Below are 72,089 nucleotides of genomic sequence, written 5' to 3'. Positions count from 1 at the left end.
ATCTCCATAGGTTCTCCGCTTGCTTTGAATCCACCGGTGAACACACATCCGATGGAAACTCGGCGTAAGAACAACATCACTAAACCAAAGACAAAGTTTAGTCTTTCCGCCATCACCATCAAAATAACCATTCCAAAAACAATGACTCAAGCAATGCATGATACGAAATGGTGGAATGTAATGGGTGATGAAATGGATGCTCAGACACTGATGCATATATTCGATTTGGTTCCATTTCCTCCCAGTCATATAGTTATTCCTACTAAATGGATTTATACACTAATGTATTTGCCAAATGGTTCTCTTGATAGGTATAAAGCTTGTTTGGTCGCACACGGGTTTAATCAGGAGTATGGTCTGGACTATGATGAAACCTATAGCCATGTGGTCAAGTCCAACACTATCTGCTTGGTGCTCCAACTTGGCGTCAATCATGCATGGCCGATACGGCAACTCGATGTGAATAATGCTTTCTTACATGGGACTCTAATAATGTCTCTCAACCTCTGGGTTTTTCAATAAAGATCGTCCTAATCATGTTTGCCGGTTAAACAAGGTCATGTATTACCTCAAGCAAGCTCCTTGTGCTTGGTATCACGAATTGAAGACTTACTTACTTCGGATGGGCTTCCGGAACTCTCTCGCTGATACTTTGGTCTTTGCCTATCTTCATGGTAACGACATTGTTTATACTCTTGTTTATGTCAATGACATCATCATGACAGGAAGCTCCAACACTCTTATCACCGGCTTCATTGATGAACTCTCCTCTTGGTTCTCGCTCAAGGAACCAACTGAACTTTGCTACTTCTTTGGTGTTGAGGCTACTAGAACGCCACAAGGGTTACATCTAATGCAAGAACAGTATATTCTAGATCTTCTCATGAAGACTAACATGCTCGACTCAAAACCAGTCTCCACACCAATGGCACTCAAACCAAAGTTATCTCTCTGTTCCGCTACTCTTTTTGTTGATCCCAGCAAGGGTGTTAGGCAGTCTTCAATATATGTCTTTTATTCGCCCTGATATTGCGTATCTTGTTAACAAATTGTCTCAATTCATGCATCATCCCTACTAATATGCATTGGCAGGCTGCAAAGCGGATTCTCCGTTACCTTGCTGGAACTGTCTTTCATGGCACTTACCTTCGACCTAATGCTCCTCTCGCTCTTCATGCCTACTCCGATGCGGACTGGACTGGTGACACTAACGATATGGTGTCCACTAACGCCTATCTTATTTAATTATCTTGGTTTTGCTCCTGTTGCTTGGTCTTCTAAGGCCTTCTCCCTCACTCCTCCACCAAAGCTGAATATAGAGCGGTGGCAAATATGACAGCTGAACTTCGTTGGCTCACATCTTTGCTGACTGAACTTAGCGTCCAACTTCCCGCTTCTCCGGTCGTCTATTGTGACAATGTGGGCACTACTTACCTATGTGCTAACCCCGTATTCCATTTCCGAATGAAACACATCGCCTTGGACTACCATTTCATTCATAAGCAGGTTTAGTCGGGTGCATTACGTTATCTCCACCAAAGATCAGCTAGCAGATGCGCTCACTAAACCTTCACTGAGCTATTTGACAAGATGTAATCTCTCTATCTAATAATACTCATTCAGCCTCCTATCTTATAGTTGCAACTTCAAAATAAGGTATGTATGTGGTCTCTAATAGTTCTAACGATTCTGAAATCCTATTTTTTAAATCGCGCGCGACAGAAAAACATAAGAGATAAAGAAGAGTAGAAAAGAAATCAAGGCTTTTTTTTTTGTTTCATTCGCAATCTCTGCGACTAATTGCCAAATGCCAAACATGGCCATGTCGATCGGGGGCATTAAGATTTATGTGCCGCCAAGAAGATACTAATTAGTATGAAACATTATCAGAGACAGAACAAAAGCACTTCGAAGATTTTTCATGATTACTTTAAACACGTCGAACTCTATATAATTTAATGAAAAATGTTTTTTATAGTCTAGTAACAATTTATATTTTAAGCTTTTTACTTATTTCATTGGACATCTATTTTACATTTATTTATTTAAATAGGTTTGGTGTCTTGGTTTCTGATAAGTTGGGTTTGAAGCTCGTTTGTGAACCTCATACATACATGAGTTTGGGAGGGACTTACCAGTTGCACCCTAGTTGTACCAGTTGTACCGCGCATAGTGGAATTCGAACCCTGAGACAGAACAAAAGCACTTCGAAGATTTTTCATGATTACTTTAAACACGTCGAACTCTATATAATTTAATGAAAAATGTTTTTTATAGTCTAGTAACAATTAATATTTTAAGCTTTTTACTTATTTCATTGGACATCTATTTTACATTTATTTATTTAAATAGGTTTGGTGTCTTGGTTTCTGATAAGTTGGGTTTGAAGCTCGTTTGTGAACCTCATACATGAGTTTGGGAGGGACTTACCAGTTGCACCCTAGTTGTACCAGTTGTACCGCGCATAGTGGGATTCGAACCCTGGACGCGCGTGCGTGCGCATGGAGCTCACAACCACTAAACTACTGTGTTTTTCGTTGAACAATTACTTATTTAATTATATTTAACCTAAAACAATCTTCATTAAGGGTAATATTATCCTTTTACCATTGAGGGAGTTTTGAGAATTTGTTTTGATAGAAAGGGTGTTATGAGATTTTAGCTCGTAAAAAAACGCCTACTCTTTTAAAGAGATAAAAAAGTTGACATGAAGCCTGGGCCACGCTCAGGCCCACTAGAACTCTCATGGTGTTTAATTTTCTAGGGTTTTTGTCCATTCCAATCTGCTGTGTTCTGTGTTTTCTCTTGTCAGTTCGTTTGCTAGGGCTTAAAAGGAACCTTATTGAATTTGTGGTGTTGTTCTCTTTTTCAGTACCAGTATCTTGATATGGACGTAATCAGTGCATTGCATGATGACTTGCTGGTTAAGATATTATTGTTTCTTCCGACTAAAAAAGCTGTGTCCACTAGCATTTTATCTAAGCGTTGGGAGTTTCTTTGGATGTGGTTGCCTAAACTCCACTACAAAACTAAGAGGGGGTTAAATAATTACAGTAACCGAGGCCTTCCTAGTTTTATTGACAAGAAGCTGCCATTACATAGAGCTCCGGTCATAGAGAGCTTGTGTCTCAACTTATTTGGTAAGGATATTAAACCTAAATATATCAGAAAGTGGGTTGAGATTGTAGTTTCTCGCCATGTACGTGAGCTGGAAATTTCTTATAACTTGGCGAATGGAAACATTTTCCCGAGTAGCTTGTTTAGCTGCAAATCACTTGTGATCTTGAAACTCAAAGAGATGGTTCTCATGGATGTTCCCTCTACGGTTTGTCTCCCCTCTCTCAGAACTTTGCAACTTGAAGATGTGAAACTTGCAGATGAAAAATCTCTTCAAGAGCTTCTATCTATGTGTCATGTTCTCGAAGACCTGTCAGTGTTATTATATGAGGGTAACGATATCAAAGAGTTCACTATTATCGTCCCGTCTTTACAAAGTTTATGGATCTTTATAGCTAAGAATTTGCATGTAGATGGGTATGTGGTAGATACTCCTTCTTTGAACTATCTGAAACTTGAGGATTGGAATTATTTTCAACACCACTGTTTGATTAAGAATATGCCTAAGCTGAGGGAAGCATTTGTCAGTGTTTTTGAATTCCCTGATCTAAAGTGTCTTATTAGATCAATCAGATTTGTCAAGCGTCTTAGAATATGTTCACAGGTAATTAGTTCCGATTTATCAACTACAAGTTGTTAATCTCATTAATTTATAGAATACTCTGTTAATAATTTTGATTATGTGGGCAGGATGTGTATGGTGATGGTTTTGTTTTCAACCAGCTCGAGCATCTGAACTTATGTGTGTGCAAAGAGGATTCGTTGAATCTCCTTGGCCAGTTGCTTAAGGATTCTCCTAACTTACGAGTATTAAACATGTTTCTTGATGAAGTAAGCTTCTTCAATAAACTACTACTCTTTTGGTTGTCTGATACGGTTTTAATCCAATTCTTCTGCTTGTTGTTAGGAACATGAGGATGATCAGGAGCATGATTGTATGGTTTGCTGGAATCAACCGAGTCCTGTTCCTAAATGCTTGTTGTCCAGTCTACAAATTTTCAACTGGTCGGGATACTTAGGAACACCACAAGAGAGAGACATTGTGGTTTATATCTTAAAAAACGCTTGTCACTTAAAGGTGGTAACAATCTCGTCTCCACCAAGTTTGTTTCTAACACTTGACATGTTAAAGGAGTTGGCATTTTCTCCCCGAGCTTCAACCACATGTCAACTTGTTTTGAACTGAGGGTTTGAATCAATAGACTATTAAATTTATGTGTATGTATATATTTTTAAAGATACATTAAATCATGCAAAAGAATATACAAGGGACATGTTTTAAGGGGAAAGAAAAAGTGGCATAAAACCATTAAAACTACTAAGGTACAAATCTGGACTGGTCACGACTTCCCCAGCTACTATGTGACTGTGACCGATCAAAGAAGTCAGAACTATAATCTTGACTACCAAAAGCCATTCTCTGAAACATCCTTATCTGAGCAGATTGTTGTCTCGAGTCAAACACTTGGCTTTGTCCTGGTCTCATTCCGTTCGTTATGTCCGTTGCTTCTTCAAGTGTATCCAAAGCTCTTACCACTTGGCTCATCTTTGGTCTTTTTGCAGCTGAGTGGCGGACACATGCAGCCGCAGCTTCTACCATTCTGAACATCTCTCCTGGGATGAAGTTGTTCCCCAGCCTCGGATCGACTAGTTCGTCAAATTCTTCCTTTTCGATTGCTTGACTAAGCAAGGGCCTTGCCTGGAAAGAGTTTTTCAACCAGAGGGGGTTAAAGGACACTTATCAAATCATGGAAATTCAAGAAATATCAGGTCACCACTCTGCAATTTATATTCTACTTAGAGCTTACCCATTCAACAAGGCTCTCGTCACCAAGTGGCTGAGACGTATCTACAGGTTTGCGGCCAGTTATAAGCTCCAACAGTATTACCCCATACGAGTACACATCCGCTTTTTCAGACAGCTTTCCACTTGTTGCATATTCAGGAGCCATGTACCTAAGAAAATTTGACAGTAAATATCGGTTAGTTCTTCTGTGAGTAGTTGATTTCCACACAAAGAACATTCTAATAAACAGTGCATAAACACACACCCAAAGGTTCCCATTACACGTGTTGAGACGTGTGTGTTTATATCCAGTTCTTGTGCTATTTTAGCAAGACCAAAATCCGCAACCTGTGAAAAAACTTTCTTAAGAGTTGAGCGAGGTGAAACAAAGACTGTTTAATGACTAGAATAAAGCTAATATGATGTTACCAAGGCTTCAAAGCTGTTATCTAAAAGTATGTTGGATGATTTAATGTCACGGTGAATAATACGGGGATGACCTGCCAAAGAGAGAAACAGAACATAAGAACTAATCAAAATTAAGATCATTACCAAAATAAAAAAACAGCAGTAAAACTTACAGTCTTCATGTAAGTATGCGATTCCACGAGCTGCACCAGCAGCGACCCTTACCCTAGTTTCCCAAGTCATAACTGGTCTTCCTGGAGCTGTGAAGCCACAAGCATTGAAGTTTATGTAGTTATAAAAAGATAAGTTTATGGTTTAAGAAGATGAGGCATGTACCATGGAGATGATAATGGAGAGTGTTGTTAGGTACATAATCATATACAAGCAACCTATGTTGCTCCGAGATGCAATAACCAACTAGTGTAACCAAATGGCGGTGATGAACCCGAGATATGATTTCAACTTCTGCTTTGAACTCTCTCTCTCCTTGACTTCCACCAATCTTCAACTGTTTAACCGCCACCTCCCTACCATCTGCAAGAACGCCTTTGTATACACAGCCAAAGCCTCCTTCACCGAGAAGATTCTTCTCCGAGAACCCACTTGTGACTTGAGATAATTCATCATATGAAAACCATGATCTTTGGTTGCTAACCATCCCTGAATCAGACGATGCATACATGTAATCGTTACCAGAATGGCTTCTCATCTTGGGAGGAGCTGAAGAATGCGAGTTGAATAGCACTACATCTGTCAACACGAGTTTTCCAGTTATTAAACAACTCGATAATGGGTTAATCAAATAAGAAAGAGAAATCATGGATGTCTTGATTAATGCATTTGATGATTAGCACAGAGACAATTTGATCAGGGTCATTCTCTTCCTTATGTACTTACATACATATATGGCTTTCTATCCTAGAGTGAATATTTAAACCACAACACTGTACCAGCAAGACACAGAGACACACATCAGAAGCTAACTACAATAGAAACGTGTGATCAAATGCAGATCGATCAAGACATTAATCAAAGTCAGCCACCAATCCTCAGCGAAACACTCAGTACACATTGTGCAGAAAAGACACAGAAACACAGTGTCAGAACTTCTAAATAAGTGTACAATCAAATCCAAATTAATCAAGACTATAAGGAAAAATAGCATTCCAAGACTCAGTGAGTGTCCCATGCTCATTAAGCTTCGGAAACCGTACTACTCACAACACTCAATACACACTTCTCTCAACACTTTTCAAGCTGTGAAGGAACGAATGAACTAAAGTTTCTAACCGTATTCTAAATGCAAAAAGATCTTAGATACACAATGCCGTTACAGAACCTGAGGTGTGTACTTTATGTGTTATATTTACCTGAGCCTTGAGGAGATGAATAAGCGGAAGGAGGCATAGTATATCCAACAAAGGTGCCAGGGTCCTTTCGCTTTCGTTTACGAGTGAACCACACACCCAACACAAAAAGACTAAGGAAAACCAATCCCACAATCACTCCAATAGCTGCAATACCCCCAGTACCAACTCCACCCCTAGGCGAAGAATCAGACTGCACAGTGTTGTTTCCATTGTTTGATGCTGGTCCAGTTGGTTTAGCAATTGGTTTCTCTCTGGGAACAACAGGTAATGGAGTTGGAGGAGGAGCTAAAGTAGAAGGATCAGTCGGATTTGAAGTGGGAGGTGAAGTAGAGGTAGTTGGAGGAGGAGGAGGAGATGTGGTTGTAGATGGAGTTGACGGAGAAGGTTTAGGCGGTGAAGGTGTTTCTCCCGGTGGTGAAGGAGAAGGTTTAGGTGGAGGAGTTGTTGTTGTTGTTGGTGCTGGAGGTGTGGGAGAATCATCAGGAGGTGGAGGAGGTGAGACAGTTTGCGGAGGAGCTGGTGGTGTTGTCGTTGGAGTTGATGGAGGAGGTGAAGCAACAACCACAGGAGGTGGAGGGGAAGAAGCAACGGTTGGAGGAGGCGAAGTGACGATAGGAGGTGACGGTGGTGGAGAAGAAGACGGCGGAGGTGATGAAACAACCGGTGGTGGTGGCGATGATGATACTACCGGTGGAGGTGATTGCGGCGGAGAAGGAGGTGGTGTAACTGTAACTGGAGGTGGAGCAGATGGAGTGGTGGGTTGAGACGGTAACGGAGGAGGTGCGGTGGTTGAAGAATTAGACGGCGGTGGCGATAAAATCGGTAAAGGAGGAATCAAACTCATTTCGAATAACGAATCTAAATCAGTAAACTTTTCTTACCTTTCTCGTTAACGATCCATTTCAGAGAAAACTCCAAAAAAAATTGAAGCTTTATGAACAAACAAACCAACCCTAATTCCACAAATCAGATTCAATTCCCTAATTCTGCAACCTCAAGTCAAACCTACTTAAAGAAAACCAAACCTAATTTCTCAATTCCAAAACCCAGAAGTAAAAACTCGAACTTTAAGCCAAGATGAAGCTACACGCGCAATTCAGAGCAGAACAAAGTGTAGAAAGTTCCAAACTTTACAACTTTTTTTTTCACGCGGAAGATTCGAAATTGGGAAGCAGGTTAAGCAAAAGCAGGTTAAAGTGGGAAAAGAGAGAAAGAGAAGAGAAGGGAATGTGGTGAAAGGGAAGAGAGAGAGAGAGTGAGTCTTGTCTGGACAAACGTGGAGGCAACTCTGTCTCTTTTGGTCAGGGAGATATTTGACAGAGCGATTTACGCCTATGAGAGAGTCAGACATGTGCGGAAGAAAGAGATTTTTGAGTGTTCCTTTGATCTCATGATAGCATTTTTTCGTCTTTTTCTACATTGACTTGAAGCTCTTTTTTTTTTTTTTTGGCAAATTTCAAATTAAATCAAATTATTCACAGATAACCACACAAAAATGCCACGTGCTTTATTATGTGTGTACGTTTTAGAATTTTGTGTCTTTTAAAGAAAACTTTATTTAAAAAATAAAAACAAAAGGAATTTACTATTTTCAAGAGGAATAAATTTAAAATTAGAAAGAAGAAAAAAAGAAGGTATGGGTAGAAAAGGGATAATGAAAAGTGTTTATGGTAAATTAGTAAAGTAATAAAAAGAGTGTTTTATGGTGTACATGTGCATTGTAATCATCATGGTGATGTTTGAAAACTTTGTGCGCATGTTTGTTCCCTAAATTTGCTCTTTTAATTATTGGCTATTAATATTTTACTTTGCCATTTTTGGATTAATTAACCGAAGTAGTGAGAGAATACAACTCTGATTTTTAAAGAATATTCAAATGTTTTTAAGCATATATATATACTAGGTAGTAACCCGTGCTACAGCACGGGACAAATATTTCAAATAAATTTTAAATTCGTAAAATGACTAATAATTATATTTACTTTAGAATGGGAATGCACGTCCCGTCCCGTCCCATCTCCACATGTAACCCATCTTCTCTCGTCTCGTCTCATCCCATCTCGTCTCGTCTCATCTCATATCGTCTCGTCTCGTCCCATATCCATCCAATTTTTACGTTCGTTCTCTTTTAAATAATTATCCATTAGACAATGTTTATTAAAAGAGATTGAGTAAAAATTAGATGGGATACCAAATTTCTCGTTGAATATTTTTTTTGTTAGTTAGTTGAAACTATCCAAATAATTATAGTTTTAAAAAAGTATATAATTGTTTTCAAAAATACCAAATTTTCAAAGTGCTCGTTCCAAAGTGGTTAATTAACTGTCGCATAATAAATTCTTATTCAAATTAGTGAAAGCTTGACACTTGAATTTTTCTACCAGTATTTTTTTGATTTTGTACTTTTATCTAAAATTTCTTTCCCTTTTTTTAAAAAAATTGTTCAATATATTGATTTTCACTATTTGAATTACCTGTTTCAGTTTACATATACTATTTCTTGTCTTAATACCATAAATATACAGAAAATTTTCTCCAAATTTAATTATTATTTCTTTAAGTATATGTAGTAAATTAAATTAAATTAATTTAATTATTGGTTTTTGGCTAGGTAGTAACCCGTGCTACAGCACGGGACATAATATTCAAGTGTTGACTAAGAATTATATTAATCCAGGTTTTGTAGCAAAGTTGTGTTGTTTTCATGTGATTATTTTTAAAATAAACCTAAACGTATTTACTTTGGAATAGGAAATACGTCCTTTCATGTCCCATCTCCTCACATCCCAACCCATCCCCTCTCGTCTCATCTGATCCCGTCTCGTCTAGTCCCGTCTCGTCCCGTATCAATCATAATTTTTCGTCTTATGTTCGTTCTTTTTTAAATTATTACTCGCTACACAATGTTTACTAAAAGAGATTGGGTCAAAAATAAAAATGGGATACCAGAGTTTTTCTTTGAATATTTTTTTATTTAGTTAGTTGAAATTATCAAAAAAATTATAATTTTCAAAAACTATATATCTGTTTTCAAAAATACCAAAATTTTAAAATTGCCTGTTCCAAAATAATTAGTTACATGTCGCATCCATATCAAAATTAGTGAAAACTTAACATTTGAATTTATATACTTATATTTTTTAATTTCCTATTTTTATCTAAAATTTATGACACTTTTTTAAAAAAAATTGTTCAATATATTGGTTCTCATTATGTGAATTACCCGTTTCAGTTTACATATTATTTCTCGTCTTAATACCATAAATAGAATGGACCTTTTCTCAAAATTTAGTTATTATTTTTTAAAGTATATGCACTTAATTAGTAAATTAAATTACTTAAAAACACACTGGTAAAACATATATTCAGACAAATAATAAACCCTTTTAGGTTGTAAAATTTTAATTGTATAATATTAGAATTTTCCAAAAAAAATACTTGGCCACTCTTTTACGGTGTTTTGTCAATATTTTAGTGTATACGTAGAATATCGCTACTCATACCAAAAATAAACATGATCATCATCTTCATCACGTGGAAAATATTAATTTTTTACAATCCATCCATAATAATCAAGCAAAGCCCGCTTTTGTTGAAAATGTTAAAGTAATTTTTTAATGGGGTGTTAAATCTCGTCCATTCCAGTCTCATCTCATCCCGTCTCGATCCATCCCGTTAGAAATTTTATGTCCAATAAATTTTTTCTTTTAAATAATTACATAGTAGGTAACATAAATTATAAAGTTTGATGTTTGTTTTTAAATGGTTGAACAGTATAATTTTAATCTTAATAAAAATTCTTTAATAAATTTGGTTTTATACTTTAATTGACATATCTTATTATCATTTTAACATTGATATATTAAAATAAAAGATTTATATAGTTATTTGTTTAAATAATTGTAAGTTCAGTTTTAACGTATAAAAGTGATAAAATAATTAACCCGTTCTACAACAGTTTTCTATTAATGTTTTTAAAAATAATAATATCATAGAGATAAAACTTATTGTTGTCATATCTACAACTGAATTTTTCTTATTTTTTATTTCATATAATTACGTGATATTTAATGATATACATGTATAATTTTTAAACTAATCAAAATATTTCTCATAGTTTACTTAGGAGTGTTAAATCCAAATATCATATTTCAATTTAATTTTAGTTGGATTATTGCATGTATATAACCTAGACGTATCTATTTTAAAATTGGAAACATGTCTTGTCTTGTCCAGTATCTTCTCGTCTTGTCCCATCCCGTCCCATCCCTTGTTATCTTAATTTTTTGTATCCGGTAATATAATATGGTAATATACGGGTAAGAATTTTTGGTTGTAAATATATTTTAGAAAAATTTTGTTTTAATAAATTTATTAATTTTAAGTTGTAAACTTATTGATCATGGATTTGCTGGATTATATTTATAGATATATTTATTTGGTATAATATTTATAATACAAAATTTTTGGTGTCACTCTTTTTGACATCTGAAAAATTGATGATCTGAAAATGAATTGTTAGAGAATCATACTTTTGTTTATTGACTCACTTGGTTGTTAATTTGTTATGCGAATATATATATTTATTTGCTTACGATAGATACATGAACTAAAATTTAATAAGTTAATTTGTTACTACAGAAAAATATTATTAATACCCAAGAGATAATAGGGGACAAATATTATTAGTGTTTATAGAAGAAGATAAATTTATTGATAAATTTGCTTAATACATAGTTGACTAAATTTGATATATGATTGGAATGACCAAATTTTTGGCAGAAGTAACATCAAAGGCATCCGTCGCAATTACTATCGGGTGAACATTTGGTGTGACAAAGGTTGAAATAGTTATTTTCGCTCACGACTCACCTTAAATTTTTGGCTCCTCGACTCACAGATCCCTGCTTCCACAGTGACAGCATACCTTAAAAATCATATAAACCATAATAATTTAATTTTTTTATATATTATTATAATTAGCAAAAACTTTGTCGACGTTGTTGACGTTTTTTGTTGTTGTGGTCTTCATCTTTATCACCTCTCGGTATATTAGGCTTTTTCATGAATTTTGTCTGCTTATGTTCAAGAGAAATACAAAGAAAAAATAAGAAAGATATAACCTAAACAAAAAAAACTACCAACATAGTTTTAAATAGGAAATGAAACTTAACTACGTTTATGCTTTTTGTTGTCACCTCGTTTGCAATATTTGTTAAAATGTTGGGTTGCTTAGTTAGTTTGTACTTGCCAAATAAAATACTAAAACCACATGCATTCATATAAGATCATTAGAGTTATGTTTCTGTCTAACTATGAAAACATTTGTATATATGTTTCGATAATTGAAACCGAACCTTTCTAACTCATGGTGTTGGATATTATAATATGGTTGGACCTCGACAGCAACCATTTACCATTTACCAAGTTACCTGCAGATACACAATAACATATTATTAAAGATAATCCGGACAAGGTAAAATCATGATTATGTGCTAATGGTTGAATGTCATAACATACAATAAAAAAAAAACTGATCTTACTCACCATTTTTTCACATTCGCATATAAGATCAACATCTGTAAATTGCTAATATGATATACGTGGAGTAGGAAGTAAATTGCGAATGTGAGCCGGTGATGGAAGAGTCAGGAATAGGAGAGTATATATAAATTTTTAAATAAAGAGTAGGTTTTCTAATTTTTTTCAATAATTTGCACACGCATTTAATCCAGTTTATCAAATTTGGAACTACTACCAAGTTAAGCGGGATTATGAAAATATATTTTGATAGGTAATTAATGAATTGATTGGATGCAAAGCTATACTACAACAGATTTCCCGAAATTTTAGAGGCATATGGAATCGAATATATATACCATTATAATTTGAGTAAATAGTCAACGTATATATATTGTTAGTTAAAGAATATCTTACGTATATGGAATGAAATCACTCATACGAATCAATCATGAAAATACGATACGAATTTAATTTGAATAACAAATAAAAGAAAAATGTTATTTACTTTAAAACGTTAAAATATAGAAATTAAAAATGGGAAAGTAGGGAAATATTAGTAACAGCTTACTCAAAAATGCTTGAATCTGTTATGCCTGAAATTTCAGGAAGATAGCTAAATATGAATGATAAAACAACTAATCACAGAATCAGTTATATTCGGAATTTTGAAATTATATACATTCCTATATTTTTGTAAGAAACTCAGATATCAAGATCAAATTTAAAGGTAATATTATGGGAATATGGTAATTTAAATTATATTTGGAAGCATACATGGAAACTATAATATTCATGTTTTGTAAGCATATATGGTAAGTGCTATATTTGATCTGTGTAATCCGCTTATTTGTGGAAATAAGATTTTCTCACTAATTCTTAAAAAAATCGTAGTAGGATTACTATTGGAAACAGCAAAAATTGCAGCTAAGGTGCATCGAACTTGGCACCTTCCGAAATATTAGAGCTTCATTGGACCAATATGCTATTAGAATTTTCTTAGCAAAATACACAATGTATTGCTTTTATTTATTATTTAGACGTAAAAAAACCATTTTAAAAGATCCGATCCGGGATCCGCGTGTTTATCCGTTTAGGATATGAACAAAATTTCGTTTTTACCCTTAATGAAGATATATTATTTGGTTATAACTCCAATGACATACTCTTGTAATTTTTTACAAAACAAAGGTTTAGTCCATAAACTGTGTTTCAAAATAATAGTAGGGATATGAACACGCTTAGTTAGTGGAGTTTTGTTATCAGTGATAGAGTTTCTGTGCCATCGAAACTCGGTTTAGCTTCGTTTTAGGTATTTGATCAGACATATTTTCTGATTGGTTCTTTTTTTTTGTTCCTTTTCTTTGGTATTTATTCTAGTTGGTATTTGGTAATATGAAAGCTCGACTTTGTATCTATAAATTCATGATAAATTCTAAATAAACGGTTATTGAAATTAGGCTCTTGGATTAAATTAAACTAGTTTTGTGCATGTTTAATGACGCAAAAGATGTTTTTATGCTTATGGGAGACGACGCTTTTACCTCAATGCAAGATTTTTATGTGTTTTTTTTTTTTTTTTTTTGTTAAAAAGATTTTTTATGTGTTCTATATAAATATTTTCCAAATTCATAACAAAGTCTCCACTTAAAGAGAATCAAAGGCTAACGAATCAACTTGGATAATGCATATATACTACGATGTTATCTCAAAGCATATATTCTTTATTTTTGTGGATGATTGAAAAAAAAAAAAAAAGTTCATGCGATGTAGAATAAATATACATAATACATTGGTTCGAAACCACTTTGAGAAAAAAAAAAAAAAACATTGGTTCGAAACCCTTTAACAAAAAATAAAATAATACATTGGTTCGTATAATTAAACTCGTGCATCCGTTATTTATTTTAACACAAGTTAGACCCTTTAAACTGATACATTGGTTCGTATAAGTTTTCAAATAAAGAATTGACTGTTAGACGTTTTCTGGAAATATGGATTTAGCTAGTGAAATTAAAACTAGGTCAATTCTTCTTATTGTAAGCATATTAAGGGGGGTGTATTGAATTTGATATTTTAGGAGATTTGCTGGGATTTTAATATTTTAGAATTTTGGGAGATTTGAGTGTAATTTTAGGAGATTTTGATATTTTGGCAGATTTTTTGAGATTTGGGTTTTGAGATTTGGTGAGACTTGATTATAAATTTTAGGTGATTTTAGAATTAAAAAAGGAAAGAAAAAAAAACAGCTTGATTCAACGTCATGTCATGTGAAGAATCACATTTCATTCGATCACACTTTGGTTAATTTAAGGAGCCAAAGCATTTCTCAATAAAAAGTATTGGATAAAAAATAATAAACCAATAGAAAGTATGAAAACAATATAATATAAAGCACAATAGTATTGTATCATGATCCCATATTCATAGCATCTGTCCACATGTTTTCCGCTATAGTTGCTCTCCAGTTATTAGCAAACACTCTTTGTTGGTCTTGAGTACCATGAAGCTGTTCTTCTTCATTATTCCCATCATCAACTCTTTCATCAGCGTCAGTTCCTTCTGCATGTCTAACATCTTCAAACAAGTCTGAACGACATTCTTGACGAAGATAATTATGTAAAACAACACAAGCAAGTACTAACTCTACTTGCGTCTTATATGGAAAGGGTGGTGCATATTTGAAAATGAGAAATCTTGACTTGAAGATGCTGAAAATCCTCTCTACTACGTCAATCTTGCGTAAGCTAGAGTGACGATGGTTAAACAACTCATTTGCAGTTACAAGATCTTTTCCTTGTCCCCTAAAGTCTTGGAGATGATAGCGAGTACTTCGGAATGGAACTAAAAATTGATGACGATTGGCGAATCCACAATCAACTAAATAATATTTTTCTACAATTTAAAAATTATACAAATATAAGTGAGATAACATAAAAATTAATAACAAAGAATATAAGTGAGATAACATAAAAAATAATAGAAAATACTCACTTTGACAGAGAAGAAAATAAACCTCAAGTATGATAGTAGGAGAGAAGAAAGCTGCCGATCTTGAATATATATATACACCAATAAACTAACCCTAGCTAACAAGAAAGGAAGGGGAAAAGCCCATATATTAGAATTCTTTGATCCAAAAAGACCAGCCCACTAATGCTAAAAAATTGCCAGAAAGAAAGAATGTCAACTTACATTAGTCACTGCATTCAGCGTGTTATCTCTGTATCGCAGCAGCTACATAATATACCACTTCCTTGCTTGTAACCCTGCAGAAGTTTCTGCGAGAAAAACAAGTGTCAGCAAAACCATTCAGACTTAAATTTGTAAAAAGAATAAACAGAGTTATGGCAGCCAATATCAAACAAATGAGAGGTATGCCTACAGTATTAACAACCAATCAGAAGCAGGATAACTGCAAGTTTCATAATGGTAACTTAAGTCATGTTAGCCTTCTTATAAAAATAAACACCTAGATAACAAAGGATCCAAGTGTCGGTGAATGTCATCTTCAAATACAAATCTTTGGAAATTCAGATCAAATAATAACACAAGTAGGGGGTCAAAGTACCTGACAAGGAATTGAAACGAATGAACCACGTTATGGTAGCTAACATCTTCAGCCATGTTATTATCCTGCTGGATCATAAAGCTCATAAAAAACTTTCCTCTACTCATTCCCCCTTTATTTTTAATTCCTGGATTAGTTTACTATGAAGCATTTGCTATCATGGGTTCGTACAAATCTGATCAGAGAGAGGCCTAAACATTTGCTATCATGGGTTCGTATAAAGACATGTTGTTTTTTTTAACACCAATTTGATTTGATTCACGTTTGATGAATTTGATATCATACCATCAAATTAACACCAATTTCATCAAAAAGTGAATCAAATCTGCAGTTTTTTTTTGGGTTTTTTGCAAATTCAAAAGTAGCTAAGAAATTTTAAAGGATTAGGGAAAATAAGCTGTAAGGATTCTCAAGAGGTTAATTACAAAACGATTTGAAGCTTTACTCAAGAATCAAGATACAAGACAGTTTACCTTATCTATTATGAAGTTCCAGATACCATCCATTGATTCCTGCAGAAGATGAACTCGATTACACATCAACAAATTATAGGATTTTTCCAGAGAGAAAGAGAGAAAGAGAGAAAGAGAGAGAGTGAGAGTTCGACAAAAAAAAATTGCTAGTGTGGATGAAAAGTCGCTAGTGTGAAAAAAATTTGCTAGTGTTAGAAGTCGTTTTTTTTGGTAGATCGAAGAAAAGTCTTTTTAAAACAAATATTTTAAAATATCACCTTTAGAGGTGAGATTTTGTAAGCTATAATTTTGAACTAAAAATGTTAGAAAAGTCTCCTAAAATTCCATTCAATAGATTTTTTAAAAGAATTTGTGATTTTTTGAATAACAGTAGATTTGAGGTGAGATTTATAAATTATTGATTGAATAACAAGAGATTGTAAATGATTTTTATAAATTTCACATTCAATAACATAGGATTTCAGATGATTTTAAAAAATCATCAATTAAATAATAGGAGATTTAAGAATATCCCAAAATCTTTTAAAATCCTTAATTTAATACACCCCCCTAAGTATCATGTAAGACATCTTTTGGTAAGAGTCAGTAACATTCCAACGCTCAAATTACTTTTACTTTTACTTTTCACTCTAACAATATTTTGGCTGGTTTGGAAGAATTGAGGGCTCATCATCGTCGAGCTTCATATATTAGTTTGCAAAGCTTTGTCTAATATCTCCATTCCCAATTTAACACAGTCTCTTGTCAACTTAAATGAGTTCACGTCAAGGAAAAATTGAATTCAAACAGAGAAAATTTATGTATTATCTTATACAAACTTCTGGTGGTGAGCCTTAAAAGACCTTCACAATTTAGATACAACTAGTAATAACTATCAGAATATTCAAATATTCACAAATTTTGAGAAAACTTGTATAACCTCCGGACAAAAGCCCCACACAAACCCTATAACAAAAACCAAAAAAAAAAAGCCCCACACAAATACTAAGTATTGTAGAGTTAAAGAGAGACCTAAGCCCAAAATGTGATGTGTAAATATCTTTTAGTTTTTATTTCTAGTTCTAGATATACTGCGCATCATTGAAGTTGTATTCTCTCTCTCAGACTCTTCATTTCAAAGCCAAGGATAACCCTAACTTCTGCCACACGTCTGGTTTGGATTATTGGACTTTACAATATATGCAGAAAAGTTACATTTTTATTAACTTTATTTATTATATGATGATGATTCAATACTTTTAAAATTTAAAATCAAAAGGAGATGGAATAAATTTTTTTAATCTAAAAAGAATTTTCTAAATATCTATATTAATTGTAGAACATTTTTTTTCTCTATCATTGGGCCACAATAGGCCGACCCATTAGCCAAATCCCTATATTCATAGGGAATATGACTCGAACTCTGGTGTGATGGTGTCTTATGCATTAAAGACTTATCATTGACCACTGCACTAAGGTCACTTCACTAATTGTAGAACATTATATATATGGATATTTAAAATATTTTAATTGTGCTTGGTTATAAAGATAATAGAAAAAGTTAACTAAACTTGTTTGGATATGAATATAAGCATCTAATGGTATTCAATGGTAAATGTTAACAAAAACATATTTTTGAGCAAAAATACAAGTATAGATGATTTTCTAGAAATTCACCTAAACTAAGAAAACATTCAATGTTTAACTACAAATGCATTATTTATCTATAATAACATATTTCTCATAACTATTAAACAATAGTAATTCATCAAAATTTTAAATTCTCAATTAATGAATCTTGAAATTTACAATTTTGTAACATTAAATGATACTAAAAGTTTACCGAAAATCAATTTTTGTGATATAAAAAAGAATCCTAGAAAATCATCATTTATGATACAAAGGGAATATTATTTTTATTTTCAGTGAATTTTTCAAATATCTAATTACATAGACATAAATTTGTAAGTTTTAACTTCGTATACATGTATGTATGGCTATAAATTTTAACATGTTGTTTGATATGAACTAAACAATTTTCTTTTGTCTAACTCTTGTTTACAATATAACACATTTACTTTTCTAATTGATTTTTTGTATAACTTTTATAAATAATATCATATTGACAATTTATATTGTGAATGCTTAATTCTTTTTAATCCATCTAAACTTTGATTAGATATTTTAGGTGTTAGGCGTTCAGTCACCACTTAGCGTTTTTTAACAATAATGATTAGTTGCTCCATTTTTGTGTATATGTCTATATATATTCTTCTACTAAGCCTCCAAATAAATTGTAACCGCATAAATTCGTTTAATAAAAAAACTGCATAATTCCAATATGTAGAAGATTTTACAATCTCGATGGCCAGTTAGACATCAACTGAACGCAGTGTTCTAAACTATGGTATATACGTATATATTGTATGGTGAAACAGAGTTGTTTGTCGGTCCTTCGCAACGAGTCGTGCAGAGTTAGTAGCGATGATTCAAGCTCCTGAAGATTGACCTGCCTTCTCTAATCTCCTAGACGATTTCCACATGCTAAGGACGACTTTTCTACTTTTTTCTTTGTCGAAGATTCCTACTTCCTCGAATCTTGAAGCGGATTGCCTTGCTCGCTTGTCTAAATCTTTAATTTCTGCTATTTCTTTTGTAAACAATTTCTTTCTAGTTTACCAACCGTGGAGTTATTTTTTAAATATTGTTTAGTTGACAAAAAAAAAATTGTATGGTGAAAAATCACACTTTAATACAATGGTTTAATATGGTTAAAAGCTATAGAGTACCGATATATACATACATACAGTATTGTTCAAAGGTTCAAAACAAAAAAAAAATTATGTCATTTTGCAATTTATTTTCGTCTTCATGTATAGTATTCATCATGATTTTTTATACTTATCCTATTTTAGCTCTATTCTCTCGATGACAAGCTCATCTTTAAACTTATTAGTAGTGCGACACCCTTTATGGTGAATTCCAATTTCCACCTACAAGTTTTACCAGTTGGTTCGCCATCATAAAAAAAAATACAAAGTCTACGCAGTCCAAGAGATAATCGTTTGTTTAAGGAAGACTTCACGTTGTCATTGAACAATTATTGCTATTAATTTACAATTAGATTCTCTTAAATTTAATATTTAATCTTGCAACCAGCAGCCTCATATATCATAATATTAATATACATTGTGGAAAAATGGCCAAACATTGTGTATAAAAAAAAAGACAAGTCCATCGCCAGACTTGCGCGGATCAACACAGCAGTCTCGATCTTCATCTTCTGAGGTCAGCTCTTTTCTTTTCTCCCCAATTAGCAGGATTGCCTTTTTATTCGCACCAATGTTTTAATTAACCTTAAGTAAGATCTTATTAAAATCTATTGTTGTAAACGTAAACTAGATTAGGACCCGTGGTACACTGCAGGGTAAAATTTATAACTAAAATATTTAAATTATAAGTTATATTTATTAGTTAAATATGTTATAATTATATAATAATTGTTAAATAAACTATATAATACCGCAATATATTTTTTTTATATATAATATTTCTTTAATCAATTTAATTAGATATGTCTATTTTCTGATACTGACAGTGTTAACTAAATAATGAAATGATGTTTTACCCGTATAACACCGAATTAATGATATTTTTTTAATTTATATAAATATCGATAAAACTTCTCCCGCTATAGAACCCCGTCCCGAGATATTTTAACTCACACTATATCATTTTAATTTTTAATATTTATTGTGTATCTACGATATAATATTATCATATTTAACTTTTTAAAAGTTTTAAATATTTTTTATATTTAACCTTTTAAAATTCTTTAAAATAAAGAACCGGAATAAACCAAATAAATGTTTTTAAAGTTTGTGCTTGATAAATCAAGGTTTCTACTCATTTGTATTCTGAATCATTTTGGTTTCTTTTATATTATGACTCTAAACTATTTCCTAATTTTTTTAGACGATGTGATATATTGTACCCGTATTTTTTATTCATCTATTGAATAATATATGTCCGTTTTTCAAATTTTGTATTACATCTTATGCAGGAAAAAATCACAATTTTTATTAACTAAATGTATTATAGAATAATTCAAGATAATTAAAATATAAATTCAAATAAAAATGAAAGGAATCATATATTTATGTTTGAATTATTTAAAAAGATTTCCTTATTTTTTAAAATCTTACCTATAATTAATTTTGAAGTTTTGGTAACTAATATTAAAGTCAATGCATTAAATGTAAAAACTTTCCAAAAAGTATTTTTGAGCAAAAACTGCTGCAAAAATACTAGTATAGATAAGCATCAATACAATAAAAACTGAATGTGTTTCTATCCAGTGTTGACACCTTACCTTTTTAGTTGAAGGAGGAGTTGACACATCAGTTAAAACAGTTAGCCAATCAAATTATAAGGATTAATACAGTTCAATATTTTTGTCCAATAATAATCTTTCTCCATTCCACATCATTTTTTTCTGATTTCTGTTATAGGCTCAGTCCAATTACAATAGAGTCCAAGAAAAACAGTAAGAGAACCCAAATTAACCTGTGTATGGCAACTGAGGAAGGTGACGATTAAGGGACACAAGGTTCTTTAAACATCTTGGTTACGTATTATTTGTAATCTAGCATTATTTTGGCAGTTTATTTTATTCTAAATAACAATCCGCACTATGTGCAGAATAAAATAGTTAATAAATAATTTTACTGTAATTTATATATAAAAAATCTATAATATTTATCGGTAAAATTATTATTTGGAATCTAAAATTTATTTGTGTAGTATATATTTTTTAGTTTTGTTTGAATATATAAAATTCTTGTATAATAATTAAGATTTAACTTATGGAAATTATTATAATATAAATTTTATATTATCTCACCATATGAATCAAAAGTTCTTAACATTTTATGGAAATGTAAGTGATACAATTAAGTTATAAAAAATAAAAGAATTAAATTTTGGGTGTCATTTATAAAAAAATATATACAGTGGTATGTAAATAGAAATACTATTAAAAACTGAAGACAAATAAAGAAATTATTTCTCGAGCTTTGTGAGCGCAACATGTTAGTATTTTTTGTTTTTGTGAGAAAACTTATACATATAAAGGATATGTACCAAACTAGAGTAATCTCTCAAGCGTGATTGGAGGATAAACTCTCTTTCTGAAGTATACATAAACTAGAGTAAATTATTTACGTATTATCAAACAAAAATTCTCATATGTCTATCTTATTGATTATGCATTTACTATGTGATTCTTTTTCACAGTGATGATTGCAGTGTTTGAATTTTGATGTGTGATAACAAAGGTTCCTTGCCTCTTGAAACGACCGACCTTTTTTTTTAATAATAATATAATATAATAACTAAACTACAACTAGTGGTCCCATATCCACTAGCCACCTAACCACAATCACAACCAACAGCGGAATAACCAATACCAAACAATATCCAAATAATAATCCAATAATAACCAATAATTATAACATCAACAATATCCAATAATCAAATAGCAGAAATCATAGAACCAACAACCTAGCAATGTTCTAATGACTCAACTCTAGCAACCTAGCAAGCCAGACAACATCAAATCGAGTCCCTAGAACATCCTCCTCTTCATTGCCTTGATTCCATGATCACACTTTGCCTTTACCTGCACCACAAACACATATTGTAATGCATGAGTATTTTATAAACACTCAGTAAGGCAATCCTCCCATATACTGGGCTATACACACAAGCAATAGAGACATCTCTAACAATCAAACAACATTCAACAATCAACAATAACAAACCAGGGCTCTGCATCGACCGATACCAACATTCATCGACCGACACCAGATGGAGGTTGCGTCGACCGACGCAAGATCTGCGTCGACCGATGCAAGATATGCATCGACCGACGCATGCTCGACATAACACGAAAACCCTAGAGTATACGCGCCGTCCTCGCATCTGCATCGACCGACGCACAAAGTGCATCGACCGATGCAATGCCGAGCATCGTTTTCCTCCTAAGCTTCTCGCCGGATCTTCGTTCCTACAACCATGAAACTCGATCCCAAGCCACAAGAAAGCTTCCAAACGTCCCAAATAACAATCTAACCAGCCTAACAACACATAACAAGCAAATCAGAGAGATCTCTAGCTTAGATAAGCCATGGTCATGCACTTACCTTTGCCACATAAGAATCTGTACCTCAAACAACCAAGAACACGCTCCTAGGAAGCTCCTACAACGTCCAAAACCTCAGATCTCTACAGAAACGCCTCCCAAACTCCAAGAAATCACCAAGAACTCTCAATAACTTTTTCTCTCCTTTCGTTTCTCTCAAAAATGGCTTCCCACGACTAATGAGACAAAAACAACTTAAGGGTTTCCTTTACCCAAAACGCAGCGTTTAACTTAAGTCAAAACGCAGAGACTCAACCTTGCATTGACCGATGCAACATTTGCATCGACCAATGCAACTCCCAAACCGGGATTTCGGTTCACGGATGTTACACCTCTCAAGATTTACATATAATAACACTAGTGATAAATTAAACAATGTTTAAAATCGAAACCCAAATGTTTTAATTTAAGAAAACTAAATCATCTATAACTTTTAAAATAACTTTGATAATTAACATAATTCTTATAAATGTTGTATACAGTTTAGCATAAGTATAATATTTAAATAATAACACAAAACTAAACTAAAGTAAAAATATGTCTATTTACTTTGACATACGTGAACTTGTTATAAAAAGAATAGATAATTTACAAAAGGAAACAAACAAATAATAACGTAACAACAACACAAACTATATAAACTTAGATGATTAAATTTGTAAACTACAAAAAATGCACCACAAAATAACACTACACTAATATATCTCCAATAATGATAGGAGAAAAAACATAGCATATAGTAGAGTTAAGCTAATTATACGAGTAAATGATTGTAATAACGAAGACTATGGAGTTACAAACCATTGTAGGTTTTTTCGGTTCATTTCTATATCTTAGCATTGTGTAAACCATAATTTTTATGATTAATATAATTTCAAAAAATTAAAAATCATACTTTGAATATCAAATGTATTTCGAAATTTATAGAATAACATCCCGCAGCATCGCGCAGGTCTAACCTAGTATTTTTAAAACTTGTACGTAGAAATATATATAGTGAAAATATACCAGTTTGACACAAATTTGGCAATTAATTGCAAGATTAACACTCCGACCTATTCAATAACTAGAATGACACAATTTTGAGGTAAAAAGACTAAAAACCCAGATTTTTTTTAATAAAACAAAAATACAATATAGCATTTAATATTTGGATTTAAAAATATGATTAATGAAAAATATAAAATGATTAAAAATAGACTAAAAACCCAGAAATTTTGTTTTGTTTTTTTTTAAAACGCAAATACAATATATCATTTAATATTTTGATTTAAAAATATGATTAATGAAAAATATAAAATGATTAAAAAATAGAATGTTTATTTTTAATATAATTTTAAAAATAAAGTATGATTTAAAATATAATGTATAAAAATAATATTCAAAAATTGTTTATAAAAATATTTTGTATAAAGATATGATTTAAAGATATGAAGTTTAACATATATAGTTTAAATAATTTTTATTTAAAATATAATGTTTGAAAGTATAACTAAAAAATAATGTATATAAAAAGTATTAAAATTAGATTTATGAAAATATAATATAATATATAAAAATATGATGTTAATTTTTTAAATATGATTTAGGAAAATTAAAATGTATAAAATATGCTTTAAATATAAGAGTTTAAAAATATGATTTATAATATGATTTATATTAAATATAGATTAATAAAAATATGACTTTAAAATATAACTTAAAACAAATCTGTTATCACTATATTTACATTTTACATCTAATAAATCTGTTATCAAACACAAGATTTTTGGAAGCAAATAAAAAACTGTCATAGCGTAAAAAAATCTGCCATAACATTTTAGCAATATTTTAAAAATGTTATAAATCTGTTATCAAACGACAGATTTTTAATTAAATTAAAAAATCTGTCGTAACTTAAAACAAATCTGTTATCACTAAAGGTTAACCTAGTAATTATTTTTCTGTCGAAAAATCTGTCATGTTACGACATACTTTTAATCAAGAAAATAAATCTAAAATAACTGTGGAAAATAAATCTGCCAGACATTTTACAAATCTGTCATATATTGTGAAAATCTATAATGTCTTTATAAATAAGTCTGTCGTGTAAAATAAATCTGTCATCAATTATAAATCTATCATAACTGTGTTAAAAAAATTTGTCATCCAAAATAAGTCTGTCATAAAAAATCTGTCATACAAAAATAAATCGGCTGTGCAAAAACAAATCTGTCATATACAAATAAATCTGTCACAACTAGTCTAGTAGACTTTTGAAAATATTAAGATTTTCTTAAAAAAAATTCTGGGAGGGCAAATTTGACTTTATTTTTTTCCTAATAAAGCAAAAAGGGTATTTTAGGCAAAAAAATAATTCGTCTAACCCTCACATTTTATGAGTTAGTTTAGTAATTAACCTCTTAATTTGGGTCAATCTAGTTTTTTTCCCAATAGTTAATTAATCCATGGTAGCTAAGGTTATACATACAACCACACTTCAATTTGTTTTTCCCGCAGCTCCTTTTATAAAAGCATTTGGTTGTGTTGGTTCTTCGCTTGACATTATATATGTTTTTTATTTTATTTTTTAATTTTAAAGATTGCATATCGTCAGTTCAAGATGATCCAAAAGTTGGGAGCAAAAGGAATCAAGTTAGATGAACGTAATATGTGGGATGATGGATCGGACCATGATGATGTAACAAAAATATACGTACAAGGGGGTCGTCAAGGCATAGGATCCTTGTATTTCAACTATGTGAAGAGTGGAAAACCGAAAGATGGATCAATCCATGGTTTCTTTGACTATGGTTTCACACAAACGGTATGTCGACATATCAATATCCTAAAAATCGGATATCTGGGCTAGGTGTCTACGCGGTCAAAATCACAGACTTTTTGATATCGACAAAATATGTCAATATAAAAGTCAATGTTATTTTGGTCTAGTAAATATGACGAGGCAGCCGAATAATTTAGTTTTTGTCATTTTTTATTTGCTTCTAATTCAGTTTATGAAGGGAAAATTATCCTCATAGGTAAAAATGTATGTTTAACATACATACTAATTATAAAATATATAATTAAAATACAAAGATAAGTTTTTGGTGAATTGGACAGGCGCTAGTCCCTTTCGAGCTTCGGATTTAACAATATTAATTCAAACTCTTTTTAAGTCCATATATAATTAGGAATTCACTTTCATCGCCTAATGCTGACTTTGTGGCATTTTAATTTTCACTAATTTTGCAGTTTGAGATAAACAATCTACGAAATGAACACCTTGAATCTGTTGACGCTTACTACAACACAAAGTCCTATGCGTTGCAAGCTATTCAATTCAAAACCAATTTCAGGACCTCTGAACTGATGGGGTACAATTATGAGTGTACTATGTTTACGCTAGCAGTCAAAGGAAAGAAGATCATTGGGTTTCATGGATCTGATAGGGTACAGATATACACTCTTGGAGCTTAGTTCACTTCGATTACTCCTACGAGATTGGAAGCAAGAGGTGGTATTGGAGGGAAGAAGTGGGACGATGGATTCGACCAAGAAAATATATCAAAGATCGAGGTACTAGGTGGTGTTGAAGGCATATTGTACATCAAATCTGACTATGTCAAAAACGGAAAACTGGAAAGTGGATTAATCCGTGGTGACTCTGGCGATGGTTTCACACAAACGGTATGTAGCTATATATGTTTGAGAAATTATATTACTATATGTCCATTTATTTGAGTATATTAACTGTTGTAGTAACATTTTTTCAAATTTTGCAGTTTGAGATTAACCAGTCAAAAAAGGAATATCTACTATATGTTGAATGTTACTACAATGATGCGTCTCAAGTCATTCAAGGGCTTCAACTCAAAACTAACCTCAATAGATCTGTTATGATGGGGTATAAAAAGGGCAGGAAGTTTTCACTTGCATCCAATGGAAATAGGATCGTTGGGTTTCATGGATATGCCGACAAAACCCTAAAGTCTCTTGGAGCATATTTCAGTACGGCCACACCTAATAAATTGGAATACCAAGGCGATCCTAGAGGACTGCATTGGGATGATGGTTGTAATTATGATGGCGTAAGAAAGGTGTATGTTGATAGTATACTTGATACTGTATATACTGTCAGATTTGAGTACGATAATGGCGGAAAAGTGGAAAAGACTCCCTACCGACGTGACGTTAAAAATGAGTTGGAGATCATGATTCTTTGAAACTAATTAAGAATAGTCATCGACCTTTCATATTTATATATGGGTACTTTGAGGCGCTTATACATAGTTTTTTGTGATTGCAGTTTGTGCTTGACTATCCAAACGAATTTATCACGTCTGTGGAGGGGACCTTAGCAGCTCCGAAAGTGTCAACATTACGTGGACCACGTCATTGACATTCAAAACATCAAAAAGGAGAACCTCTCCAACATATGGAAGTGTGTCTAGTGGTAGAAAATTTGTGGTGGAGAAGAATGGTAGCGCTCTTGTTGGGTTCTATGGATATAATGGTGTTGGTAATACTCTTAATGCTCTAGGAGCATATTATCGCCCGTTTCCTCCTACTCCTGATGCGACGAAACTAGAAGCACAAGGTGGTGACAGAGGAGCTTCTTGGGACGACGGTGGTACTTTCAACAGTGTTAATAAGATTTACATTGGACTAAGCGAAAACGTTATTGGCTTTGTCAAGTTTATGTACTTCAAAAGCGCTAGTGTGGTCATCGGAGATGATCATGGCAACAAGACCATGCTATCTGATGTTCAAGAGGTCACTCATTCAATTTCCCTATTTTAAAGTTCTAGATATATATAGTTTAACTTTATTATCATTCTTCATATGTATTATGTTTTTCTTTTTTGCAGTTCAAGCTGGATCCGTTTGAAAAAATTACATCACTGGAGGGTACTTTTGATGATAAATTAGGAGGTATAACCATGCTTAGGTTCAAGACCGACAAAAGAGACTCTCCATACTTTGGATTCGGTACAACACCAACCTTCGTGCTTCACAAGGATAATCACCAGATCGTTGGGTTCCATGGAAAATCCAGTAACATGCTTCATCAACTCGGGATCCATGTTCTACCCAACGGTTTTAAATTTGTTTTTTAAAGTTGTCTTACTTCTTTTTTTTTTTCACTCTACTACGTCTTGGGTTTCTCATATTGTGTGGCGTGCGCGTCTTCCGACAATCCTTGTCATGTTTGTAAGCTATATGCTTCTTTTGTTTATCTTTTTTTTAAGCCAAGTGCTTCTACATTCAAGTTCATTATGAACCTCTGAATCTAAGCCATAGAGCTTCTCTTATTCAAGTCTACCGTGTTAGACCTCTGAATCTAAGTCAAGTGTTTTTCTTTATAATTTTTTATTTCTCAAGCCAAAAGTGCTTCTATCATATAAGCTTATCATAAGCCTCTGAATCAAGATAAATTTCTTTTGAAATAAACAAAAAAAAAAGGCAGACTCTAACCATCGTTGATGTCGGCCACCTCAACATCACACAACTTGTCACCCGATCTGGTTTTTAGCAAATCTTGCTCAACAACAACAAATCATCTTCTCAATTCATAAGCGGATCTCCTTCTCAACACTTGGACTTGTCAATCTCAAGCCGTTATTTTTGCTTCGCTTCATCACCCCTTGAGATTGAGGGGACGTATTAAGGAAAGAGTATCATCATATCACCTATGATTACTCAAATCCCATATATTACTCTAATATACATTAATTATATTATCATATGCAATCCTTTTAATTATGTCATTTGATTATGGTTTGTGCTTATATATAAGTTGTATCATTCCATTTGATAATACACAACAATAATAATACAATCATATTCTCTCTATTCACAACTATCACGTAATATAATTTTTGGGTTCCTAAAATTCAAGTCTGCAATAGCTTCTCCAGCAAGTGTTGATCTTCTTACCCAAGTTGCAAAACCACATTGTCATTTGTCACAAATGCATTTTACGTTTTGGTTCAATAATACATTTCTGAGCTACATACACACATACATATAGACATTTAGGTAATGCCTTTTGGATAAACTTTGAAGCTTGAAGCCCAAGATATCATTAACAAGTCGGTCAATAAATAGGCTAAAAAGAAAAAGTTCTAATTACATTAAGAATAAGAAAAAGAAGGTTTCTATTTATGTTAGGATTAGTAAAGGAATTTTAGTTTTAGAAATATGGTTGTTGAGTTGTGATAATCATACAAGAGAGATTAGAGAGCTTTGTATGTTTAGTTTTGAGAGAGATATTTTCTAAACATTAATAAAGAGAGTTATTCTTTATACAAAAAGCTAAGTTTCTATTCTAATATTTGGTATCAGAGCATCAGGTTAAAGCAATCTGAGTTGTGGATTTGATCTTAAACGATGGGAGAAATCACAGCCTCATCACGTCCATAGGAGTTGGACAAGGCAGTCTCTATTCAATGTCCTCTACTTACCTCCACAAATTACACAATATGGTCTATGAGGATGAAGATCATGCTACGGATTCATAAAGTTTGCAAAACAATAGAACCAGGTTCAGCCGACCTTGACAAGAACGATGTTGCCATAGTCCTGTTATTCCAATCTATTCTAGAAGCTCTTATATTGCAAGTTGGTGATTTGGCTTCTCCAAAAGATATTTGGAATTCAATCAAGTCAAGGAATCTAGGAGCCGATCGTGTCAAAAAGGCACAATTACAGACTCTCATTTCTGAATTTGAGAAGCCAAGGATGGTGGATTCAGACAAGGTCGATAACTTTGCGGGAAAGTTATCCGAGATAGCAACAAAGACAACATCACTTGGAGAATCAATTGAAGAACCTAAGCTGGTGAAAAAGTTCGTAAACAGTCTACCTAGAAGCAAGTTTATTCATCTTGTTGCTTCTCTCGAGCAAATATTGGAACTCAACACTTATATGTTTTGAAGACATAGTACGAAGATTCAAGGCCTACGAATTAGCAAAGACAAACAGGAGGATACACAAGGTAGATTAATGTTCTCTAGCTCCAAACAACATACGAGTTATAATACTAGTTATAACAACTTTTGAGGCAAAGGACGTGGAAGAAGAGGTAGAGATTATAGAGGAAGAGGCAGAGGCAGGGGTAGATACAATTCACAAGAACGATCCGACTATCACACTGATCAAAATCAAACGCAAGAGAAGAAAGAGAAAGTAATTGTTTGTTCCTGATGTGACAAAAACGGTCATTATGCTTTAGCATGCCTAAAGAGAGTACAAAAACTGCAGGAACCAAACAGGATTGAGACAGAGGAGAAAGAGACAGCTGATCAAAGTCTCTGTATGCATGAAATTGTATTCATAAACAAAGACAAACTCATACCAAAGAAATACAACAAAGAAGATGGTTTGTGGTATCTTGACAATGGGGCGAGTAATCATATGACTAGACGTAAGGAGTATTTCTTAGAGCTTAACGAGAACATAAGAGGAGTTAGACGACAAATGATCAAATCTGTTTGAAAGCAAGAATGATGAACAAATTCTTGTTCCTCACATCTACTATATCACTGCACTTAAGAGAAATATCCTAAGTCTAGGAACGACTACTGAAGTAGGATGTGATGTACGAATGGGGTGTGACTACTTGACTCTAACGCCCTTGAACCAAATATTGGATTTGTGGTATGGGTGTCGAACAACATCAGCAAGGGTGTCGCTCGACACCATGTCTGATCGGGTTGTTCGGTTCAATTTCAAGAATTCTTGGTTTAAAGTTAGTTCGTTTTAGGGATTCTGAGGTTCATATATAAGGGATGTGACCGACGTTTTTAGGGTTTAATCACCTATTTTTCTCCCCCTTTGTATCTGAGAGAGACAGAGTTCCCTGAAAAGTTTCTGAGAGTTCCTGGAAATCTTTCCTTGAAGCTTCTGTATTCGTTTCTTAAGGGATTTGTCCATGAGAGTGGAGATCTGAGACAAGGGGCGTGATAGAGGCGTGTTGTGGTGTATTTTTCAAGAGGTGAGCGCATGATCATGGCTGATCTAAGCTTGAGAATTATCTGTTTCTATGTTCTATGAGTGTTTTTGATTGATTCCTTGCTTGTTTTTGGTTGATTTGTGGTTCCTATGGCCTATTGTTTCTTCTAATTGAGCCTTGGCCGCATTGGAGGCGGTGGAAGGCGGAGATCAGACCTTCAGCTTCAAGCAAAATGCGGCTGCAAGGTTGGTGTCGATCGACTCCAGGTGGATGCCGGTCGACACCAAGGTGGAGACGGTGCAAGGACTTGGGCAGGTGTTGGTCAACACCAGGTGGAGGTGTCGGTCAACACTGCTAGGGTTTTTGGGTCGTCGAGGTGGGGTGCCGGTCGACACTAGGAGGGTGTCCGTCGACACCAACCCTTTCAGCAAACGACTGATACATGTATTTCCTAGTGTGCTTCTGTGCATAGCCCAGTAGATGGGAGGATTGCCTCACTGTGTATTTCTGATAATACTCATGTGTCTTAATTGTTGTTTGTGATGCAGGTAAAGGCAAGGTGTGATCGTGGAATTAAGGCAATGAAAAGGAGAATGTTCTAGTGGATCGACTGGTTGATGTCTGGCTTCTGTTAGGATGCTAGAATTGAGTCGTTAGACTATTGCTTAGGTTGCTGGTTATCTACTCTATGACGGTGATGGTGTTGTTATTGATTATTGATATTGGTTATTTATTCTACTAGGACTCAGAACCCTGCCATATCGCGGAACATGTATTTCAAAATAAGTTATATTAAATTTCAAGTTTAAATTTTATATTATAAAATCATTTGAAAATATATGCTAAATAATAAAATTTAAAATTATCTCAAAAAGAAGAAAATAATAAGTAGAGTTAAAACTTCATAAATATTAAACATATATAGCTGAGTTAAAATACACAACCATCAAAATAAAAACTTATAATAAAAAATAATATAGTAAAAAGACTCAACTCTAGTTAAAAATTATTAAATGAAAGTCATAATGAATGGAGATAACTCTACTTATAATTTGTATGTATTATAAATATAAGATATTGTATGAATAATCATATATATAAAAGTAAGGTTTCACTCTCTCCTTATTGGTTGATTTTTATTTAATAATTTCTAGTTTTTTTTTTATTTTTTTTTTTAATTTTTTTTTCTAATTGTTTAATTGCTTTAAACAAAATTTAAGACCTCATTAATACAAAACATTTAACTCACACATTAAAATAAAATTATAACTGAAATAAAATAAATTATTCATTAATCATATTCCACCATTCAATTTTATTCAAACACAATAAATTATAATTGTAATTTCCATAATTCTAAAAGTAACTTATATCAATTCTTATCATATAAATAAGCATTCACTCATTCTCTCATATTGGCATTATTTTACTTTTTCATTTTCATATTCTCTCATTCTCTTCCACTTCTCTCATTCTCTTCCACAATACCTCAAATCATTTTTTGTTTTTTCTTTGTTTTCGATTTCTTATTTTGGTTGTATGAGTTACAAAAAATGAAATGAAATATCATTGTAAAATTTTAATTGCTAAATTTTAATTTTAGAGACTACATGATATATATTTTACATTGTTCTTATTTTTAAAGATTCATCTCCATTATCTAATTTTGATTATCATCTTATAAGTAAATCATTCTCTCCTCCTCTCCCACCAATATCAAATGTTGTTATATCTCATATGTGTTGTAAGAGTTTGATTCTATATTTTAATTTAGAAAGTATTATATATATATATTTATCATTGTTTTCAATTTTTATTTTATTTAGATAAAAACAAAATTTTTCTTTTATATTTTTTACCTTTCTAATCTATTCATATTTATCATTGTTATCAATGTGTAACATATTATACTTTGAAACAAATTATGGACCCACCAACACTCAGTTTTAATTGAATGGTTTTTAATTTTAGAAGTTGGAAAAAGATAAAAATTTGTTTGTAACTCCCATAATAATATCATAGTAGTGTTCTCAATGAATTTAACTTAATATAATAGAACATATTAAAAATATATTAATATGTACCGAATTGCACTTTTGTAACTCTCAAATAGTTATCTTTGATACATCAATTTCAGTATTAGCTATTAAAAAAAAGACACATATCTCACTATAATCCATTAACCATCATGCTCTCATATTTAAAATGTTTCACTCTCTTCTTATTTGTCCATTTGACATTTATTTTTTAGAATTTAAAATTTATTTTTAATTAAACAACACATTTAATTACATACATTAATGCATACTTTAAATTCATTCTTTACTACTAAACTGTAACCGAAATTACATAAATTGTGAATTAACTTTTTATCCTTCATTCATTTTAATTTAAACACACTATTAATTATAATTGTAACTCTTCTAATTTAATTTTATCACTTTTTATCCTATAAATAATCATTCTCACATCCTCCTCCACCATATCCCAAATCCTAAATATTTTCTTTGTTTTTTTTATAATGTTTTTGCATAGGTTGAAAACCCAAATAAGAGTTTGATTATATTTTTTGTTTACTATATATTTTACATTGTTTTGAATTTTATTGTTTCTTTGTTTTGTGTACTTCTTCTTTTCTTCTTTGTTTTTTTATATATTATTTTGATTTAAAATACATATGTATTCTAATATGTATAATGAAATTTTGATGACCATAATAATATTTTGGTTATAACCATCTCATAATAAGGGAATCAAGCTAAAGAAAACATCTTAATTCTTTACTTTAGATGTTTGATTAGTTCTTACAAATTCATGTATATTTATTTTATTCTTAAAATTTTAAATGTTCTAATGAAGAAAATTTTTGTAATATAATTATCAAATCATTTTTTTTTACCTCTCACTTACATTCATAAAAGTTGTAATACATTTATTTCAAAATAATAATCATTATATTCAGTTTGTGATTCAACATATAATGATATAAGAACCACTATTTTTGTTAATTTAATTCAAATATGTACTTTAAAGATTTTATATATAAAAAACAAATTGATTTTTTATCTTCTATCTAGCTTTTTATTACAAGGATTAAAAATTATAACTAAACCTAGCAATATATCTTAAACTAAAGGGAATATAAAAAAACATGTTTTTAATCGTATTTTAAAACTTTGATGCACTTCATATGGTTTTATAGGAAATATGTATTTTTTAACTTTCAAAATAGTTTAGCTTTTAATTATTAAATAGTTTAGGTTATGTGTTAGTTTATATGAAAAACTTAAATTATATATTTAAATCACATAATAAATTTGTATTATTATTAAATAATATTTTATTACGTCAAATGCTCAATAATACTAATGAAAATTATTATCGAAGTTGAACAATAAAAAAACAAATAACTTTAAGAGATATGTATAATGTATGTATGATTATTTTTAATTAAATTATGTATTTTGATATTGTATGATTTGAATAAATAAAAGTATGAAAAATGTTAATGATATTTAAATTAATTTGTTAAGTTTTTTTTTATAATTATCAAATAAATTTAAATTAATTAATATATTCTATTATACAACAATCCGCGCATTTGCGCGGGATATTACCTAGTTATATTAAAGAGTAACTTGCATCATAAGAGTTATTGATATTTATATTACTCATAAACAAATATTATGATGAAGTGATCCTAATTGAGAATATCAAATGGATGATTATAATAAGTAAATGCAAATTGCTGGTAAAATAATTTTGAAAATAAAATAAATTTTATCTTGAGTGAAAATTTATCAACCAATAATTATAATAAAATACGCAACTTAAAAAAAAAATTAAATCTTTAAAAACACATATTTTACGATAAGTTACGATAAGTTACACAAGTAAAGTTGATTAAATTTGTATATTACCATAATCATTTTTAAAATCTTTAGTTAGATTATAGAATAATGCGTATATTGAATATTAAAATTCATATTATTTAGATTCAGCATGAAACGAAAAATTTGTGTCAGCGAACACTGGTTCATTGATTTGTTAGTTATCTAAAAATATACAAATATATACATATAGAGTTCAAAAGACATAAACATTTAGATAAACATAATATTGGAACAAAAAATTGTAAATAAGATATGGTAAAAAGACATAACTCTGTGAAGTGACCTTAGTGCAGTGGTCAATAGTAAGTCCTTAATCCACAAGGCACCATCACACTAGGGATCGAGTCCCGCTCCCTACGAATGTAGGTATTTGGCTAATCGGCCGGCCTGTTATGGTCCAATAGTTGAAAAAAAAAAGAAGACATAACTCTACAATGAAGAGAAGCAACCGTATGATATTCTTTTATAGTAAAAGATACAACTCTACAACGAACAAATGCAACCATACGATTTTTTCAAAAATGTTAATAGTATTGTTCAGATGGTAATTAATATAGATATTTATTGTAAAAGACATTACTCTACAATAAACAGATGCAACCGTATGATTTTTTTTAGATAAATATATTATATAGATATTTTAAGGTAAAAAATATAACTTTACAATGAACAGACGCAATTGTAATATTTTTTAAAACTAAATATAAAAAATTACTTAACGAAAAGAGTACAATGTTACAATGTCCCAGAAAAATAAAAAACTAATATTATTAAGCATAGAGTACAATACTCACCTTTATTGGTATATAGTACAATGTCCCAACTGGACTTTGTTGCACAGCCTTAATACAATTATCTTATCAAATGATCAACACAATCTTGAAATAAAAGCAAACAACCAAAACCACAAATCTTTCTTACAAAAAATTAAAAAAGAAGAGAAAAAAAACATCATAGCAACTTTTTTTGAGTTCATAATCTCCTCCCACGCAAAATCAAATTCTATTTGTGGAATTCGATAACAGAATACGTATAAGAAAGATCAGTTATTTCGCATTTATGAAAACCCGAAGCAGAGGCTAAAGCTTCAAACTGAGAAGATGACCTCATTTCACCACCGGAACATTGTGTTAACATCAACATGTCCATACCGAAGACAATGTTAGAGAAATTGTCGTCGTCACTCTTTGGTTCTGATGGTGCAACCGTGTCAACTATTATTACTTTCCCCTTTTCCGGCAGACTCTTCCAACAGTTTGTTAATATCTTTACACAATCTTTGTCGTTCCAATCACGTAACATCCGCTACAAACATTTTATCCATCTTAGTTAGTTTGTAAATATATTTAGTTTATTCATTAACCTTTTTCATTTAAATGTAGTTGTATATAAAACTTACTCTCAAGAAGATTGCATCTCCTTTTGGAACTTCTATAAACATATCTCCGGATACATGCTCCACTCCTATATATAACAAATTTTAGTAGGACTAAATAAACTTAGATAATTAAATATTAAAAAAAAAGGTTGTGGAAAACACCATTCAGTTTTGTACTTGTCAAATTTGTATTAAATGATAGGTACCTGGATAAACATGAGCAGAGGCTATAATTGCAGCTAAATCGAAATTGATGCCCTTAATTTCAGGGTACTTGCGAGTAACAAGGTTCATTATGGTGCCAACTCCTCCTCCGATATCAACTAAAGTCTTTACATCTTTGAATCCTTTGTAAACTTCTAAAAACTTCTTCATGATCATGGTAGAAGATTCTGACATTGCCTTGTTAAATATACCAGCAAATTGTTCGTCCAACTCAATGTATTCGTAGATTCCCATGCCATGCGCAGAACTGAATGCATCTTTTCCATCTTGTATCACATCCTTCAGATGTGTCCTGTAACATTAATTCTTCAATTGTTAGTACAAAGGTTATCAATTAGCCGGTTTGATACAATTGAGGCCATCAACTACTATAAATTGGCGGATCTGCAAATAAATGAGGTACGTACCAAGTTTTGAAAAAGACCTCGCTCTGGAGCAACATGAATTGGGTCATGAGCGAACCCGAGTCGTCACCGCGGTTTAAGAAAAAGCTGCAAACGGGTTCGGCTGCATATACCCTTTGGGTCATTCCGGTTTGATCGTTACCCCCGGTTTCAACTACACGACACTTAAAGATCGAGTGGCTGACGAGTAACCGTAACATCCGGTCTAACAAGATTGGCGCCTCTGGGTTGATGGGCTTGGTAGGGAGAGCAAAAGCTATCTCGGAAGAGGAGAGCCACACGTCTTTGCCTACCGCAGCGACTGTGTCAAAGACGCCAAGCTCCAAGGCAGCTTTGAAAACCATGGGAAAAGCCAATGAGTTGGTGATCCTGAACGCTTGCAAGCTCATCAATTTTTCGTCAAGTTGTTCTTGTTCTTTGGTTAGACCCGGTTTAGGGTAAGTGGTTAAGGGCTCTTGAAGATGGTTCGTCATTGTTGTTGTTGGTTGGAAAATTGAAGAAGGTAGAGATGGGAAGGAACTAGGAAGATAGGATGGCTTTAATAGTTGGACTTAGAGCGCCATTTTATAGGAAGATATCTCAAACCAAGTGTCTTCAACCATCCGTAAGACCCTAACCACTTGAATAAATAAAACTTAGATAAATAATCGTTAAGAGAGTTGAAAAAAATATAAAATTTTAAATAATACTGTGGGTATAACATAAAGTAGGTAAAACATCCAACGTTGGTAATACGACACACAACGCTTATCATATATCATTTAACAAAGACGGAGAAATACGACACACAGTATATGGTATGTTATTTAACTACGAGATAACCAGCGGCGTAATTTTCAGTATTTTTATTTTATTTTACATTTGTTTAGTATTATAATCTAATTTCAATTTGTACTATTTTAGACTAAAAAGGGGTTTCATGAATTGGTTGGTGTTGGTTGTTGTTTATTGTATATCCAATAACATTTAATTATGTAAAAAGTGATTATTATAAATTAGTAATTGTAATTTTATAATAATCAAATTTTACATAATTAAAATGTTATTGTAATCTGCTTAAGTAAGATATAATATTGATATAATGCATATAATATTTTGATATGAAAATTACTTGGTATACTTGACCCTTACTTGCAAGTAATGAAATTAGCCGACTTATTACTTGAATTTTCAAGCCGAGAACTAGGCGGGTAACGAGTTAATATGCTCAGGCCTACTCTCATGAAGTCCAAATGTCTTTTGTACATTCTGTTTTAGTCTATGTGATTATCGTATCCATCTTTGACAAAGCTATATGAGAATCTGAATTGATATTGTTTCTTTGGTTAATGTTGGATTTCTATTGTTGCGATCCTTCCCATTGTTGCTGCTCCTTTCCACGTTTTCTTTTAGTTTTGCATAAGAGAATCTAATAGAATTGATGGAACCAATATTAGTAAGTAACATAGATCAAGTAACCGCTGTATGAAATTATCTAACATAGATCTAGTTTTCTACATGTCAAATTTGTATTAAATGATAGGTACCTGGATAAACATGAGCAGTGGCTATAATTGCAGCTAAGTCGAAATTGATACCCTTCATTTGAGGATACTTGGAAGTAACAAGGTTCAGTATTGTGCCAAAACCCTCCTCCAGTATCAACTAAAGTAGTTACATTTTTGAATCCTTTGTAAACTTCTAAAATCTTTTTCATGATCATGGTAGAAGATTCTGACATTGCCTGGTTAAACATACCAGCGAATTGTTCGTCCATCCTAATGTACTCGTAGAGTCCCATGCCATGGGCAGAACTGAATGCATCTTTTTCTTCTTGTATCACATCCTTTAGATGTATCCTGTAACATTAATTCTTCAACTGTTCATTGAAAAGTACGTGCATATATTACCTTTATCGCATAGTAGAATAACAACCGTACGCTGCGGGATATATTTTTTTATTTTTTCTAATGGTTGATATCTTTTTTACGGTTTCAGTTTGATTTTGAGCATGAGGAGGATATCCAGGAGATCTTGAAGATGGAGCCTTTCCATTTTGATCACTGGATGCTGTCTTTGGTAAGATGGAAGCCGGTGGTCGACCAACGCTATCCTCACTTTATCAAGTTTTGGGTTCGAGTTATGGGAGTTCCTTTGCATTTTTGGGCTGATGAAACTTTCCGCTGTATTGGTTCTGATCTGGGAGATGTAGAGGAGGTGGATCTGGATAATGGCCGAGTTAAGGTATTGTTGGATGGTTTCAAACCCTTGTCGTTTGATGCTTCAGTAGAGTTCCATAGTGGAGAGGAGACGACTGTTATTCTGAGGTACGAAAGGCTATATGGTTTTTGTCGGCGGTGCAATAGTCTCTGTCATGAGACGTCGCGGTGTCCTCTCCTTGGTGACAATGGGAAGCAGAAGGTGGATGTCCGGTTGGAACCTCGACCAGATGATAAGTTACAGAGCTATAAGGGTGCTACAACTCAAGGTCTCAATCCTGGTTTGGGGGGAGGTTTGAGTGGTGAGGGTTCAGGGGTATCTCATCAAGGGTCTTTTGCTGGTAATGGCCGTGGGTCAGGTTCTCAGGCTACCAATTTTCGCTACAAACAGGGATATGGTCACAAGGGAAAGAATGGCAAAAGGGGTCATCAGGCTGAGGAACGTTTGGTGAAGCAGCATAGGAGCTCAGTTGAGGCACCTAAAAGTTCAAGCCTTCAGTTGGCTGTGTCTGGTAGTGGTTTAGATCAACTCAAAACCAGTGAGGTTGGGCATCAGTTTTCGGATAATGAACAAAAGATGTTGGATGCGTTTTTGGGCTCTACCTTGGAAGACTTAGTGGTCTCGGATGGTCAACTTGTGGATGGAGTGTCAGTTCCTGCAGGGGTTTCTGATATGAGGGTTCGCAAAAATTTATTCCCAGGGACAGTGGTGGCAAGTGATTCTGATATAATCAATATGGAGCTGATGCAGCAGGAGGTGACTTTTACGGAGGTTTTGGGTGACTTCCTGGCTCAAGATTTCCCTCCTAAGGAGGGTCAATCGCTAGCTTTTCTGGGCGCAATCCCGGAGGAGAGGGGTACTGAAACAGAGGTATCCCCACAGGGGGAAGCAGAGGCAGAGGGGGAAGAAGAAGCAGAGGGAACGGAGGACTTTCTGGTAGAGGAGGAGGCTAATGTTGAGGATCTCTCTGATCAGGGGCTTGCGGAGGATATTTCCAAGGACACACTCCCAAGTGATGAGACTGGTGGTACGTTTCCACCACCGCGGTCTAAAGTGGTCAAGGGTAAGGGGTTTCTTCAAGGGGTGAGTACCAAGAAGCGGAACATGGTCACTATGGCGTCGCCTCGTAAGAAGGTTGTTACTAAGGGTGCAGGTCTGATGGGTAAGGTGGGTTCTTCTCACCAGGGAGGGAAGCCTCCGAGTAATGCGGCTGCCTAATGCAAGTTATAAGCAAGTGTGGGCAAGGGTGTGGGTTCTCCTCCCATGTTACAAGGAGAGGGTCTTATATTTGGCAGCAGTCTTTGTTTTTTTTTACCTTAGGTTCTTTCGCTTTGCACAATTTTCTGCTTTTGAAAAATTTACCATCGGTTGTTCTGTATGGTTTTCGTTGTTGTTTGCTTCTTTTTCCCTTCGTTGGTTATGATTATCTGGGTTTGGATAATTGTGGTTGTATTCATTTTGTTCGTGTCTTAATAAACCTTTGCCACGGTCTCCTTTACGTCTTGTGTCTCTTTTTCTATGATTTTTCATCTTTTGGTGGTGTAATTTTGGTTACGGGTTTCCTATTTACAAGTAACGTGGTCGAGTTTTCAAGATTTGCAATAAACCCTTCATGTTTGCCCTTAATTTGGTTTAATGAATTACTGTTATACAAGCCTCGGTATTGGGATAATTATGGGATGCGTTGTAATTTTAGTTTGAGGTTTTGGTGTGTTACAAGATATGGGCCCTTATTGGGCTTTTTTCTTTGTCTCATGACAGTTTTGTTTCTTGGGCCTTTTATGGATAAATTAGTCTCGAGTATATGGTTATTTTTACCTTCCGTGGGTTTTAATCTTCTCCAATCCTCTCGTCCTATTTCCGCTGTTATTTTTACTCTTGTTTCTTTTCATATTACTTTGGGTTTTTCTGTTTTGCACTTTTGTGACATGCTTGGTACAACGTTTTATTTCTGGTTCTTGTCTTGGTATCCTTATCCAGAGGGTGGGAGAAGGAAACCTTGGGGTTTCTCATACCCATTTTGTGAAAAGTTTTTATGAATATAATAAGTTGGAATTGTCAAGGCCTGGGTAACAAGGCCACTATTGGACATCTCAGGGATTTATGGTCTAACCATCGGCCTGATTTTTTATTCCTTATGGAGACAAAACAATCATATTTTGTTGTTGAGAAATTTGTAGGACACTTTGGGTATAAGAATTTAAAAACAATTGAACCTATTGGGTGTAGTGGGGGTCTGGCCCTTTTTTATAATCAAGCTGATTTTCAGGTAAACGTTTTATTTGAGTCTAATCGGTTAATTGATATTGAAGCGGTTTTCAAAGGACGGATAATATACTTAACATTTATTTATGGTGATCCAGTCCCTAAGAACCGCGATTTGGTTTGGGAACGTCTAGTACGAATTAGTACTACTCGTTCCTCTCCATGGTTTGTGGTTGGAGATTTTAATGAGCTGAGAGGGAATCATGAGAAGCGTGGGGGGAAGTTACGTCCTCCTTCCTCCTTCCTCTCTTTTAATGGTATGATCCAGGACTGTGGTTTTTTGGAATTCCCCTATCTTGGGGACTGCCTGTCTTGGAGGGGCTGGCGGGATAAAAAACCTATTCGCTGTCGTTTGGATAGAGCTTTAGGGAATGAGGATTGGCATGATTTGTTCCCAGATACTGTGACTGAATATTTGCCGATGATAGCATCCGATCATAAGCCACTCTTGGTTAATATCGGTGCCAAGCGGCCACGGGGAAAGCGGGCTTTTATTTTTGACCGGCGCTGGATTGGTAAGTCAGGGTTGATGGATGCGATTAATTCGGGCTGGGAGGGGGCTTCGGACCCGGGACCAGATTCTTTCGTGAAAAAAATTGGAAATTGCAGACGGGCAATCTCCCAGTGGCGCAAGGCACAAGTTCCTTTTGGCAGGGAAACAATTGAGGATTTGAAACGACAATTAGAGGTCGCTCTGGAGGATGATACTATTCCTCCTGCTGTTATCTCAGATTTACAAAATAGGTTGCGCCAAGCTTATGGGGATGAGGAAATTCATTGGTATCAGAAGAGTCGGAATAAGTGGATGCGATTGGGAGATCACAATACAAAATATTTTCATGCCCAAACAAAGCAAAGACGGGCTCGCAATCGGATTACTGGCTTGTTTTCTAAAGACAATGTCTGGTCAACTGAGGATGGGGATATTTGCCACACAGCGGTATCATATTTTGAGGAATTGTTTACCTCAACAAATCCGGACAACTTTGAAGAGATTTTAAGGGAGATAATTCCGGTAATTACCGATGAGGAGAATGAGCGGCTTATAAGTCCGGTAACAGAGGCCGAGGTAAAGTCAGCTTTGTTTATGATGCATCCGGATAAAGCCCCAGGCCCGGACGGGATGACTGCTCTATTTTTCCAGAAAGCTTGGGGAATAGTGAAAAGGGACGTAGTGGCTTTAGTTAATAGGTTTTTTGTGGAGGGGTTTTTTGAAAAGGATCTGAATCGTACTCATCTTTGTCTTATTCCAAAGGTGGCCAAGCCTACTAGGATGGCAGAATTGCGTCCGATTAGTCTATGTAATGTGGGATATAAAATAATCTCGAAAATACTATGTCAGCGGCTTAAGAGGGTTTTACCTGGTCTTATCTCTAAGACCCAATCGGCCTTTGTTCCCGGCCGGTTGATCTCAGATAATATACTTATTGCACAAGAGATGTTTCACGGTTTACGTACTAACCCGTCTTGTAAGACGAAATTTATGGCCATAAAAACAGATATGAGTAAGGCTTATGATAGGGTTGAGTGGGATTTTGTGGCAGCTTTGTTACGAAAAACGGGGTTCGCAGAGACATGGGTGTCCTGGATAATGTTTTGTGTCACTTCGGTTGAGTATAGAGTTCTCCTAAATGGCCAGCCAAATGGTTTGATTATTCCACAGAGAGGTTTACGACAGGGAGACCCTTTATCTCCTTATCTATTAATTCTATGTACAGAAGTTTTAATTGCAAATATACGAAAGGCAGAAAGGGACAAGCTTATTACCGGGATCAAAGTAGCGAATAAATGCCCGCCAATTACGCATTTGTTGTTCGCGGATGATAGCCTGTTCTTTTGTAAGGCAGACAGAGAACAATGTCGGGTTATTCTAGATATCCTAAAGCAGTATGAATCCGCTTCGGGTCAACAGATTAATTTTGCAAAGTCATCGGTACAGTTTGGTCATAAAATTGATGACACAACGAAGTCGGAATTATAGGATGTCCTTGGGATCACCACTTTGGGTGGTATGGGGTCATATCTTGGTTTACCTGAAAGCTTGGGTGGGGCCAAAACCAAAGTTTTCTCTTTTGTTCGTGAACGGCTTCAGAGTCGCACGAATAGTTGGATGGCAAATTTGCTCTCGAAAGGGGGGAAAGAAGTAATGATTAAATCTATAGCTACTGCTGTGCCTACCTTCGTGATGTCTTGTTTTCGGATCCCTAAAACAATCACATCCAAACTTACTAGTGCGGTGGCGAATTTTTGGTGGAGTTCTAATGGACAGTCAGGGGGCATGCATTGGCTTGCTTGGGAAAAATTATGTGTTAGTAAGCAGCTAGGGGGTCTTGGATTTAGGAATGTGGATGATTTTAATACAGCCTTGCTGGCTAAACAGCTTTGGCGACTAATTGATGCTCCGGATTCCCTGTTTGCCAGGGTTTTTAAAAGTAGATACTATAGGAATACACATCCGTTGGATCCAATTAGGTCTTACTCCCCATCGTATGGGTGGAGGAGTATCTGTTCCGCTCGCTCTCTGGTTAACAAAGGACTTATTAAACGGGTTGGCTTCGGGGACACCATTTCCATATGGTCTGATCCTTGGGTGCCAGCTCAATTCCCGAGACCAGCTTTAAGTAGGGGCCCGGTAAAGGACCTCTCCCTTCAAATGATTCATTTAATTGATCGTCAGACTAACTCTTGGCGGATGGACATGCTCTATGAGCATTTTGATCCAGATGATGTGGCTTTGATCCAGGCTATACCTTTAGGTCGTAATCAGAGGGCTGACCTTTTCGGTTGGCATTTTACGAAAACAGGGCGGTATACAGTCAAATCGGGCTATCACACAGCACGATTTGATGAAAAGCGGTTTTTTAAGCCCTGTGGTTCTGGGCCGGAAATTACCCCCCTCCTAGCTAGCGTTTGGAGGGTCCGTTGCCCCCCTAAAATTCAACATTTTATGTGGCAAGTCCTAACTGGATGCATTTCGGTTTCGGCTAACCTAGGACGTCGAGGTATTGCATGTGACATTAGATGTATTCGTTGTGGAGCGGATGAGGAGACAATAAATCATGCAATTTTTGTCTGCCCTCCTGCTCGTCAGGTATGGGCTTTGGCCCATGTCCCGGTGGGCCCACTCTCCTTTCCGACGGAATCGGTGTATGCAAATGTGGACCACTTCTTAGGGCAGCAAAATCCAGGGGCAAATATTGTGGCATTTCCTTGGCTTATGTGGTATATTTGGAAAGCCCGGAATGCACGAGTTTTTGAAAATATTGTGGAGAAACCGGAGGATATTGTTAGGATTGCAGAAGGAGAAGCTACAGGGTGGCAGAAGGCACAAGTGGAGGAGGATATCGGTATCTCTGTTTCTTTCCCTGTAGGGTTATCGGTTCCGGCGGCCACGACCTCACTTCCAACTGTGTTCTCGGGTTACCGCTGCTTTATAGATGGTTCCTGGAAAGCAGGAGACCAATTTGCAGGCGCTGGATGGTGCAGTACCTCACTACAGGCGGCGTCACCGCTGATGGGCGCTAGGAGTTTTCGTCGAAGTCTATCTCCATTACATGCCGAAGTTGAAGCTCTCCTGTGGGCGATGCGGTGCATGATTGGCCATGATTTCCGGGACGTGGCTTTCTATACGGACTGTGCAGATCTGGTGAAGATGGTGTCTTCTCCTTCTGACTGGCCAGCTTTCTCGACGTACTTGGACGACATCACGATGGATAGGGAAGAATTTTCTTCTTTCTCTTTATCTTATATTTCAAGAAAAGCTAATGTAAGTGCGGACTCCTTGGCACGCCAAGCGCGTACCTCTCCGCATCATGTTCTGTTTGTAAACAATTTTCCTTCCCATTGGCTCGTTTGAGCTGATCTTTTGTAGCCAAAAAAAAAAAAAAGTGTCTAGCAAACCGATTTAAAAATTAAACTAAACTTTTGCATATGTTATTAAGCAATTATATGACCAAATTTTGTTTTTTTAAGAACACTTTAGATCCTTCAATATAATTAAACTTAAATTTGTTGAATTCGATTTGCTTGCACTTAGGAATTTTTTTTTGTGAAAACCTAAGTAATTCATTTCTACATCTAAATATTATTTTTTGGTTATTCATCTAGTGTAATTTGTTGAGACTTTGGTAGTCTGTTCATCTGCATGATTTTTTTTTCTTTTCAATGCATTAAGAAAAAAAGATCTTAAAAAAATAATTTTCATAAATTTTGAAGAAATGAAAAAATAAATGCTAGCAATGTTCTAGTAATTTATATCATAACACACAAATTCTCGATTATGATAAGGGCTTTTATGATATTGAAAATCAGAGTAAAGAATTTTGAGAAATAGAAATTTACTGTCATGTTCCAGTTTTGGTAAATTCTTAAACCATGCTACCAATATTTTTATACATCATATCATATCACTACAAACACACAAAATTTATCAATCATGATTTCGACTAAAACCCTTGGTTTATATAACTTTTTAAGTTTCAAAAGAAATAGTTTTATAAATCCAAAGAACATAGAGATTGAAAACGACGAGATTGCATTGATAATCGTATGGGAGAGACTAAATTTATCATCGATTTCATTTTCGCCTTTTCTTTTCTTTTGTTAGTATTCGAAAAATAAAAGTGAAATAATAAGAAAAAACTAAGAAATAATTATTCAAATGTTATCCAAAAGTTGGTTTATTACTCATATCTATAAATCTTCTAACTATTACTCAAATGTTTAGTGCTTTGGGTGTAATTATAATTTAACTCTTGGATTTAGTTTCTCGATTTTGAGTAAAAAAAAAAAAAATACACATCAGCAAACTAAAATACACATCAGATATAATTTAACACGTCACTAACACTACAAGAAAACAACCACAAACCAACGGTCATATCTGTCTTTAACCCGTCGGGAACGACCTTAACCGATGGTTTATAGATGGCATCAGTCCGTCGGTTCTAGAGCGTCGGGAAAATTAAATCTGTCGGAAATCCGTCAGCAGCTCCAACAGACTCCAACAGATTTCCGACGGCATATTGTTCCGACGGATTACCAACGACATTTGATCCCGACGAAATGGCGACATATATTGCCGTTGAGATATGGCTGTCGAGAACCCGTCAGAATAATAAGCGACGGCCATTGATGACTTCCCAACAGATAATACCAAGGGGAAACTGACTATTTCCCAAGAAATATATTTTGTTATTCTCGACGGATTCCCGACGGCAATATTCTCGATTGATTTCCGACAACATTTACCGATGGTTTCCCGACAATTAAACCAATGCATTGCTCTGTTTTTCTCTGTTTTTTACCGACGGAATCCCAACGGATGGTTAATTTAAAATTGAATTTTTAAAAAATTTTTGATCTACTTTCAAAATATTACTGATTGTTTTTCTTTTGACAACTAATTAGGTAATAATATTTAAATTCATAAATTTGAAATCCAAAATACAATATACACAAATCATCCAAAAAGCAAATGCAATATACACAAATCAAGAAGAAAAAGAAAATGGTGAATAAAACCTTAATATTGTGAAAATAGGATCATGAACTTGAATTTAAAGGGAACTTTGATTGCATCTCTGCCATGAATGACGCAAGCTCCTCATCTCTAAGCTTGTTCCTCTCATTCTCTTTTTCCATCATCTTCTCAAGAGCTTCAATACGGTCATCTTTCTCTTGGAGGGCTCGAACAAGGTCAAGATCACGATCATATATTGGTGATGAAGATGATAAACAAGTACGGAGTCTCTTTGCAACTTTTCCTAATCCAAAGATTCGACCCTTGGTTTGTTGAGTTTCCTGAACTGTAGAACAATTAGAACAAAATGTATAAGAAGAATCATAAGCAAAAAAATAACTTGAATCAAAAAGTACAAACCTCAAGAATGAATTGGTTAATCATGTCGACTGGGATTGGTGTTGGTAAGCCATTTCCATCGACTGAAGGTTGGGATAGCCTAAACTCCTCCATCCTCTTACGAGAATTGTCAATCACTTCCTTAGCTAAGGAGTCTTGAATTTGATTGGTCTTCTTGTTGGTGTGGGTGTCTTCCATCAACGTTAAGTGATCAGGAGCCACACCATCTCTTTTAGTCTTTAAAACAGATTCTAGTTTTAATCTTCAATGAAGTTAAGTTTTGAAATGTGAGATAAAATGTTCAAAACTTACAAGTTGTTTTCCACGGGTATAGAAGCTTGTTGACCCGGCGTTGTGTGTTGCTCGCCCTTTGCCACCTCTGTTGCTATTCCGGTTCTTAGATTTCCCGATAGAAGTTTCCTTTGTCTTGGGATGTGCCCATACTCTTGCAAACCTTCGAACACCTTCTCATTTATTCCCTTTGGAGTTTCTCCTTTCTTCCACTTTTGCTTCCACTCAAATAAAGTGTTGGAATATTGAGTGGCTGCCTCTTTGTCAAACTCTCGACGAACTCTAGATGTCAATTGTGGCTCCCAGTTAAAATCTTGCTACAAGATTAACATGTATGTTAAAATTAAATTTGCCACTAAAAAGAAAATAAATCTTGAAATCATGTTACATTACCGCAAACTGCTTCAACCAAAGGTCACGGTCATCACTTGGCATTGGTGAGTATGTTTCATAAGGTTCTTTGAGGAGTCCATACATCATCCGATTTAGAGATTTGCTAACGCCATTTCCAGATGCCTCAAACCTACAAAAGTTTGATATAAAATCAAACTGAAAATACAAATAAGAAATCATAACTATATAAAAAGTTAGAGATTTACCAGGTAGAATCTCCGATGTAGTTAGGATGGAGTTTTGGGATAAGTTCTCGTCCTGGTTGAGAAACAGAATCCTCTATGTTCATTAGGATAGGAGGTGAGGGTAGGTGATCCCGAGACTCGTGTGGAGGGGGTTTGAGTCTCAGCCGCAGAACCACTGGGTTCTTCTCGGTTTTGGGTGTAGTGGTTTCGACGAGTTCGATATGCTTCATAGTCCCTTTGAAAAAAAAAAGAAATATTACAATTATACAAAAATCCAAAAACCGAATAAAAGATCAACTGAATACCCAAATAAATCGAAACAAATATATCCAATTATGCAAGTTAGATGCATAACCATCAGGGAACTTCACACTGTGGGCAATCCAGTTGAAAAAAGCCTCATTTGAAGCCGCATTTAACCAATATATCGGAACTGGGCATCTCCCGTTTGCCATTATCTCAAGCTCAGGCCTAGAGCAAATATATGGAAAGTCTAATCTAGACTTCAAATTGTCCTTTGTCTTCCCTGGAATGTTTAGGACGATGTTCATGAGGTTGTCAAATACGTTCTTCTCAGTGTGCATGACATTAATATTATGCTTTAACAAAAGGTCTTTCCAATATGGTAAATAAAAAAGAATGCTCTGTTTATGCCAATTGTGATTTACACCAGCACCGTCAACAGGATCATGTCCATTACCACCGACGACAGGTGTCCTTGCTGCTCCAAAGTCTCTAAACTGAGTCAACATAGTCTCACCATCTATAACAGGAGGTGGCTCATCGTACACTTTCTTATTCTTCTTAAACAAATTCCTTGAACGACGATAAGGGTGATTAGGTGGTAGAAATCTTTGGTGACAATCAAACCAACATGTCTTGCGTCTGTGACTCAATTGGAATGCATTTGTGTTATCTTGACAATACGGACATGATAATAGTCCATGAGTGGTCCATCCAGATAACATACCATATGCTGGAAAATCGCTTATGGTCCACATTAATGCCGCTCGCATCTGAAAATTTTGATGAGTTGATACATCATATGCTTCAACACCGTGCTCCCATAACATTTGAACCTCATAAATCAATGGCTGGAGGAAGATATCAAGTGACCTCTTTGGATGCTCTGGACCGCACTACAAGAAAAACGTACATTGTTAGCTCGGAAAATATGCTATGATATGTAATACATAGCGATTTCATAAATGCTATGATATCGGCAGCTATGGTAGATACCCCATCTACGATAGCGTTATTTTTCTGAGCTATAATAAGTTCCTATACAATAGCGTTAGTTAAATGTTTTAATTTAGTGTTTTCGTAGCAATATCTGGATGCCGTAATTTATTTTTTCATAACAATTTATAAAAAATTTCAATTTTTTCTAACAACTCAAATTGGGTGCTATGATATATCATTGTACAATAGCAAATATTTTTTGCCGTAATTTATGTTTTCATAACTCTTTTTCGTGTTATATTACCTTATTACATAACTAAGTTTATTCGCTATGATGTATATTATAACGTCTTTTTTTTTTTGCTATTATAGTTGCATATAACATTTTTCTCATGCGATTATATAGATGACTTAGTGCTATCATTTAAAACAGAACATACTATCATATGTAATATATATAATCTGAAATTTCCCGAAAAAGATACCATTTATATAACATCTCAAAAGCATTGTGAATAACATCCCAAACACAATTCCAAAACATTCTAAATCACAATACCAAACACAATTCCAAATCCAAAATGCACAACATAAAACATTCCAAATTCGAAATACATAAGACTAGTCTTAAACTAGCTGGACCAAAGTTGCTTCATCCCTGCAATAATGGACATTGTCTTATATCAGTGTTGCACATGAAATACTAAAAGCACAAGGATCACAGTAAATAATACTTACAAAAAGCACAAGCATCAGTTTACAACAGTCAATAGATGACCAACTGATCAATTGGCCATGCGATAGATGAACCAAGTGCATCTCTCATATACTCAATCTCATCTGATGGCCTCCAAACCGCTGCGTCATCTACCTTGACTATATATATCCAAACTCGCACAGCGTTAGGACCCAACCGAACACAGTGTACCTTTTGCTCTGGATCAGTTGAATGCACCCAACCTTCAGCAACAACCCGCTTCCTTCCGCTAATATCCATTAACTTACACTTCTGATTTTCCTTGATAGCTCCATTTTTTCGCTGACAATTTGACAATATTAACCAATTACTAAAGGAAGGAGACATAACCATAATCTACTTCTCAGAACATATAAATATAAGTTACCGGAGATCTTTGAAGAGGTGACTGTGCAGCTACTTGAGTTTCCATTGCATTAGATTTTTGAACTGTTCTTGGAGACTTCTCGCATGATGCTGAGGTTTGTGTCTTATGCGATTTAGATGCAGACTTTTGAGTAGGAGATAACTGACCTGTTTCATCTAGGTTGTTTTCAAAGACAACTTTGGTGACAGGCAATGCTACAAAAGACAGTAAACAGTCCTTTATGTATGTCACATCTATAGTAGGCCTCCAAATAAATGTGTTGGGTTCGTGTACCACATCAACAAAAAATTTGACACCCTTTGGTCCGAGTTGAAGTCCATTCACTAAAGCTTTCTGATCTTGTGTGTTTCAACGGCCTTCAGCAACAACTACATCATCGTCAGACAGATCAAGTAGTTTGCATTTGTTCGAAGAATTGGTTCTTGTGCCCTGTAAAAAACATCAATAAATCACTTCAGTATTCTAGATGATCTATAATATGTATGAACTGTTTAATACTTAAACAAGATAGAAACTTTACAAGTGGTGTCATATCTTCTTCGTGGTCCCCCTGTTCTAGACTAACACACTTCGTGGCAGGCCATGCAATCATGTGCCCAACAGATTCTTCAATCGTGAACATTTCAGTAGCAGGTCTCCAAAGGAATGCTTCGGGTACAGTGGCAGTGTCAACCAATACTTTATAATCTAAAGGACCTAAACGAATCCCATTCACAACATCATCTGGATCCGTCGATATAATACGTCCCTCAGCAACATTCGCAGCATCACCAGCCCAGTCAATCAAAATACACTTTGGTTGTGTTTTCTTGTTCACACTCTATGCAAATTTAGATTATTAAAAACAAAAATAGAGTGTATAGTTATAAAGAAATCAATATAGTGGATTATTAATCACTTACCCTTGTAGCTGAGTTTTCACCAACTTCAGCTTCTTGTCTCTATAAAATGCAAGAAAAATATGAAACAAAGTTTACATCATTATCAATCAGCTTATTGTACAAATAGAATAGTGCATTACCTGGTTCTTCAGATTGAAAATTTCATTTTGTAGTTCAGTAACCTTGTGCTTGAGCTTAATTTGATTCTCTTCCATTTCAACGATAGACTTGTGCTTAACTTGGAAACAAGCTAATTTGGTCTTACTCATATTTCTGCCCATTGCCCTCAATCGACCGGGATATCTGGTCCTAACAGTTGGGTTAGTGTATCTTGTCCTACATTTGTTGCAACTGATGGATGATCAGCATTAACAAGTTCTGCTGCCTTTTCCTGCACATGTAGTCATTTACATGTGTAAACAGTATAATTTAAATATAAATTAACGAGTTAATCTAAAAACCTAATTAACAAGCATACTAAATTATAACTTACAATTTTTTCAGCTGCATTTGTATTCACGGGTGTCCCATCCTTTCTAGTACGCGATTTCACCCACACCTTTACTCTTGACACTTCAGAATGATCTGAACTTTCTTGTTTCTAAACAAATAAACAATATATCATTCAAAATATTTTTTAAGTGCTGAGAATTAACAACGTAATTGCATTAACCTTACCAATTCTTCAGCTAGTCTAATCATTCCTTTGCGACTACAAGTGTGTGGTATCTGTTTGCGTCTCCTTTCCTTATAGCTATCGCTTATGACCTAACACATGATTGTAGATATGTCATATTAGATCCAAAACAAACATAAAATTAACTAACTTAATTAAAAAATAATACCTTAAACTCATTGCTAGTTTTGTTTTTCACAAATTTACGCCAACAAGTTGGATTAACATTCTTGGGTCGCATATTCATCCGTTGTTGGTTAGTGTGAGCCTCCCTTATTTTCTTAACCAGACGTGATTTTGATGACCTCCACAAACCTCCCATCTGTTTAAGCACGACAGTCTTTTGGTAATCTTCATCTAATTCAAACCTTACCTGTAATCAATCACATTGAAAGAATAAATATCTAAACCAGCTATTAAGTAAGTAGATGTCAAAGTACAGAAAAATTTACCTGGACCGATTTCCAAAGCACTGTCTTGACATCCTCAGTAATTTTTGACCATTTTTCAACTTTCACAGGAACGTGTTCTCGTACCAATGGACCCAGATACGATGACAACTTAACAGACCCAGGACCGTAATTTTCTCCCATGAAAGTGAAGTCTACATGTACTCTGCTATTTGGATCCTTGGCGATGTCTTTCATCCTTGTTGGTCCTCGCTTTCTCTTAAGTGTAGCCTGCTCTCCTAAAGGCTGCTCTTCTAAAGGCGGTTCTTGTACAGGTTGCTCTTCTTCAGCCTGCTCTTCTTCAGTCTGCTCTTCTTCAGCCTGCTCTCCTAAAGGCTGCTCTCCTAAAGGCTGCTCTCCTAAAGGCTGCTCTCCTGTAGGCTGCTCAGTTTGTGGAGGCAATGTACACACGAATTCTGGCTCATCAGAGTTCTTTTTCTTTTTTTTGTTCCCTACATTCTTCTTCGGTCGTCCCATGTCAATTCACCTGAAAATAAACAATTACCATGTCATTAATTAATAACCAGTCATGAGACATAGCAAACAATTACCAAGCAGTCATCAGACATAACAAACAAACACAACTACAAATGAAACAATTATGAAGCACTCATCAGACATAGCAAATAAACAATTAGAAGAATGTAAATGACTAACAAACTCCATTTCAGACATATATGCCTTCACAATCATTTCGGGCATTTTCAGTTTCATCCATGTGAACATCCATGTCCACATTTGACGGTAATGGTCCAATGTCTCCAATCCCATCATCCAAATCTTTCTTATATCTTCTTGAAGGACCTCGCATAACAACATGCCAACTTGATTCTGCATCTTCCCGTAAGTAAAACACCTGCTTTGCTTGCGAGGCTAATATATATGGATCTCTTAAAAAGGAGACTTGACTATGATTCAAATTAACTAATGTGAAACCATCTTCTACCTTAACTCCATTACCCAACACTGCCCATTGACACCGGAAAAGAGGAACATAAAAAACATTATAATCTAACAGTATGATATCTATCACTCTGCCATAGTAGGATACCAAATCAACCACTTGTGAAGTGTCTTTCGCACTAGCCCTACAGACTGACGTCGCCTCATAATAAACCCCACTATTCTGATTTTTCCTATCAACTAATCTTGTATGAAACCGTTGATCATTCACTATGTAACCCGTATATGACCGTGCAGTGCTACGTGGACCATAAGCCAACCATTTTAGAACTTCTCCATGGCAGTCTGAATCAAGTGGTATCTACAACAAATAAAACAAAATAAAAAGTCAGACTTGATAAACTTAATCAAGTGGTATCAAACATAAACATTAAATAATAACCGAAAATAGTAGAATTGATGAAACTTGCCTGTAGTTTTAACCAAGATGCAAAATTCTCAGTGTGCGTAGCCCATAATCACGTCGACATCTTTCATTTGTGTCTTGTAGATACTGAAGATGCTCACTTGTAGAAAATTAATAATAATAAGTTTCATGAGAGACTGCAAATGTAATTGTAAATGATAAGCGGAAAAAAAAATATGCTTACTCGATATAAGGTTCAACCACATCCATATTTTGGATGACAGCAAGATGAGCTATTTTGTTATCCATTTCTGAAGAGTTATGGAAGTTCCAGCGGATATAGGACGACCCTCTAGAATAGAACTATTATCATAGTCAGTGTTTCTATATAACTTTTCCTGTACGTTTGTAGACTTCTTTAAGAATTCACTACAAAACTGAATGCATTCTTCGGCTAGATAACACTCAGCAATACACCCCTCTGGTCTCGCAGTATTTCTCACAAAGTCTTTTAGAACTTTCATGTACCTGTGAAATGTTAAAGACTTATAGGTTAGAAATGAACAAAATGAACATATTAACAGTAACAAAAAAGAGACAATTTATACCTCTCAAAAGGGTACATCCATCTAAAATGGACTGGTCCACCTAGCCTAGCTTCCCTTCCTAGATGAACCGTCAAGTGCACCATGATATTGAAGAAACTTGGTGGAAAAAATCTTTCAAACATGCATATCGTTTCAACAACCTCAACTTCCATTACCAAAATCTGCTCTCTATCAATTACTCGCTGACACAAGTGGTTGTAGAATGCACATAAGCGTACAATTGCTAGCCTAGGAACTTTTGGCAACAAACCTTTAAGTGCAATCGGAAGGAGTTGCTGCATTAACACGTGATAGTCGTGTGATTTCAGACCTGTTACTTTGCAGTCGTCTAAAGATACGCCTCTCGCTATGTTTGAACAGTATCCATCTGGTCCGATGAAATCAACAAGACGACTACATAATATTTTTTTCTCTTTCTTTGATAAAGACCAAGGAGCTGCAGGTAGATATGTTCTTTTCCCTTGAATCCTAGGGTGCAAATCCTTCCTAATACCAAGATTCTCCAAATCTTTACGGGCATTTAGACCATCCTTTGATTTCCCACAATGTAACAAAGTAGAGAGAATACTTGCAGCCACATTCCTTTCTACATGCATAACATCTAAGTTATGCCTCACAGGAAGATCCTAAGAAATAAACAGAACAAATACAATAAATAACTATAAGTTTACACAAAGTGTAAATGAAAATAACTATAAAATATGAAAATAAAATTATACCTCCCAATACGGTAACTTGAAAAATATATACCTTTTCTTCCATCTTGATAACTCTCCCTCATCTACATTTACATCATTTTCTATATCCTCTTCTGACTCACTAGATAACTCCTCTTTATCAGACTCCATACTAGTACACTCAGTCTTTTTCCTCTTGCGCGCAGATCGTTTCCAATTTCCAAAGTCATTTTTGAAATTTTTCAGGTTTTGAGAAATTTCTTGCCCAGAAAATATCCTTCCTTTTCTCCCCTGTTCAGTTTTTCCATCAAACCACGACTTCTTTAATCTGAAACTATGCTTTGGTGGCAGTCTCTTTCGATGGCACATATAGACATGTTTTCGGCTGAACTTCAACCACAAACTGTCTGTATTTTTTCCACATAATGGACAGGCCATCTGACCCTTTACTTTGCAGCCTGCAAGATTCCCATAAGCCGGAAAGTCACTAATCGTCCAAAGCAGCATTGCCTTCAGATTAAAAGTTGATTTACTGAATGCATCATATGTTGTCTCTCCATTGTTCCAGAGATGGTTAAGATCCTCTATGAGCGGCTCTAAGTATACATCAATGCTATTACCAGGCTGTTGTGGTCCATGTATCAACAATGTAAGCATGATATTCTCCTTCTTCATGCATAGGTTAGGTGGCAAATTGTAGTTTACTAGCAAAACAGGCCAGCAACTGTAGTTATTGTTCTTCATATTGAATGGATTAAATCCATCTGTGGAAAGACCAAGCCGCACATTCCTTTCTTCAGCTGCAAAGGAAGGATATTTGGCATTCATCTGATCCCATGTTACTGAATCCACAGGGTGGCGGAGTTTACCATCGTTGCTCTTGTTAGTCTGATGCCACCTTAAGTCCTTAGCCATCTTTTCGGACCTAAACATTCTCTTCAGCCATGGGATTATGGGAAAGTAGCGTAACACTTTCTGTGGAACACCTTTCTTTACTTCACCGGTAACCATGTTCATCTTCCATCTAGAAGCCTTGCATTTAGGACAATTATCGAGCTTCTTGTACTTCTTTCTAAATAAGCAGCAATCATTAACACATGCATGAATCTTCTGGTAGCCCATATCAAATGACTTAAGAAATTTCTTCACCTCATATAGTGATGTGTGTAGCACATTGTCCTCTGGTAACATTTCCGGCAATGTCTCCAGAAGATCATTGAAACTCTTGTCAGACCAACCATTCTGTGTCTTAAGTCTGAATAGGGACACAATTGCCGAGAGTTTACTGTGATTAACACAACTTGGATATAAGGGTGTTACAGCATCTGCAAGCTTTGCAAGAAACTCATCTTCTTTCTTGTCCTCACACTCTGCAATCTCACCGAGTTCAGCATTTCTAACAAAGTCATCATCCATGAACTCAGCAGCTTGATATAACCCATATATCTCATCATTAAACTGACTGGCATTATTGTCACCTTCAACCCCAGACTATAACTCTCCATGATGATACCAATCTGACCGCCACTTATAAGCCTCATCTACCCCTTGTAACAAGATGGTCAACTACAACACTGGCTGAGTGACGATCAATGTCACGACAGTCAATGCAAGGACATATAATCATATCACCATCTCCCAAAGCAGCAGCCACAACTCGTACAAAATTTGAAGCCCCTCTCTCGTAAGCTGGATCAGCTCTTCATTGCATAATTGAAGAGAAAAAAAAAAGGTAAACTCTCTAAACCCCTACTTAAGCTAGCCTAACCTGAATAATTTATGCAATGATATACCTGCAAAGATGCACCCAATCCTTGTCCACCATTATATGATCTAACCTTACTACATAAACAACATATACGATTTATTGACAGAATCTTAGACATGAATCACAATGACACACACATATATCGCATATATTAAATCAATAGCAATCACAAACACAAAACAATATTTAGACAACTATATCGCATATATTAAATCAATAGCAATCACAAACAGTATTTAGAAACAACCAAACAGAAAGAAAAAAAACAAAACAATATACTTAGCAAGATTGTTCAATACACATAAGAGACAGAAAGAAAGAAGCAACTAACCTGTCCTGTAAATGGAGATAAATAAACTCTTGTTCAGTTCCAAGATATACACTTAGCAACACTTGCAAAACATAATTAGAGAAAGAGTATAAGTTTCAAATCGGATACATAACTGTGTATGTCGGAGAATGGAAGAGACTAATCTATTGCATGTCGAAGAATAACTGTATATTGTTCCAATTTCATAACTGTGAATCAATTTCATAACTAATCGGATAGTAATTGAAAAAATCTAGAAGAAATCAATTGAAAAAATCTATTGCATGTCCAAAAATCAAAACTTATATAAAACAATAAAATGAGGAAGAAAACAACCTTCGAGTGGAGCTCAAATCCAGAAGTTAACTCCGGCGGTTCTTCAGAGGGTGGTGACGGCGACGGCGATTGGCGAACCAATTGGTATGTGTAAGAGATTTACGGGTAACTGGGAGAGAGACTCAAACAAACCAAAAGAACGGCAATGGCGGTGCTTAATTGAGTCCTGCGGTGCTTCAGAAGCGGCAACGACGAGGAATTGCCTCTCGAGATTTTAGGGTTTCGAGAGAAAAGGGGTGAAGTGAAGGAGAGAGAGTGCGATAAGTGAAGCTAAGTGTTTAGTATTTTTTTTTTTTTGTAAAATTTGCTAAGTGTTTGGCGGAATAAGTGATTTTAGTTTCCGCTTCTTAAAAACACTATTATAGCGTTTATACAATGCTATCATATGGTAACAAAATTATAAACTACACTTCGATAGCAGTTTTGAAATTCGTGCTATTACGAGGTGCTATCAATGTATATAATTTTTGTAGTGCCGGGAACAAGAATTGAGAGGAACAAAAACTCTCGACGCATGCACAACGATGGTGGTAGATTGTAAGGTGTTACGATTACCGGCCACAATGAATATTGCCTTCCGTGCTTCCCAAATGGGTTGAAACCATCTGTACAGAGTCCTAAGTAAACATTTCGTCGCTCAAACGCAAAATCCGGATACACTGACTGAAAATGTCTCCATGCTTCTGCTTCTGAGGGATGTGTGATCTTTCCTTCTTCTCTTCTATGCTCTGCATGCCATCTCATTGGCTCAGCTGTACGTTCAGATTGGTATAACCTCTTTAACATGTCTGCTAAGGGTAAATACCACATTCTTTTATAAGGAACGGGAACCCTGGCACTTGTTTCTTGAAACCGTGGTTTGCGGCACCATTTACATCTTCTACGGTTTTCGTCTTGTCTCCAGTATATCATGCAATTGTCGATGCACACATCCATTACCTGATACGACAACCCAAGACCAGCAACCAGTTTTTGAACCTCGTAGTATGAAGCTGGTGAAATATTATCTTCAGGCAAAACGTCTTTCACAAAATCTGCTATCGCATCCACACAGTCCTCCGCTAAATTGTAGTCTGTCTTAATCGTCATCAATCTACTTGCAGATGATAAAGGAGAATGACCCTCTCTACATCCTGGGTATAGCGGTTGTGATATGATCACATGATCGGTCATGCGTCTGGGACGCTCGAGCCGGACCCAGACACCTCTCGGACACGCGTATCACCCGTCGGACAACTTGGAGCCGGCAATCCTAGGATCATTCCCAGTGCAACCACTCGGACCAAGAGCTCATACAAGACTCCAAAATCAAGCACCGCGTTCAAGCGTTCATCTAAGAAGACCAAGAATCGATTCGGCCAAGGCAACCATCAGCTAGGTTGTCCGGCCTTCGTCTTTACCCAAGGACAAAGGCGCCAAAGACGTTAAAATCATGAATTGTACTCTTTTCCTACTTCGGGTTTGTCCCAACGGGTTTACCGAAGGGGTTTTAATGAGGCAACGAGTTCTGACGCACAACGCCGCGTTTTGAAGCCAATGACGTGGTTCCCGTGTCCAGCCTAAGGACGTGGCCTTTTTTTTTTTATCTTTTTCCTTAAGCTTTGCGTTTTGGACTTATCTAGATCCTTCCTCTCTGAACGTTGGGATAGTGTGACGTGTGTGGCCTTGTTTAAACCACAAAGAGGGACGACGTATTCACCGTCTGTGGAGACGGGTCAAGGGCAAACGTGTGTGGACCATAGCTAGTCCGCATGTCCTAGGCTCCCTCTAAACCCTCACACTATTTAAACCCTTCTCTTACTTTGAAAAACTCAGACTTGAAGATTGAATTAAATTCACAAAGAGGGAATCTTTGTTTCTTGTCTTGCCTCTGTCCTTAGCCCAAGTCCGGGACTTGGCTACTGAGAAACCCTAGCCGATCTCGAACCGGGTTCGACATCGACTAGTTCGACCATATCACGAGCCGAGCCATCTCTCGTGTGTCGTCGCATCATCCCACCCATCTATCCGTTGCGTCCGTCGTCCATCCGTATGCTGCGTCCCATCGACCATTTCCTCGAGAATCGATCGGTTCGAGTTTCTTACCAAGACGTCCTCCCATCCGACCATCTTTCCCGGAGTTTGCCGAGTCAAGTTATTTCATCGGCAAATCTCATCCGCTTTCGTCCAACACGTCCGGAGATCGCCAAGTCGAGTTTCTCATCGGTCGATCCACCTTCGATTCCATCGTCACCCAACCGCTCGAGTTCATTGTTCCATCGTATCGCAACTTCTTACAACCATCATCGATCCGTCTCGTATCCTCTCGGTCATGTCCGTGTTCCTCGAGTCAACTCGATCGATCCGCATCGATCCGCATCGACCCGTCCGAGTGACCAGATCGAGTCCTCTCGAGCAACTTCCTTTTCCCTCATTCGTTTGCTCCCATCTTTCATTTCCACCGCTCATTTCCTCCTTGAAGACGAACCATCGAGCCTTGTCCAAGGAAAACCGCTTCTAGTTCGACTTGGCCGAAGACGTTTGGATCTGTCCGATCCGCATCGCGTCCGGCGATCACATCAGGTTGTTTTGCTGCATCTAACATTCCAAAAAACCTTTGGGCTTCTAAATTAGGTTCCTCTATCCTATCTCCATCACCACTAGTCGACTGCATAGTTTCCCTATATGCATCATTCACCATCTGAAAAGTACCTACACTAAAATCTATATCCGTTCTCTGTTCTTCTAAACTAGTAGCAATATTTGGTTCGCTAGTACTAGCATAATCCGACCGTTCTCCATGAAGAAACCAAATCTTATAACCAGTCATAAACCCATTGCAATACAAGTGATTCCACACTAAATCAATCCTAATATTATGAGAATTTCGGCAAAGAGAACATGGACATTTCAACTTACGTGTTTTCTTAGCTTCCGGTTGCTGACAAGCCAATTCCATGAACTCGCCTACGCCTCTTGCATACTCATCTCTTAGTAAGTTTGATTCTGGATCCATCATTGGTTCATCCATCCACGATCTAAAATAAGAAGACATTTTTTCTCGTTTTTTATTTGGAGAGTAAGAAAAATATAGTAAGAACAAGTTTATTTTGAGAATGAGTCCCGATACTTATTTATAGAAATCATGTCCGTTGGGAATCCGTCGGTATGCCGTCGAAACATGGTCGGCCATTCTTGTCGTTCAAACGACTAAAACAACGGTTACAAAATGGTAACAAAAGACCGATGGATCACCGACAATTTTCAAACAACTATAATAACGGTAACAAATGACCAATGAAATACCGACGAAGTTCTGACCAAATAGTCAGACAGACTTAATCTGTCAGTGTTCCGTCGGGATTTGGTCCAGAATTCCCAACGGAACAAATCCCGTCGGTAATTCCTGACGGATTACCAACAGATTACAACGGTTCTATTCTCGTCGTAAATCAGTCGAGAATCCATGCCGACGGGATACGGTCCGTCAGAAATTCCGTCGAAAATCGCATTGTTTTCTTATAGTGTAAGCAGTTTTTTTTAGAACGACAGTTGTTTTTTCTTGTTTATATCAAAGAGAGGGAAAGTGAATAGTTTTAACTGTTCACAAACCGCGAAAAAAAAATCGAAACTCTCGTCGTCTCTCGTCGTTGGGGATACTCTGTCATTGTCCACTCTCTTGCCGTCATCTCTCTCCGTCTTCGCTCGCTCTCTCTCTCTTCGTCTTCACACTCTCTTTCTTCGTCGTCGCTCTCTCTTTCTTCATCGTTGCTCTCTCTCTCTTTGTCTTGTTCATCTTCGTTTAAACGTTCCGGTATGTGTCGAGTGTTTAGTTTCGAGTTTTCCAGCTGAATGTGGGTTTTTATCGATGATTTATGGCTGATTGTCGCTGTCATTAATGACGGGTGATTTGTTAGATCTATTCGATTCGATGGATGAGTTACTTTTTGTTTTATGTTGCGGATCAGTTATTTTAGGGTTTACGGCTGATTTGTTAGATCTATTCGATTTGATGGCTGATTTCCTGTTTGTTTTATTTTGCAGCTGAGTTACGGCTGAGTTTTGTATTGGTGACTGAGATATTTTGTGCTTTAGATATGAGTTATGTATTTGTGGCTGAGTTATGTTATGTTTTGTGTATGAGTTTGTTTTATGTTATCGCTGATTTATTTTATCATTTACTTATGAATTATATTATTTATCAGATCTCGATGGTGACTATTTCTGAAGAACAAGCAAGGGATTACCCCCCAAGACTATACGCTGAAAGAAACTCTAATCTAGAGTTTAGAGATATTAATACCAATTTCAGGATAGGAGAATTCACTGTGATCAGGGAATCAATAGGACATGATGGCGTGGGATGAAACGAAGAAAGTACCTATTGGAATAATCTCTAAGCTAGTTGATAGCCAATTCGTCTGGTCCGGTAAGATAGTACATAAGAAGGAGCTTTGGTTTATCGTCGGCGGTCAACCTATGAGGTTTGAGTTGAATGAATTAGCTCATGTCACGGGGTTAAGCATAGATCCAATGCCTACTGAACGGTTTGAACTTGAAGAGGAACACAACGAGTTCTTCAGACTTTTGAAAGTGCATGGTGGGGAAGGTCCATCATTAAATGAACTCAGGGAAGCATTAAAAGTGTGCCGGCAATGGGTTAACCTTGATCATTGTAAATGGTTGGGGCTGTTGCTTCTTCAACACATTGGACTTTATGGTTTGCATCATTACTGTAGAATTCCATATGAAAGTGCCAAAAGAGTTTTTGATGATGAAGCAATGGAGACGCATCTGTGGGGTCGGTCAGCATTTGGATCCCTTGTTGATGGCATAAAGTTGTTGAGGCCTACGGGGAAATCGTACACCCTTAGTGGGTTTACACCCGTGATACAGGCTTGGGCGTATGAGTCCATCATATGCTTTGGAGAACGGTTTGGGAATGCATCAACTGAAGATGGTGCCGTACTGTTGCTTCAATGGGGTGGAAACCATACACGTTCATCGCTGGAAACTGTAATTGCTGAAGAGATCAAAGCGCTTGGTGAGGTAAGGTTTTGATTGTGTTATGATAGATTGATAGTTACTGGCTGAGTTATTGTTTAAATGATGGCTGAGATATGGTTTATTAGTGGTTGAGTGATTGTTTAGTAATGACTGAGTTATGGTTTAGTATAGTAATTGCTGAGTTATGGTTTAGTGAAGGCTGAGTTATGTTTCAATGATGGCTGAGTTATGTTCTAAGATGCCTGAGTTATGGTTTAGTCATGGCTGAGTTATGGTTTAGTGTTGCCTGAGTTAAAACTTACTGATGGGTTTCATAATCTCTTATGTTACAGCTGCGTGTGATTAAAATGGTTATGAAGGAAAATGGCTGCGAGCTATTTCATTCGTGGCCAAAACAAGAAGACGACCCAACAATTGATCGCCTGATCGAAGACATACATATGGATACGTTTGTTAAAGGTTTTTGGGATGTTAAGGGGAGTGATAAGAAGAAAAAGAAAAAGAAAGCTGTAGCAGTTGTTGAGTCTGAATCTCCTCCCACAAAGAAGCGGAAAGTCAAGAAGATGTTGCACAGGAGAGGAAGAAGAAAGGAAAAAAGGTAAGTGAGGAGGAAGATGCTGGGGAAGATGTGTCGGTTAGAACTATCTTCGAATTGATCTCTAAGTTAAACTCAAGGTTTGATACCGTTGATACAAACATTGCAAATGTATCGACGAATCTGGATAAGAAGATTGGAGATAGAATAGAGAAGAAGATGGATGAAAGGATTGGTGCAAGGGTTTTCGGCTTTGAAACCAGGCTTGGATCTTTTGAGATGGACTTCAAACAGATGAAAGAGCACGTGCTTTCAATGGGTTTAGGGCAAACTGGTCAAAAGACGACTGACCAGATTCAGGAAAATAACCTGGGACAGGAACTACGGACATCAAAAAGTCCACCAGCAGTTTCAGAAAAATGCCAGAAAACTACTCTATCAACAATCCTCCAGTACTGTCTGATTTATCTTTAATTTATGGCTGATTTTTCAGAATATTTAGGCTGAGTTATCATAATTTTAATTGTCTTCGCTCTGATATACAGGAAAAGAAATCTGTTGATGGCAGTGGTTTGGATGGGATCAGTAAGAATCTGATGGATACATTTGATAATCCTAATGATTTCCTTCAGAAGTCTCCAGCTGCTAAGAAACCAGCTGATACGAAAACACGGCCTTCCACGAGGAGAAATGCCAAAGAGTTAGAGGCGGAAGAGAAGGCCAAAGAGTTAGAGGCGGCAGAGAAGGCCAAAGAGTTAGAGGCGGCAAAGAAGGCCAAAGAAGTAGCTGTGGCAAAGAAGGCCAAAGAAGTAGCTGCGTCAAAGAAGCCCAAAGACGTAGCTGCGGCAAAGAAGGCCAAAGAAGTAGCTGCGGAAAAGAAAGCCAAAGAAGTAGCTGCGGCTGGAGACATTCAGGAAAAGAAAAGATCCTACTGCTGTTAAGCCGTTGAAATTGGTACTACCTGGAGAAGCTGGTGCAGAAGCTGCTGAAAGCAGTATTTGTGATATTACAGACCAGTTTATTGCTGAAGCCAACTCACTTGAACCTGAATCTGACTATGATGAGGAGAAAATGATTAGGCTTGATAGAATTAAAGCTTTAAGGCTAGAGAGTGTTAAGCTGTCAGCGGATGGGAGTGAATTGAATACACAACAAGCTCATCCAAGCAGGATTTTCCCTTATATTGGAGACAACGGACTGACGTGCATGAGGAAGAACTGTTCACCTGGACCTGGAATAAATGATCCTATGGCACCTGTTGATCCGGTCAAGTTGCAGAAACTTTTGGAGTTCCTTAAGAGCGCCGAGTATGACCCTTTAGACCCTTTTTCTTAACAAGTTAATAACAGCTTGTTAACATTATATTAACTTGTGTTAATTTGTTTGTTAGGAATATTCTGTTAGGCAAAGGCGGAATTGAACGAAAGGACTAGCCAGTGAGGCCAGCAGAAAATGGTACCTATGGGTGGCTTACTGATGAAGTAAGTTTATCTTAATGTCTTAGTTATTGTTGTCGTTGTCTGACTTATATTACATTATGGCTGTGTTGTTGTTTACTACTCAGTTTTCTGTTGTACAGCACATGGGCGCGTTTATGAGACTCCTTAGGGTTAGGTACAAACGAGATCTCATCCCATTCCACAACAAACACATTGCGTTTATAGACCCGTGGTTCACCAGTATGATGGTTCTTGATCATATTCAGTTCCAGATTAAACCCAAACTGTTTAAATTAACTGGCAATAGTTATGAAGATTTAGTTAAAGTTTTGTTACCTTCAGATCAACTGACTAATTTGAAGTGGATTGAAGATGTGGATCACCTGTTTATTGGTCTACAAACTGGAGGCAATCACTGGGTGGCGCTGCACGTGGATCTGCTTAGGGCGCATATTGATTGCTATGATAGCATCGTGGGACAAGTAACCAAAGACAGTGAGAGTAAAATACTGAATGCTTGTAAGGCGTTTACGCGGATGATTCCAGCAATGATGAACGAGATCGTTCCTCATGAAATTCGTACATCTACTTTCAAACAGTTTACTTTCAGGTGGAGGTTAGGCTCCAAGGTCCCGCAAAACGTACAGGTTGGTGACTGTGGCGTGTAAGCTTTAAAGTTTATAGAATGTCTAGCGCTTGGTGCGTCTTTCGATGGAATCTGTGATCAAAATATCCAGGCTATACGTGTTAAAATGGCAGCAGAAATCTATGATGAGGAACATGATTTTATGAATCAGTTCACGTAAAAACATTTGTATTTCTTTTGGTAGGACTTGTACTTGGATATGTAAAAAAACATTTGGATTTCTTTTGGTAGGAATTGTACTTGGATATTGAAAAAAATTGGATTTCTTTTGGTAGGAATTGTACTTGGATAAGAATTCCTTTGTTTAGTATCTTTTCAATGTTACGTATGAGTTATGTACTTCACACGGCTGAGTTATAATTAAATATTAAATAAACATATATGTTATGGCTGAGTTATGTACTTCGTACGGCTGAGTTATCTACTTTGTACGACTGAGTTATGGCTGAGTTATGTACTTGGTACGGCTTCGTTTAGTCTTTCGTGCTGTGCCTCGACATTACAAAAAGTATTGTTGGAGAAACCCACACAATAATTTTGTGCCTGCTCAGATCCACACGCGTAATAAATTTATAAAGTTAGCTTTTTCACAATATATTATACAAAATAATTAAAAAATTGAACTCAAAATTCAAATAAATAAACTAAAAATTCCGACAAAGTGACTAAGTGATGGCTGAGTTATTGACTTACACGGCTGATTATGAAATATTTGTAAATTTACGTTATTATAAATCAACATTTAAATATACAATTGAAATATGAATATTACAATTATTATAACCAATAAAAAGTAATAATTATAGAGAAAGATTGATTTTTACACATTCTCACCAAGAATGTGTAAAACATACAACACATGACGTTTAGGGGTTAGGGTTGGGGTTGGGAATGGGGTTTAGGGTTTGAGATGTAGGGTTCAGATGAGTAACATTATTTGATTTTTGGTTTTGGTTCTAATGTGTTTGGCTTAAGGTGGTAATATGGATAAACTAATATTATTACCATTTGAATATTTTTTTAAAAAATCAAAATTTGTTTTGGTTATTTCCGGTTATGGGTTGGTTAGATTAATATATAACCATAAATAACTCAAAATATATTGTAATTAAGTAGATTAGCCTAATATAACCGAAAGTAAGCCGAATATATCTTAAATTAACCAAACATACCTATTCAAAAATACCAAATCGGAAAATTTATTTTATCGGTTCGGTTTGGTTTAGTCGGTTATTTAGTCATTCTAATTTGAGAGCTGGCTGAGATATCGTTTATGACGGCTGAGTTATAATTAATTATGACTGAGTTATTAAAATAGATTGATAAAACACCACAACATAGAAAGTTCATATCAATTCCAAATAAAAAATAAAATAACGGAGCTTGACTAATCTCACAGATACTTGTTCAAGCTCTCAAATTTCTTGTCCAGTGCGTCATATTTCTTTTTCATATTCAAGATCATTTCTTCTTGAATCTCGATGCGCTTCTTGGCTGCATCCAAGTCATGCTTCATCTCATTCTTTTCCTCCTGAATAAACCTAAACTCTTCGTGCACTGTATCAGTCCACCACTTCCTGAAACCGCAGCCTTGACCGGGACCCTTAGAAATAGTACATCATTCATATTACACTAAAAAAAAAAAATCAGAAGCAGAACACAAAACTCAAAGATAAGAGTATAAAAATCTTTACATCTGTGATGTCATACAGACAACTGAAATAACGTTCTTCTCTCATGCTAGGATCATTAGAAGTGGCAACGAGAAGCACCGCACCGCAATTACACCCGATTGGAACGCCCTTGTCACGCGTTCTGGATTTCACCGTACCTCATTTTCATATTTATTTCATAACGATTCAGCTCCTACAGTTCCACAAACACAATATTAAATTATTGCTTTGAGATTTCAGATAGTCTAGAGATCTACCTTAGCTATTGCTTCAGAAGCAGTTTTCTCATCAGCCCTAGAGTTGCCGTCGTAGATATCTCTCTGTACCATCATCTTGACTCGATCTCAATTACTAAAGCAATAAATCACAACAAATCCCATAATTTATACTAAAACAATATATCGAATGACGTCGTTTGACAGTAATATACGTGAAGGCTGAGTTGTGTTCTTTACACGACTGACTTAAGATAGTCAGTTAAAGAAACAACGATGTTATGTCTGAGTTATGCAACGGCCATAATAATAGTGTTACAGCTGAGTTATTCAACGGCCATATTAATTTATTATGTACCCGCTCGGGAATACAAAAAGTGTTGTTGGGGAGACACAAACAATAATTATGTTTCTTGTTATCATCCACACGCGTAATAATATATTTTAAACGATTTATTATTAAAAAGGAAATGAAAAATTTGAATTCAAATTTGTATTTTTATTTTTTATAAAAAAGGGTCCAGTAATTTGAGTAAGTAATGGTTGAGTTATTGACTTAAATGGCTGAGTTATGAGATATTTGTAAAATAAGACTATTATAACTCAAAATTTAAATTTAGAATGGAAAAATGAATATTACTATTATTATAACCAATAAAAAATAATAATTATAGACAAAGAGTGATTTTTACACATTCTGGTCAAAATGTGTCAAACATACCAAAACATGACGTTTAGAAGTTAGGTTTAGGGTTTGATATGTAGGGTTTAGATGAGTAACATTATTTGTTTTTAATATAACAGTTTGGTTTTGGATCTGATGTGTTTGGTTTAAGGTGGTAATATGGATATACTAATATGATTACCATTAGAATATTTTTTAAAAATTTTGAAATTAATTTTTGGTTTTTTCCGGTTATGGATCGGTTAGATGAATATATAACCATAAATAACCCAAAATATATGGTAATTAAGTAGATTAGCCTAATATAACAGAAATAAGTCGAATATAACCGAAACTAAGCAAACATACCAATACAAAAATACCAAATTGGGAAAATTTATTTTTTCGGTTCAGTTCGGTTTAGTTCGGTTAAGGGTTGGCTGAGATATCGTTTATGACGGCTGAGTTATCTTTCCAGAATCGACAATTTCTTTGTTTATTTCAATGAGAGGGAAAGTGAACAGCTAAAAACTGTTCACAAACTGCGAAAAAAAAACTCTCTGACCCTCTCGTCGGCGAAATCTCTCTCTCTCTCGACGGACCCTAATTCCGCCGGCGATAATCTGTCTTTCTCTACTCTCTCTTGCATGGATGCATGGTATTTTCTCGTGGTCGAAACGACAGCATGTGCAACTTTTTATTTCTAAATTTACAATATGCAAAGATGATCCATATTTCACTTGCACACGTACAGCATCAATCGTTTGTACCTCCATAAGTCTTGCTGCGGTGACACGGTCCTAGTAGGGAGTAGAACAAAAAAAAGCGTTTTAGGCTGAGTTATGAAAGCAATTACGGCTGAGTTATTGAAACAACAATGACTGAGTTATGAAAACTATAATGGTTATGGCTGAGATAAGGAAACAATTACGACTGAGATATGATAACTATTATGGCTGAGTTTTCAACATTGACGATAGACTTAAGTAAACTTACCTGTAACAGTTTCTCAACACCTCGAGTGAGCGTTGTTAGCTGCGATTTCGCATCCTCTCTCCGTTCAGAAAACCATCTGGTCATCATATTCCATATCGATTCTAGCAGTCGAACTATGGGAGGACTTCTAGCATTTGACAGTGCCTGGTTCATTGATTCTGCAATATTCGTTATCATTAAATTGTACCTTTCACCCGGAAAATGAACATGCGCCCACATTCGGACACCAGCTCGTTGGAGGTATCCATGTAGTTCGGGATGACGTGCTTCAATCTCATTGAAAGCCTCATTAAAATCAGTTAGCCTAAAACACCTTGCCGCTTTTTTCACCAGAGGGAACAAATGTTTTCCTTTGAACTTCACCAAGATGTTCTTATACAAATGGTAAGTGCAAATTCCATGCAAAGCCAACAGATACACTTGATCAATCGCTTTCCCTATTGACTTATGTCTGTCGGAGATTATCGCAAGATCCTTTTCGTCTGGAATGGCAACTTTGAGTTGTGTAAAGAACCAATGCCAAGACTCAGCATTTTTAGTGTCAACAAAAGCGAAAGCTAATGGGAAAATTTGAAAGTTACAATCCTGAGCTAGGGCTGTTAGAAGCGTCCCTTTGTAACTACCATGGAGAAACGTTCCGTCGACAACAACAACTTTGCGCATGAAAGCAACCCAGCAATACTCGCACCAAAAGCAATAAAAACATATATGAATCTATCTTCATCACCTATCTGAAGAAGTGTGACTGTACCCCGATTTTCCCTTCTTAACTTGTATATGTAAGAAGGCAACGCGCTAAAACTATCCTCAGGAGTTCCCTGATCGATCTGCCTTGCATTCAACAGCGTTCAATATGCCTTCCAATAACCCATCTGTTGACACCAACAAATTAATAAATCAGCCATAATATATAGATAACTCAGCCGATACATTCGAATAAATCAGCCGTAAATAATCAATAAATCAGCCATAACATGTACTCAGCCTATACATACCTATAAGTCAAACGTAAAGAATCAATAAGTAAATAACTATCAATAAGTCAGTCGAAACATAGTAATTACCTTTAGATTAAATTGCTTATTGAAAATGACTCTGACACTTTTAGGTTTAACTTCCGGACCAAGATCACCAAGATAGTCCTTGTAAAGACCTGCCAATACATCAGCAGTAGATTGGCGGGATCTAGTAGAACGTTTCGTCACAGAACATGTGTGTTCCGAAACGTATACACGAACATGAAAATCTGTGTCATCCCCTTGTACAGATGCACGAACTCTCCAAAGACATCCTTCAACCCAGCACCTAGAAACCAATTGTCTCGGATTTGATACTGGTATATTAAAATCGAATCCATCCCTAACCGAAATAAGTTTCACGTGATTCCTGAAATGCTTTTTGCTCCTGTATTGTTTTCCTACAGCAATTTTTAGCGTTGACACCTCAACCCTAATAGCCTCCAGATTCATCTTCGATCCGGCAAAGTTATCATCTTTATGAGCTTTCTTCTGAGGAGGCGGTGTAGGTGGTCTTCCCCTTTACTCTGAGGCTCTCCCAATACAGAAAACTTCTTGTCAACAGATGACTCACCATCAGACATCAAATCGGGTTAAAAATTCATTGTCTTCTTCTCCGTCAGATGCTACTTGGACAGCTTCTTCTTCTTCTTCTTCGTTTTCTTTTTCAACGATCTTACCATAATCAAAACAAGTTCCTTCAAATCCCCCACCGAACACTTCGTATGTAGATTCTACTTTCGAGTCACTGCTTGGCCGAATCATACTTCCTCTAGCTCCACTAGTTTCTGTAGACTCTTTCGCCGAAAACTCTTCACATAGACGTAGCTGATCGGTTTTCCATAGCTCCAAAAAACATTGCAACTGTCGATCATTGGAGACAAAAACTGGTGGATTATCATGCACCATATGTTGCAGTGCCCTGCTCGAGAACATGTAGCTCAGCTTTAGCTCATGGCTAAACGCGTCCAATCCGTAGTCTTCAAGAACAAGCTCCACAAACTTGTCGTGTGTTGTGCCTCCATCTATCTGCACAACTATACACCCTCTATCGTCGGTGTTAAATACATATCTCTGTGTCTTTATCCAATTACCGGACACAACTAGTACCGGAACTGGATCCATGAAAGATAATGAAGAAGAAGTAGAAGAACAAGGTGAAGAAGAAAGTGAAGGAGAGAGAGAACAAGTTGAATAAGAAGGAAAATAGTTCACTTATTAACCAGTTGAAGAACAAGAGTCGAACGACGTTTCGTATTTCCGGAGAAAAAAGATGATGACATGGAATGCTGACATGGATGATGCGTCCGACGTGGCAAGTCAGCCATCAAACAATTTATAACTCAGCCTAAATAAAACTCAGCCATCAAACAAATTATAACTGAGTCACAACATGAAAAACATTACAGTAATTAAAAAGCAAAAAAAAATGCTGCCAAATTCAGCCGCTTCATCGACTGAAAATATGTAACTCAGTCGTATAGTTTAATAAGTCAGCCGTAACTGAATAATATTCTAGTAATTAATCTTTTGCTACTAAGTCAGCCGTCAAATGGCTGAGTTGTACGATAAGTCAGCCTATCACGGCTGAGTTATAGTTTTTTACCATAACTCAGCCATAACAATATCTCATAATTCAGCCGTTTTTCATAACTCAGCCACTCGAAAAATGGTAACTCAGCCGTGTCGTAGTGATAACTCAGCCAAAATTTTGACAACTCAACCATCGGGTGAAAACTTAGCCGTAAGGACGGCTGAGTTAGAGCATAACTTAGCCAGATTTTAATAAGTCAGCCGTAACGCTTGGCTGAGTTATGCTCTAACTCAGCCGTCCGCTCTTACTCAAATCTTTTTTCGATAACTCAGTCGTAACATACCTATAACTCAGCTGTCTTTACCTCTGTAACGCGTTACGGCTGAGTTATGGTTACACATCAGCGATTTCTGACGTGGCATCTAACGTGGCAATGATATTTTTGTAATTACGTTTTTTTCGTTAACATAAAATAGGGGCACGCTGGGTATTTTGAAAATACCCGAAATATTCTAGTAATAAAAAAGTTTTTTATAGATTCTTGTAATATTACCTAAAATGTGTAAAATTTGAGTAAATCTCCCAAAAATTAAATTAGTACCAGTTTCAACTCTAGAGAAATTGAGACACGAATGCGATATGACTGTGAAAAAAATCTAGAAAATATGTTCATTATATTTCTCTCTATATATATATATATATATATATATATATATAATAGAGATCGACCTGCACTTACGTGCGGGGTTTTTTATTATTTTTTTATATATTTGTTTGTACTTTATTAAAAATAATGAGAGACCTATAATATTTAAATTTTGGCAAAAAAATAAATTAGTCTAACTTAATTTAACCTAAAGTCTTTCAGGTCTTAATTTTAGAAGTCCATTATATTTTTAGATGGATTGTATGTTGAAAATTATATGAGACTCATTCGTTGTAGTTGGTTGAAGTTCTGATTAAAAGAAAAAAAAAATGAAACGACAAAAATCAATTGGTATCTTCACTGGAGAAATCGACACCACCAAGTCAGATGATTCACTCGATAATAGTTCCATCAAATTTGATGTTTACACGCCGTCTTAGATATGATCCTTGTCATCTTCGCAAATATCGTCAATTAATTTGGATGTTCAGACGATAATATCCAAATTCATATCCGTCATCAATAAGACCTAATCTATAATACAACATGATGGAAATTTTTCAGATACATATGACTCATGACAAATTGGAATATGTTACATAATGTGTTTGGATAAAAAAGTTGAAACCACCCGACACGTTTTCTTTTATAAAATATAATAATAATAATAATAATAATAATAATAATAATAATAATAATAATAATAATAATAATAATAAATACTCTAAACTAGTGGTCACATATTCACTAGTCACCTAACCACAATCAAACCAAATAGCAGAAAATAATCAATACCAATATCCAATAGATATCCAATAATAAATAACCAATATTTAAAGCATAACCAATATCCAATAACTAAACAATAGGAAACAAAAAACCTTGCATCTTCCTCTAATCATTAACTATCTTCTACACTATATCATACATATGCATATGCATTACATTGAGACAAATATTTGAC

General features: G+C 35.3%; 6 protein-coding genes, 1 long non-coding RNA gene and 3 pseudogenes across 7 annotated transcripts; 3 read left to right on the top strand and 7 right to left on the bottom strand.

Moving 5' to 3' along the window:
- Positions 1 to 2,887: 2,887 nt before the first annotated feature.
- Positions 2,888 to 4,714, top strand: LOC147933060 (FBD-associated F-box protein At5g38590-like). The gene is made up of 3 exons (XM_087479032.1): positions 2,888 to 3,721; positions 3,808 to 3,948; positions 4,025 to 4,714. Exons 1-3 carry the CDS (start codon positions 2,888 to 2,890, stop codon positions 4,301 to 4,303), a joined length of 1,254 nt encoding a protein of 417 aa, XP_087335158.1. The 3' UTR covers positions 4,304 to 4,714.
- Positions 4,307 to 8,195, bottom strand: LOC104732987 (proline-rich receptor-like protein kinase PERK8). Its single transcript, XM_087479031.1, has 7 exons — positions 6,682 to 8,195; positions 5,648 to 6,061; positions 5,485 to 5,571; positions 5,333 to 5,403; positions 5,169 to 5,251; positions 4,926 to 5,073; positions 4,307 to 4,816 (listed from the first exon to the last, which is right to left on the bottom strand). Exons 1-7 carry the CDS (start codon positions 7,523 to 7,525, stop codon positions 4,436 to 4,438), a joined length of 2,028 nt encoding a protein of 675 aa, XP_087335157.1. The 5' UTR covers positions 7,526 to 8,195; the 3' UTR covers positions 4,307 to 4,435.
- Positions 8,196 to 14,526: 6,331 nt separating this feature from the next.
- On the bottom strand, positions 14,527 to 16,445 carry LOC104732988 (uncharacterized). Its single transcript, XR_759027.3, has 5 exons — positions 16,246 to 16,445; positions 15,773 to 15,837; positions 15,397 to 15,482; positions 15,196 to 15,290; positions 14,527 to 15,096 (listed from the first exon to the last, which is right to left on the bottom strand). It is a non-coding gene; the product is annotated as an uncharacterized LOC104732988 (long non-coding RNA).
- An 8,583-nt stretch (positions 16,446 to 25,028) lies between these two features.
- Positions 25,029 to 27,525, top strand: LOC104734057 (jacalin-related lectin 44-like; annotated as a pseudogene).
- Positions 27,526 to 35,005: 7,480 nt separating this feature from the next.
- On the bottom strand, positions 35,006 to 36,828 carry LOC147933059 (indole glucosinolate O-methyltransferase 1-like). Its single transcript, XM_087477763.1, has 4 exons — positions 36,266 to 36,828; positions 35,840 to 36,150; positions 35,655 to 35,719; positions 35,006 to 35,560 (listed from the first exon to the last, which is right to left on the bottom strand). The coding sequence occupies exons 1-4, from the start codon at positions 36,733 to 36,735 to the stop codon at positions 35,258 to 35,260; spliced, it is 1,149 nt and encodes a 382-aa protein (XP_087333889.1). The 5' UTR covers positions 36,736 to 36,828; the 3' UTR covers positions 35,006 to 35,257.
- Positions 36,829 to 38,383: 1,555 nt separating this feature from the next.
- LOC109127175 (uncharacterized) lies at positions 38,384 to 39,679 on the top strand. Its single transcript, XM_087477276.1, has one exon. It carries the CDS (start codon positions 38,384 to 38,386, stop codon positions 39,677 to 39,679), a length of 1,296 nt encoding a protein of 431 aa, XP_087333402.1.
- Positions 39,680 to 49,403: 9,724 nt separating this feature from the next.
- Positions 49,404 to 49,649, bottom strand: LOC147933058 (uncharacterized). Its single transcript, XM_087479481.1, has one exon. It carries the CDS (start codon positions 49,632 to 49,634, stop codon positions 49,404 to 49,406), a length of 231 nt encoding a protein of 76 aa, XP_087335607.1. The 5' UTR covers positions 49,635 to 49,649.
- Positions 49,650 to 50,544: 895 nt separating this feature from the next.
- Positions 50,545 to 51,911, bottom strand: LOC147933057 (uncharacterized; annotated as a pseudogene).
- Positions 51,912 to 52,434: 523 nt separating this feature from the next.
- Positions 52,435 to 56,211, bottom strand: LOC147933056 (uncharacterized; annotated as a pseudogene).
- Positions 56,212 to 57,213: 1,002 nt separating this feature from the next.
- On the bottom strand, positions 57,214 to 59,809 carry LOC147933055 (uncharacterized). The gene is made up of 2 exons (XM_087477275.1): positions 59,343 to 59,809; positions 57,214 to 57,925 (listed from the first exon to the last, which is right to left on the bottom strand). The coding sequence occupies exons 1-2, from the start codon at positions 59,807 to 59,809 to the stop codon at positions 57,214 to 57,216; spliced, it is 1,179 nt and encodes a 392-aa protein (XP_087333401.1).
- Positions 59,810 to 72,089: the final 12,280 nt, after the last annotated feature.

Source organism: Camelina sativa, chromosome 12, assembly GCF_030686135.1.
Source record: "Camelina sativa cultivar CO46 ecotype springtype chromosome 12, ASM3068613v1".
NCBI classification, from domain to species: Eukaryota; Viridiplantae; Streptophyta; class Magnoliopsida; order Brassicales; family Brassicaceae; genus Camelina; species Camelina sativa.
The sequence above is the reverse complement of the archived record's forward strand: the minus strand, read 5'-3'. Positions and strand labels throughout refer to the sequence as shown.

What these genes read in the sequence shown, in the direction of transcription:
- LOC147933060 (XM_087479032.1), top strand. Translation starts at nt 2,888, where the DNA reads ATGGACGTAATCAGTGCATTGCATGATGACTTGCTGGTTAAGATATTA. An exon ending in GTCTTAGAATATGTTCACAG is followed by an intron (nt 3,722 to 3,807) that starts GTAATTAGTTCC and finishes TTATGTGGGCAG; the next exon opens with GATGTGTATGGTGATGGTTT. An exon ending in TAAACATGTTTCTTGATGAA is followed by an intron (nt 3,949 to 4,024) that starts GTAAGCTTCTTC and finishes GCTTGTTGTTAG; the next exon opens with GAACATGAGGATGATCAGGA.
- LOC104732987 (XM_087479031.1), bottom strand. Translation starts at nt 7,525, where the DNA reads ATGAGTTTGATTCCTCCTTTACCGATTTTATCGCCACCGCCGTCTAAT. An exon ending in CGCATACTTACATGAAGACT is followed by an intron (nt 5,404 to 5,484) that starts GTAAGTTTTACT and finishes TCTCTTTGGCAG; the next exon opens with GTCATCCCCGTATTATTCAC. An exon ending in CGTGTAATGGGAACCTTTGG is followed by an intron (nt 5,074 to 5,168) that starts GTGTGTGTTTAT and finishes AAATTTTCTTAG; the next exon opens with GTACATGGCTCCTGAATATG.
- LOC147933059 (XM_087477763.1), bottom strand. Translation starts at nt 36,735, where the DNA reads ATGACGAACCATCTTCAAGAGCCCTTAACCACTTACCCTAAACCGGGT. An exon ending in GAGGTCTTTTTCAAAACTTG is followed by an intron (nt 36,151 to 36,265) that starts GTACGTACCTCA and finishes TTAATGTTACAG; the next exon opens with GACACATCTGAAGGATGTGA. An exon ending in GAGATGCAATCTTCTTGAGA is followed by an intron (nt 35,561 to 35,654) that starts GTAAGTTTTATA and finishes AAATGTTTGTAG; the next exon opens with CGGATGTTACGTGATTGGAA.
- LOC109127175 (XM_087477276.1), top strand. Translation starts at nt 38,384, where the DNA reads ATGGGAGTTCCTTTGCATTTTTGGGCTGATGAAACTTTCCGCTGTATT.
- LOC147933058 (XM_087479481.1), bottom strand. Translation starts at nt 49,634, where the DNA reads ATGGATATTAGCGGAAGGAAGCGGGTTGTTGCTGAAGGTTGGGTGCAT.
- LOC147933055 (XM_087477275.1), bottom strand. Translation starts at nt 59,809, where the DNA reads ATGTCTTCTTATTTTAGATCGTGGATGGATGAACCAATGATGGATCCA. An exon ending in GGAATGTTAGATGCAGCAAA is followed by an intron (nt 57,926 to 59,342) that starts ACAACCTGATGT and finishes TGTGATCATATC; the next exon opens with ACAACCGCTATACCCAGGAT.